At 41.9% G+C, this 60,948-nt stretch overlaps 1 protein-coding gene across 2 annotated transcripts; it reads right to left on the reverse strand.

Annotated features, from left to right (window-relative positions):
• Window positions 1-18,000: 18,000 nt before the first annotated feature.
• RAP2A (RAP2A, member of RAS oncogene family) lies at window positions 18,001-59,589 on the reverse strand. 2 transcript variants are annotated; one of them, XM_055426583.2, is made up of 2 exons: window positions 58,951-59,578; window positions 18,001-21,801 (listed from the first exon to the last, which is right to left on the reverse strand). In XM_055426583.2, exons 1-2 carry the CDS (start codon window positions 59,262-59,264, stop codon window positions 21,564-21,566), a joined length of 552 nt encoding a protein of 183 aa, XP_055282558.1. In that variant the 5' UTR covers window positions 59,265-59,578; the 3' UTR covers window positions 18,001-21,563. The 2 variants fall into 2 exon arrangements, with proteins under 2 accessions (XP_055282558.1, XP_088698771.1); XM_088842645.1 differs by lacking the exon at window positions 18,001-21,801 and adding an exon at window positions 55,741-58,775 and having other exon boundaries at window positions 58,951-59,589.
• Between the last annotated feature and the right edge of the window lie 1,359 nt (window positions 59,590-60,948).

Here is a 60,948-nt window from a genome sequence, read left to right on the forward strand (position 1 = left end):
GCAATATTTTCTTCCCTTAATTCCTACTGTTTCTTATCTCTATCTTTTCCGTCTTTCAATGAACTAGGGAAACTCCTAGAACAGTGTTAAATATTGATGATGTGGTAATTATAAATAATATTGCTTTTTTCCTTTACCATACTGAAATTATTTCTAGTATTTTGCCTTTAAGTTAGTATAGATGCATGTGTGAGGGTGTGTGTGTGTGTTAAAGTGTAATAAAACATAAATAATGCCGTTAGTAGAAACCCTACCTTGACTTTCCCATTTTGTCAATTTTTCCTTTTCAGTATTTTCATGAGCAATTTAGTGGGGACTTGGAAACAGTACATGGACTCCAAAACTTGCCACTACTTTGACTCTGAAATTGAACACATAATTTTTAGGAAGATTTTCAACAAATGATGCAATATATTATTGCCTAATTAACTTTAAAATTTAATTCATTTCCCTAAGCAACTCAGTCTCCTGAGGTAAGATTGTAATCAGCTTTTCCTAATTAGATTTATCCCACACTCCATTATTTTCCATTACCCATATTCTTTCCACCTCCTACTAGAATGTATAGTTTTCCAGAACAGGACTAAAGGAAGTCAAACATGGAGTTAATAAGGAAAAACCCCTTGAAACCACTGATTTCTGTTGAGGACGAGAAGTGCTTGGTTCTAGCTGTTCTCATAGCCTTAGCTGTTGGTAATGTCACACTCAAATCTAGCCAAATGACCACAAAGAACTGGGGCTTCTGAGGATAAAAATATGTGGGCTTTTCCATCAGTGGATGAGTGCATAAAGAAAATGTGACTTTATATGTATGTCTGTATATATACACACATATATGTATATATATAGCTTCCCCGGTAGCTCAGCTGGTAAAGAATCTGCCTGCAATGCAGGAGTCCCTGGTTTGATTCCTGGGTTGGTAAGATCCGCCGGAGAAGGGATAGGCGATATAGACATACACAAATGAGTGCTAACGATAGTCAATTAGAATATAATTAAGAAAAGCTTTCATTCGTTATGCTATTGCACGTTTGTTATTACATGTTTGTCCAAACCTGCAGGATGTACCATACCAAGAGTGAACCCTAATGTGAATTATGAACTTTAGATGATAATGGTGGGGGGTGTTGATAGCAGGGAGGTTGTGCACGTGGAGGGGGCAGGGTGTGTATGGGAACTCTCTATAATTTCATTCCTTTTTTCTGTGGACCCAAAACTGCTCTAAAAGTTAGGTTTATTAAAAACATACCTAACCAGTATAATTTTATATGCCACTTGTATATAGATAATAAGAAAGAAAGTAAACACACACACAAATATTACATACAGGCCCAATAAAACCTCAATGTCATGCCCAGCGTGTCCATGCACCCCATCTTTGCTCCTATTGAATGTCTAGCCTCTTCCCACCCGACGTTCCTTGGTGTCACTGTGTAGGATGCTAAATCCAACAGGGCTAATTTCTCAGGACTGCTCTGCTCTCTAATCTGTCTTCCCGCCCCCCTTTCCTTCTCTCTTATTTTTTAATTCCTGAGCCCCCACACCATTCTCCCTATCATGAACAGGGTCCTTCTGTAAAAATAATCTTGACCCCTAAACTCTGAGACAGCTCATGAGTCCTTTCCTCATTCACCTCATTTAAATACGCTCATGGTATTTTCACTGTGCCTGAAATTTGAAACAAGCAGAAACTCTTCATCCTTCTGTAATGGTCTGAGTGGAATACTTAAAACCTGCCCCTTTGCTGAAAATCCAGAAAATTATTCTATAAACAGCAATCATTTCAGTGAATAAAGGAGTGACAGGGAACAAGACTGACAGCAGAAGAGTCCCTATTATGGAGCCGATGGTATCATCTGCTCCATCGCACAGGGAGCCCTTTCTAGGGCTTCACAGGAACCCTTGGAACCTCTGCAGAGTGTGTTACCTTCATCTCAAGTACCCAGTGAATTGTACAGTTTTGCTTTCCTCTTTGGCTTTCACTTTGGCTTCCAGGGAGCTCAGAATGGAACAGGAAGTGTTCAGCTTTCAGGAGTACATGCCCATCTTTCACACATGGTGAATAATAATGTCACCTCTATTTTTTTCTGATTTTTCTACTTTATATTTCATTTTCCCTTATATCCTCATCAATTTTCATGGCATGATTTTCTGCAAGTCCATAAGATATAGACAGGAGAGAAGACTACTTTCTAAATTGACAGTCCAATTCTCAGCATGAGTGTCCCTCACTTTGCACATTTTGGGGGGCCATTTGAATCATGAAACTGTCTTCTCTCTGCCATGTGATACACTCTTGGATCACATAAGCTCACCGAGTGCAGTATCAATGTGAATGTGAGCTTAAATCAACATAATAAGCAATCGAAATGGTCAGAAGAGCACCTCATGTAATGAATTTCCAAAGTAAGTGAAAATGACTTTAGTATTTCCTGTATTGTTATTATTAACACTGCTATTTTCTGAACTATTTTTTTTCCTTTTTTTTTTTCTTTGGCAGGTACATTGTATTTATTTTGAAAAAGAAATCTAACCAAAATTTGGTTTGGAAGAAACCCTTCCCCTTCATAACACAATATCGGAATCAGTCAGAATTGCGGCTACATTCATTCTAGCTTTATTCTTCTTGTTTTAATGTGACCATGGAAACATGGATAGTAGCTAATAAGCCCCTGATGGTACTCAGGCTGCATTTGATTTTAACTGTCCTCCTGTATCTATCATTAATGTTGGGTTAATTGCAGCACATAATTTACCAGATGGCAACAGTAGGTTGGTGCAATATAATTTTTTTATTCGATCTACAACAGTGTCTTGTGCATAATAGATGCTTTGTCTCCGCTGATGGAATGACAGTGAGAATAAAAGATTGAATGAATGGTGAATAAAGCCAATCAGGCTGGAGCTTGAACACGAGCTCTAGCAAGGCTGCTTAATGGAGAGGAATTCCACTGTGGGCAACTCAGAATCCTCGTTATAAAACACCTGTTCGAAAGAGAACTCAATTTTCCCTTAATGTTGCAGGTGCCAGGACGTAGCTGCAGGCTTTTGGCATTCTTGGGAACAGACATTATTTAAACCGAATCCCTGATGAGGGTCTCTGATGAGATGGTATAAAGTTCTACAGGCACTTAAATTTTATCCCATGTGCCAACTGTTTTTCCTTACTCTCTGAAGATTGTAGGAAAGGAGGTTGAAAAAGAACCATATGCTTTCAAGCTGTGATGCTGGAGAAGAATCTTGAGAGTCCCTTGGACAGCAAGGAGATCAAACCAATCAATCCTAAAGGAAATCAATCCTAAATATTCATTGGAAGGACTGATGCTGAAGCTGAAATTCCAATACTTTGGTCACCTGATGCGAAGAGCTGACTCATTGGAAAAGACCCCGATGCTGGGAAAGACTGAAGGCAGGAGGAGAAGGGGACGACAGAGGATGGGATGGTTGGATGGCATCACCGACTCAATGGACATAAGTTTGAGCAAACTTCAGGAGATAGTGAAGGACAGAAGCCTGGCGTGCTGCAGTCCACGGGGTCGCAAAGAGTCAGACACGACTGAGCAACTGAGCAACCACAACAAGAAAAGGAAACAAAGACTCAGCATCCAAGCTCCGTGTTTTATGCTCCGGGCTGGCTCCATAATTTGAGGGAACCTAGTAGCTAAATGTGAAATTCTTCAAAATTATTAAGAATTTCAAGATCGTGAGAACAGAGAATTAAGCCAAGCATAGGGTCCTTCTTTGGAGAAGGAAATGGCAACCCACTCCAATACTCTTGCCTGGAGAATTCCGTGGACAGAGGAGCCTGGTGGGCTGCCGTCTATGGGGTCGCACAGAGTCGGACACGACTGAAGCGACTTAGCAGCAGGGTCCTTCTTAAGTTCAAGGCCATTTATGACAACACAGGGTGCACACCCATAAAAGAAGCCTCAGATATATGTTCTTAAGTCTCTTACTGTTTCTGAGCAAAGAAAATTGAATAGATCTGATGCAAGCAATTTTTATTCTAATGTAATGCCATTCAATAGAACTTTCCGTGATGACTGAAATGGTCTATATCTATGCTAATATATAGCCACTAACTACCTAAGGCTATTGAGAACTTAAAATGTGCAGCAGCAGCAGCAGCAGCAGTAGCAGCAGCAGTGGAACTTGATGGAGAAGGCAATGGCAAGCCACTCCAGTACTCTTGCCTAGAAAATCCCATGGATGGAGCAGCCTGGTAGGCTGCAGTCCATGGGGTCGCTGAGGGTCGGACATGACTGAGCGACTTCACTTTCACTTTTCACTTTCACACATTGGAGATGGAAATGGCAACCCACTCCAGTGTTCTTGCCTGGAGAATCCCAGGGATGGGGGAGCCTGGTGGGCTTCCGTCTATGGGGTTACACAGAGTCGGACACGACTGAAGTGACTTAGCAGCAGCAGTGGGACTTGAAATTCTAGTAATGCCACTGAAGAATTACATATGGTAGTCGTTCAGTCACGTACAACTCTTTGCAGTCCATGGACTGTAGCCCACCAGGTTCCTCCGTCCATGGGATTCTTTCAGGCAAGAAGACTGGAGTGGGTAGCCATTTCCTTCTCCAGGGGATCTTCCTGACCCAGGGATCGAACCCAGGTCTCCTGCACTGCAGGCAGACGCTTTACCATCTGAACCACCTGGAAAGCCTGAAGAATTATATTCCAATTTAATTTTACCTCACATAAGTTTAAACAGCTACATGCAAACATGGCTGCTGCTGCTGCTGCTGCTAAGTCACTTCAGTCGTGTCCGACTCTGTGTGACCCCATAGACAGAAGCCCACCAGGCTCCCCCGTCCCTGGGATTCTCCAGGCAAGAACACTGGAGTGGGTTGCCATTTCCTTCTCCAATGTGTGAAAGTGAAAAGTGAAAGTGAAGTCGCTCAGTCATGTCTGACCCTCAGCGACCCCACGGACTGCAGCCTACCAGGTTCCTCCATCCATGGGATTTTCTAGGCAAAACATGGCTAGTGGCTGCCATATTGGACATTTAGAAGTTTAATGAATCAACCAATCTACAGACAGCAAAGAAAAGAGTTCCATAAAGAATTTGTAGCAGTTTTTGTAGCAATGAAATTTGTAACAATGAAAAGCAAACAATGCCTTTTATGTAAACTGCTTTAGCTGTTAGCCTGCTTACCTAATGGAAAGTTGCAGAATATCTTCTAAACTTCTAAATAGAACAAAAAGTTTCTTTAAGATACAGAACTGTGAAATTTGGAGGAGATCCCTGCCTCCAAAATTTCCTGCTGATAGAGAGTTTCCATGGCAGCAAAGAATCCATCCAAATGTAATTAAATGTGAATGACGAGGTTATATGTATTATTCAGTTCTAGTGCCTTTTACCTTTAATTGTATTTTTCCAAGCTACCGACGTGCTAATACGTCAGACAATATTTGTTCAGGACGGAGGCTGACAAAATTCTGTAGGAAGAAGAAACAAGGACACAGTCATCTTGAAGGGAGCTCTGCAGATGGAATAAAATAAGAAGAAAAGGTGTGTTCATTTGCTTCTATTTGGAATTCCTTCAAGTCAGGATGAGAAGGCCAGCCATTATTTTAGGGTTTTTTTTTTTTTTTTTCACTTCTTACTATCACATTTCTCCATTTCGGACTCTTGCCAGGATTTACTTCTGAAACGCCTCTTCCTTGAGTCCAAGAAGCATCTGTCCTGGCTCCCCAGTTGGTTCCAGAGTCCCAGCCAGTCCTGTCAATCCTTTCCGGTCCTTCCCAGATGGCCCCAGGCCATGGCCATGGATGGCCTTGGGAGGCCCTGCTGCTGCTGCTAAGTCACTTCAGTCGTGTCCGACTCTGTGTGACCCCATAGACGGAAGCCCACCAGGCTCCCCCGTCCCTGGGATTCTCCAGGCAAGAACACTGGAGTGGGTTGCCATTTCCTTCTCCAATGTGTGAAAGTGGAAAGGGAGGCCCTAGAGGTCACCATCACTGTTGTCCTGCTTTAAAGTAAATGCCGAGAAATTGGTTTTGTTATATGTAACAAGTTTGTAATTAAAAAAGAATACACAATGAAACTAGCGTATGAGTGAATGAGAAGAGTTTCTTGCATCTTTGCTTTGTTTCAGTTGCAAATCACAGTTCTCTGAGTGGAGACTGAAAACACTGGAAATTGCTGAAGTGAGCTAATTTATTGCTAGAAAAAACAACCAGAGCAACACCAGACCAGCATCATGCTCCAAAGAAAGTAATGTGAATGCTTTAAATAGCAACTGTCTGTGTTTGGGATGTGGAGAAAATCTAGCCACACGGGGCCACGGAAGATGCAGTGGTAAAGGAGACAGAAAGGATGGGATGAAGGCAGGCAGGGAGGAGGGAAGCGTGTGAGGAAACTGAACTGGTTTCAGGGGACTGCTGATGCCTGTCCTAAATCTCCCCCTCAGCCTCACAGGATGAACTCCGAAATTCCTTATTTCCTCTGGCGTTGACCACAGGGCAACAGTATCCTGGATTTTCTTTAGTTTGTATTGTTCAACTATAAAGGTGGCAAAAAACAAACAGACAAACAAGTGGGTCTTTGGGCAGCAAGTATTATGAGTATCACTTACATTAACAGAAAAACCTTAACCCAATTCTTTGATTCTCAGGAGCAGGGGAGTCCAATCCCCAGTGGAGGAGGTTCTCGAGTCTCAAGATCAAGGGGAAGCATGGCTTTTTCTTCTGAGATTCACACACAGGTTTGGATGCACTCCTTTAGGAGTGGGACCCCTTTCGCTTCCTTGGAGATGTTCCATATGCAATGCAGTTTTGCCTGTGGGCCCACTTTGCACATATGAAAGACCAGGAGGCACGAAAAATGCATCCTCTCTTCTTTAAAATGTCTGTTTCTTTTCCTTAAATCTAGAACAGTGTCGTGCCCCCTCCCCCAATTTTTGTCTTTTGAGACAAACCTTTGTGCAGCGTTCAAACTTATTTTTGTGGAATGCCTGTGATGTGGACTTGCCGATTGCCACTTGATGCAGGGCTTCACAGGTGGTGCTAGTGGTAAAACAAAACAAAACAAAACAAAAAACCGCCTGCCAATGCAAGAGAAGTAAGAGACACAGGTTCAATCCCCGGGTCAGGAAGATTGCCTGGAGGAGGGCATGGCAATCCACTCCGGTATTCTTGCCTGGAGAATCTCACGGACAGAGGAGCCTGGCGGGCTACAGTTCATAGGGTCACAAAGAGCACCCAAAATCCAAATCAACTTTTACATGGGGATGCAAGAGGATGATTTTCTAATTCTTTCTACATTCATTAACTAGTATCCTATAAAAAGTGGCTACTCCCCTTCCTCCCTTATTTTTAGAGATATTTTAAAATGTCCCTATGGACTCAGATTTTTCGACCCCCTTTTTGTTGGACATTGTATCCTTTGCCTTGAGATATATTTACTAAATTAGTCACCTGTGAAACAACACCCGGGTGAAATGCTCTGGGGGGATGCTTTCTGTGGTCAAGTGATTTGGGGATGAAAATTACCTGCCATCTCTCTTGAAGTTGCCTAGTGTACATCAAAATATCGAAGACTCCAAGGAATTCTACAGGAAAGAACCTGCTTAATTTTGTTTAACCAGGTATTTCCCAAACTTACTTGACCATGGAATTCTTTTTGTTTTTCCAACACAGACATAGTGCTTGGTGAAATATTTTTAGGGAAACACTGGCCAAGAACCAAACTTGTCGATTAAATGTTTTACTAATAATATGAAACAGGGACTTCCTTGGTGGCCCAGTGGTTAAGACTGCATGCTCCCAATGCAGGGGGCCCAGGTTTGATCCCTGGTCAGGGAACTAGATCCCAAATGCCTCAATTAATACATGGGGCAGCCAAAATAAATAAAATAATGAATACTAGTAACAGTAGTTGCATTTCCCTTTGGTCAACAATTTCTGTATGAGTAATTATTCTATAATCATTCCACGTTAAAGTCAACTCAGCATAATACTGAGGGCCTGAAGGTCAAAAACAACCCTGAAGTAAGGAAGGATTCCTTTACAAGAATACAGAAAATAACTAACTGTAAAATAAAAGATTGATACGTTAACTTCATTAAAATTAAGAACTTCTGAGGAGGCTTTGGGGGAGAATGAATACATGTGTATGTAAGGCTGAGTCCCTTCGCTGTTCCCCTTTAACTACCACAACAGTTCAGTTCAGTCACTCAGTTGTGTCTGACTCTTTGTGACCCCATGGACTGCAGCACGCCAGGCCTCCCTGTCCATCATCAATTCCCAGAGCTTGCTCAAACCCATGTCCATAGAGTTGGTGATGCCATCCAACCATCTCATCCTCTGTCGTGCCTTCTCCTCCCGCCTTCAATCTTTCCCAGCATCAGGGTCTTTTCAAATGAGTCAGCTTTTCGTATCAGGTGGCCAAAGTATTGGAGTTTCAGCTTCAGCATCAGTCCTTCCAATGAATATTCAGGACTGATTTCCTTCAGGATAGACTGGTTGGATCTCCTTGCAGTCCAAGGGACTCTCAAGACTCTTCTCCAACACCACAGTTCAAAAGCATCAATTCTTCAGCGCTCAGCTTTCTTTATAGTCCAACTCTCACATCCATACATGACTACTGGAAAAATCATAGCTTTGACTAGACAAACCTTTGTTGGCAAAGTAATGTCTCTGCTTTTTAATATGCTGTCTAGGTTGGTCATAACTTCTCTTACAAGGAGCAAGCATTTTTTAATTTCAAGGCTGCAATCACCATCTGCAGTGATTTTGGAGTCCCCAAAAATAAAGTCTGTCACTGTCTCCCCATCTATTTCCCATGAAGTGATGGGCCCAGATGCCATAATTTTCGTTTTCTGAATGTTGAGTTTTAAGCTAAATTTTTCACTTTCCTCTTTCACTTTCATCAAGAGGCTCTTTAGTTCTTCTTCACTTTCTGCCATAAGAGTGGTGTCATCTCCGTATCTTAGAGGTTATTGATAATTTCTCCCAGCAATCTTGATTCCAGCTTGTGCTTCATCCAGGCCAGCATTTCTCATGATGTACTCTGCATATAAGTTAAATATGCACAGTGACAATATACAGCCTTGATGTACTCCTTTCCTGATTTGGATCCAGTCTGTTGTTCCATGTCCAGTTCTAACTGTTGCTTCTTGACCTGCATACAGATTTCTCAGGAGGCAGGTCAGGTGATCTGGTATTTCCATCTCTTTCACAATTTTCCACAGTTTATTGTGATCCACACAGTCAAAGGCTTTGGCACTGTCAATAAAGCAAAAGTAAATGTTTCTCTGGAACTCTCCTGCTTTTTCAATGATCCAATAGATGTTGGCAATTTGATCTCTGGTTCCTCTGTCTTTTCTAAATCCAGCTTGAACATTTGGAAGTTCACGGTTCACGTATTGCTGAAGCCTGGCTTGGAGAATTTTGAGCATGACTTTACTAGTGTGTGAGACGAGTGCAATTGTGAGGTAGTTTGAGCATTCTTTGGTATTGCCTTTGTTTGGGATTGGAATGAAGACTGACCTTTTCCAGTCCTGTGGCCACTGCTGAGTTTTCCAAATTTGCTGGCATATTGAGTGCAGCACTTTCACAGCATCATCTTTCAAGATTTGAAATAGCTCAACTGGAATTCCATCACCTCCACTAGCTTTGTTCGTCGTGATACTTCCTAAGGCTCACTGGACTTCACAAACCAGGATGTCTGGCTCTAGGTAAGTGATCACCCCATCATGATTATCTGGGTCGTGAAGATCTTTTTTGTATAGTTCTTCTGTGTATTCGTGCCACCCCTTCTTAATATCTTCTGCTTCTGTTAGGCCCATACCATTTCTGTCCTTTATCAAGCCCATCTTTGCATGAAACGTTCCCTTGGTATCTCTAATTTTCTTGAAGAGATCTCTAGTCTTTCCCATTCTATTGTTTTCCTCCATTTCTTTGCACTGATCACTGAGGAAGGCTTTCTTATCTCTCCTTGCTATTCTTTGGAACTCTGCATTCAAATCGGTATATCTTTGCTTTTCTCCTTTGCCTTTTGCTTCTTTTCTTTTCACAGCTATTTGTAAGGCCTCCTCAGACAAGCATTTTGCCTTTTTGCATTTCTTTTTCTTGGGGATAGTTGATCACTGCCTCCTGTACAGTGTCACGAACCTCCATCCAGAGTTCATCAGGCACTCGGTCTATCAGATCTAATCCCTTGAATCTATTTGTCACTTTCACTGTATAATCATAAGGGATTTGATTTAGGTCATACCTGAATAGTCCAGTGGTTTTCCCTATTTTCTTCAATTTAAGTCTGAATTTGGCAATAAGGAGTTCATGATCTGAGCCACAGTCAGCTCCCAGTCTTGTTTTGGCTGACTGTATAGAGCTTCTCCATCTTTGGCTGCAAAGAATATAATCAATCTGATTTCGGTGTTGACCATCTGGTGATGTCCATGTGTAGAGTCTTCTCTCGTGTTGTTAGAAGAGGGTGTTTGTTATGACCAGTGCGTTCTCTTGGCAAAACTCTATTAGCCTTTGCCCTGCTTCATTCTGTGCTCCAAGGCCAAATTTGCCTGTTACTCCAGGTAAAAGTAGGAAGTCAAGAAGTACCTGTGAAGTGAAGTGAAGTCGCTCAGTCGTATCTGACTCTTTGCGACCCTGTGGACTGTAGCCTACCAGCTCCTCCGTCCATGGGATTTGCCAGGCAAGAGTAGTGGAGTGGGTTGCCATTTCCTTCTCCAGGGGATCTTCCTGACCCAGGGATCGAACCCAGGTCTCCTGCATTGCAGGCAGACGCTTTACCATCTGAGCCACCAAGAAGTACCTGTAGTAACAGGCACATTTGGCCTTGGAGTTAATCGTCTATATCCCAATACAAAATAAAAAGTTTAAAGTTTGGAGAAAAAATTAAGGACTTTTGTTTATCAAAAGATACCAACAAGAGTATGAAAAGGCAAACTTTGCACTGGGATAGTATGTTTACATATATATATATATCCATAAAATACAAAGACCTAATATGCATATATAAGAGAAAAACAACCTGTTTAAACAATGGACAAAAGACATGAACATCCCAAAAAGGTGATGAACATCCCAAAAAGGTACATCCCAAAAGAGGAAAACCAATGGCCAATAAGCATATGATTAGTATTGACATTAGAGAAACGCAAAGTAAAATCCATGATGGCATTCCACCACACACCCACCAGAACGACTAAAATGAAACACACTGACCGCAGTAGGTATGCACGTGGGTGTGTGGAGTAGGTAGACACTGCGAGGCACTGCCTGGATCTCCTTTCAATGGAGTGATTGTTGCCCGGATGCTTGGAGCACGGACAGCCTCCATCCCTAATCCTTCTGTGACTGTCTCAGCTGCATCTCACCCAAGGCCACAGTGACTAAAGGATGGAGGGCACAAAGGACTTGACACAAATTACACGAATCACTCGGCCCGGCTGGGGATAACTGCGGGGCCATTCTGATTCTCCCGGGCCTACGGAGTTGTTGGCCCTGCGCTGCAGCTCAATTTCCCTCTCCTTCTACCCAATCTTGGTTTCTACTGCTCCCGTCTGCAGAACCCGATCCCAAGGGCATGTGTGTGTGTGTGCTAAGTCACTTCAGTCGTGTCCTACTCTTTGCGGCCCTCTGGCTCACGAGGCCTCACTGTCCATGGGATTTGCCAGGCAAGAGTAGTAGAGTGGGTTACCATTTCCTTCTCCAGGGGATCTTACTGACCTGCAGATTGAACTCACGTCTCTTAAGGCTCCTGCATTGGCAGGTGGGTCCTTTATCACTAGTGCTGCCTGGGAAGCCACCTGGGGTCCCAAGGGCACTCTGTAATAAACATCCTGCATGCTACACTCTGTTGCAGCATCTGCTTCCCAGGGAGCCTGTCCTGTGGCCTGTGAAACTTGAGTTCTCACTCACCGCTGGTTTTGGCGTGAGCCGGTACAACCACCCTAGAAAACTGTCAGCTGTGACTTTATATTCACTTGGGAGAAGTGAGCCTGTGTCCATCTGCCGCCAAAAGTCATCTGTGGGAATGTTCATAGCAGCATTTTTTTCCCATAATAGATCCAAAGTGGGAACAGCGCAAATGTCCATCAACTGTAGATTATATAAGTAAGTTCATACATAGGAATGCTGTACAGTGATAAGAAGGAGCTACTGTTACACATAACACCATGACTGAATCGCACACATACGATGCTGACCAAAAGCTTCTAGATACAAAAGAGCATATACTGTGTGATTTAATTTATATGAAGCTCACGAACTGGCAAAACTAACCCATGGTGGTAGATGCCGGAATGATGCCAACCTGTGGGGTGTGGGTATTGACCGAGAAGGAGCATGAAGCAGCCCTTTGGAGGGACAGAAACAGTCTATATTATTATGTGGTTGGTGGTTTCATATGCAAAAGTTCCCTGAATTGTACACTTAGTATTGGGCATTTTACTATATGTGTGTTATTGTTGTTGTTCAGTAGCTAAGTTGTGTCTGATTCTTTGCGACCCCATGGACTGTAGCATGCCAGGCTCCCCTGTCCTTCATTGAATCCTGGAGTTTGCTCAGATTCATGTGCATTGAGTAGGTGATGCTATCTAACCATCTCATCCTCTGCTGCCCTCTTCTCCTTTTGCCTTCAATCTTTCCAGCATCAGGGTCTTTTCCAATGAGTTGGCTCTTCACATCAGGTGGCCAAAGTATCAGAGCTTTGTTTTCAGCATTAGTTCTTTCAATGAATATTTAGGGTTCATTTCCTTTGGGACTGACTGGTTTGATCTCCTTGCTGTCCAAAGAACTCTCAGCAGTCTTCACCAGCACCACAGTCTGAAAGGATCAGTTCTTTGGCACTCAATCTTCTTTATGGTCTAACTCTCACATCCATACCTGACTGCTGGAAAAACTGTGAAAGTCGTACCCGCCTCTTTGCGACCCCGTGGACTGTAGCCTACCAGGCTCCTCTGTCCTTGGGATTCTCTAGGCAAGAGTACTGGAGTGGGTTGCCATTCCCTTCTCCAGGGGATCTTCCCAACCCAGGGATCAAACCTGGGTCTCCCACATTGGAGGCAGATGCTTTAACCTCTGAGCCACCAGGGAAAAACCATAGCTTTGACTGTATGGACCTTTGTCAACAAAGTGATGTCCCTGCTTTTTAATACATGTCTAGGTGGGCTTCTGCCTATGGGGTCACACAGAGTCGGACATGACTGAAGTGACTTAGCAGCAGCAGCAGCAGCAGGTTTGTCATAGCTTTCCTTCCAAGGAACAAGCATTTTGTTTGTGCTATACATATATGCATACACACACACACACACACACACACATACGTGTGTTACAGGTCAGTTAAAAAAAAGCAAACTCAAACTAAATTCTGTATTAACCCATTGTAGATTAACTGGTTTGTGGACTAGATCTGGTTAAGGTGCTATAGTCCCCTGTGATACTGTCATTTTCTAGGGAAAGGTGGTTGGAACGGGCTTAGTAAAAAGGTCATCCTGATTAGTACACTGACTTGCTCCTCTGCAGCAGAAAGAACCAAGCTCTAGGGCTTGGTGGTCTGATGGGGGAGGAGAGGAATGCTCTAGGGTTCATACTTCTGATTTAATCAAGATAGTTCCTCCCGCTCCGATATCTACCACCAGATCTTATCAGCCAAGATCCTCTGGGAGAAAACCTCTCTAAGGAGGAGAACAATCTCTTTTCATGGGCAGTGAGGATAGTCTACAAACCAAACCACTTTATCTGCAGTCAGGTAAATTCATTAGTTGACAGGAAATCAACCATCATTAGACATTTAAACCGCTTTGTTATCAATAATTATGAACCAATTACACAGAGAAGAAAAAAGGAATCAGTTACTATTTTTTTTAAATGAATTTCATAAATACGTTTTCATTAACCTTGACCAAGAGAGATTGAAGCTATAACTTAAAGACTCCAATTTCCCTGGTGGTCCAGTGGTTGACTCCACACTCCCAATGCAGGCTAGAACTTTCTCACTTTCTTACCACACAGACATGACTACAGAGCAGATAAATGAAGCCCCTGGCTGCTTTGGTTCACCCTTTTTTGGTTTCCTATAGTATATCATTTCTATATAGTATATCATTTCTATAGTGTATCATTTCTGTATCATTTCTTGGCGTCAGTAGTTTCCACTCAACAGTGATTTATTTCAGTTGCTGTAAGTATATATGAATCACTCATTTTGTAGAAGGGTCTTAAAAAGAACTTTCCAGTTCTGATGTTTTTAACCATAAATCTAAAACCAAAAAATGTCTAATAGCCAACTGTAGGCACAGACCTGGCATTTACTCTTCTGTGTGCTGATATATACATGCCTCTGCCCCCCTTAGTTTTTCTGGGTCCCTAAATTACCTCAGAGCTCCCCACTGCCCACCCTCCAGGAGCAGGGAGGGCCCTTGCAGATCCTGTTGTCAGCCTGAATGCCTCCTTAGGAAAGAGACATTTGCTGCAACAACAGAGTCCCAGGACCCTGCTGTATGGCCATCTATCCAGACTCCTCAAGTCCCAAGATGAAACAGCTCAGGTTGGTTGCACTGGCTTTGGAAAGAATGGAGCCAGCTGCAGTGTCTGTGGGCTATGCCCAGGACTCTGGGTCTTCCTGGGTTGCTGGAGCACTGGCATGTAAAAATAGGCAATGAAAAATGAAAGTGTTAATTGCTCAGTGTGCAACTCTTGGTGACCTCAAGGACCATAGCCTGCCAGGCTCCTTTGTCCATGGAATTCTCCAGGCAAGAATACTGGAGTGGGTAGCCATTCCTTTCCCCAGGGGTATCTTCCCAACCCAGGGATTTAAACTGGGTCTCCTGCATTGCAGGCAGATTCTTTACCATCCGAGCCACCATGGAAGCCCTGAAGTAGGCAAGGTACAAGTTAATTCATTCTTGCCAGTAGGCTAATTCTTATATGATGAGGTAAAGGGAAAAGCAAGGAGAAGATTAGTAATAGAAGCTGAATGTTTGTTCCCTCAACATTTGTGTGTTGAAACTTAATCCCCAGCATAATGAGGAGGCTTTTGGGAGGTGAGGGAGGTGACTAGGTCATGAGGGTGGACTGCTCATGAATGGGGTTAGTGCCCTGAGGAAGGAGACCTCAGAGGGCTGCCTTCCCCTTTCTGTCCTCTATGTGAGGGCACATTGAAAAGTCAGCCATCTGCAACCTGGAAGAGGACCCTCTCTGGACACTGAATCTGCCTGAGCCTTGATCCTGGACTCTGCGATCCCTGAAACTGTGAGAAATAGATTCTTGTTGTATAAGCCACCCAGTTGATGGTATTTTGGGCTTCCCAGGTGGCTCAGTGGTAAGACTCCACCCGCCAATCCAGGAGACACAGATGTGGTTTGACCCCTAGGTCAGGAAGTTCACCTGGAGAAGGAAATAGCAACCTACTCTAGTATTCTTGCCTGGGAAATCCCATGGACACAGGAGCCCAGTGGGCTATAGTTCATGAGGTCGCAAATATTTGGACACAACTGATCATGTATACATGATGGTATTTTGTCAGAGCAGCTTGAAGATACCAGGACAATTAAATTGTCTTTGATATCAGGGATTATGTGTATGTGCCTGTCTGTAAGGTTGTGCCATGCCAGGTGTAGGAGTAATCCTCAGTGAATAGCAGATGAATGAGCCTGGAATGAGTGAATACCATTTAAAAAAAGAAGTAACAGTAGGAAAAAGGTGATTTAAAGTTACAAGAGTCTGGATCTCAACCCTGGCACTTTTGTTAGTTCAGTGACCATGTGTGATTCATTTTTATTGCTTTAGAGCCAGTTTTCTTATAAGCAACATAGAATTATTTATCCTTCTTATACATGTGTGTCTATCTGTATATGCAGAGAAAGATGTCTAGAATGGTTTACATCAAATATTAACATGGTTGTTTTGGGAATTTGGAAATTGAGTGGCTTTTCCCTTTCTGTACATTTCACTGATATTTGATCTTTTTAAAGGTAAAAGTGTAAAGCATACCCCAAACAGTCAATATAAAATTGTAATCATAGGATAAAACAATGAAATCTTTCATATTTTTGAGTTTTTGAAATGGGAGATTCCTAAATAAAAATTCCCATAAACTGAATAACATTATTGTTCCTTCAGCTGTTTTCTCCTCTAATTTGTGTGTATAACTAGGCCTTCATATTGAATATTTCCAGCAGATAGTCTTCTACTTTTTTCTCCATTAATCGTGCAGGAATCTTTAGAAAGGTAACATTAAGACTATTGTTCAAAGAAAATATTGTAAGAAATAACATATCACATTACCTGGAAGAGCAGCAGAGAAGGCTGAGCATCAAAGAATTGATGCCTTTGAACTGTGGTGTTGGAGAAGACTGAGTCCCTTGGACAGCAAGGTGGTCAAACCAGTCAATCCTAAAGGAAATCAACCTGGAATATTCACTGGAGTCAGGACTCATTTGAACTTTGGCCACCTGATGAGAAGAGCCAACTCACTGGAAAAGACCCTGATGCTGGGAAAGATTGAGGGCAGAAGGAGAAGGGGACGACAGATGATGAGATGGTTGGATGGCATCACCGACTCAATGCACATGAGTTTGAGCAAATTCTGGGAGACAGGGAAAGATAGGGGACTGGTGTGCTGCAGTCAAAGGGGTCACAAAGAGTTGGACGGGACTTAGTGACTGAACAACAACTTCAAAGAAAACAAAAGCAAAATGCAGGGGAAAAAAGTTAATATTGAAAATGTAAAACCAGTTAAAATTTTCCATTTAACAAATGAAGTGTCACTATGTTTTATTCCTAGTTATTTGGAAACATAGATATTCATGTTGAGATTTGACAGAAAATAAAATTCTGTAAAGCAATCATCCTTCAATTAAAAAATAAATTAAAAAAATAAAGAATATGAAAAAAGTGTGCTATACTAGAACAAATGGCTGTTGCTCATGTAAGAGGATGTTTGGTTTTTTCAGGGATTACATTTTCACCCTTTAATGTAACGTATTTTTCACGTAATAAAGTTTATTTATAGAGAAACAAGAGGTTAGAAGTTTTTAAAGAGAGTTTGTGAAAGTTTTGTCTGCTTGACAGATCTCAAGAGGTCAGACGGGTTCCCAATTGGTAGCGCTTTTCTCTTCAGCTTTTTATAGTTTTATTCTTGGATCTCTAACAATCAATAAACAGTACAGTGTGTAAGAATTTCAAAATTTTATTTCCCAGTCACAAAGACATTCTCCCAATTGAAAGCAGAATGTGATAGGTTTGAATACTTTACCAATGCTTCAAATGAGATATGAAGCTAACCAGTAGATATCTGTTTATTATACTACAGACACATTGTTCCTTTAAATATTTGAGACTCTGCCTATAATGCCTCAGTTATATTCATTCAAATTATTCTTCTATTCCAAAACAATGAGGCTTCTAAACTGACGGAATGTTGCCAGGAAATTTCAACACAGTTTGAAGGCAACATGACCAAAAAGCACAGTTTAAACTGGCTTAGGGAATGAATGGGCTCCTTATCAGAGCAGCTGAAGGCTGTATATAATTAACAGCATCTGTCAACATTCACAGCGCCCTATAGAGAACAAGCAGGCCCTATAGCCCTCACTAAACAGCAACCTCCAGCCTCTGGTACCTTAAAAATCCACAAGACCTAAACAAAGAGACCCCCAAGCCATCACTGGAAGGACACTGATACGTTTTTGTGATACCAGCAGGGCCACAGAGCAACTGCTAATTAATGTTAATTATCTAGAACAATTCTGTGAACATGAATACCGTTGAGATTTCAGATTAGCCAGCTATCATCAAAAATATAAAATACCGTTTGTATCTAAAATTACTAATTTAAAAATCTTTCTCATGTTTTTATTTTTAAAAGCTATGAAAATGATCTACTAACCTCCCTTTTTAATATGATGAATTCTCAATTAGCTTGACCATTTCTGTAAACAGATTTCTACAGCAATTATTTAGTTTTTGAAAAAATACATTTCACCCATGAATACGTACAAAACAACAACAACAAAAGATCTGGAGGCAATTTCATTAAATAAATTTATTTGTTAAAATAATTTAACTCCAAATACAACTGTTGAATTTGCATTGAGTTATAACTACAATTCATGTTTTAACTGAAAGGTCAAGGTTTAACAACTGACATTGTTACAAAACAATAAACTGTTGTTCAATTTTAAATGGTCAGTTGTATTAGAGCTCAACAATTAACTGTGAACTATATTTATCTCTGGGAAACCCCAAATCAATAAGAATAAGTCTGTTTCCAAAACCCACTGCAGTCATTCTTCAAACCCTGATCAAGATTTAAGAGATGCACAATGACACGTTAATTAAAAAAAAAAAAGACCCCCATAGTCTTTAACATTTGATTGGCTAAGGAGACAATTAAAGCTTACCCAAGCGCTAACACAGGACTACGGAAAAGAACAAATAACTACAAAACAAACAAAAACCCAACAGCAACAAGCGAAATAAGCACTTTCATATTCATACATATAGACAATATTCCCACTGGACAACTCCGGAAAACAAACAGTAGACATCCTTAGGCAACATTTCTTTATACAGAAAAGCAAATATCAGTAGTTTGACCACAGAAAAGTGATGGCAACTGTAGTGATTAGAGTCAAAAGTTCAGTCCTAATTCTACAAACCAAAGAAGAAAAATCATCAAAGCACCTTTCAATAGTTTAAGGAAGATTTTATGTAATACTTTTGATCAGATGCTGGCTTGTTTTGTATGAGTTGAACAAAAAGAAAGGCATTAGTTACCATCACTATCACAGCTTAAGAGAACCAAAAAAAAAAAAAAAGTTGCAACACAGAACAAAAAAAATGCTGCCTTTGTATAAAAGTAAAACAAGACGAAACAAATAAAAAAAAAAAGAAGAAAACCTTATCGTAGTAGCTAAAGAAAAAGTGGGTCTTTGGATCAAACCATAACATTTTTAAGGCATGTTAGAAAACTTTCACTTATCTAGTTGCTATTCTGATCAGGGCATAAAATAAATAGTGACACAAGGTCACCAACTATTAATTCATGTGCCAACAAATTTCATCTTCCTGTTCTTAAGCTCTGTATTAACATCTCAACAACACATTCATTCAAGCTGAGTTATTTTCATACCAGATGGAACACCAACAGTAAGAGCACACGAGGGTTTCCAAGTTTCTGGATGTATTTGATGCTTTGTCACTAAATGCGCAGGGCTGGGTGGAAACACTGACCAGGCAGCCATATCAGTTACTAACGTCTTTACAGTAAAAAAGAAAACCACCTTATTGTCTGACATAAACATATCTAACTAAAACCCAAATTTTTTAATAATCTTTTCCACCTTATATCCTGCCATACCTTTCACATTATTTAACTTATTTTTCTTGTCTGCATAGCCATCCAAAATGTAAAACTGTAAAATCTTTATAGATGTTTTTATATGTAATCTTACTTGCCATAAATTTCTACTAAATATGGAATTCTAAAAACCAGAATCATTCTGAGAAGTTAGAGACTTCAAAACTCAAACAGTGCACTAACAAATATTTCTCTTTCAGTTGATAAAAATCATACTTCTTGAATCACTGACCTGTCTACATGATTGAGTCAAATCACCTTTTACATGACCAAATTTGATGCAGTAAAATTGGTTAGAACTTTCTGGCCTAAAAAAAGGTGTTTCATAATTGGGAATTATTCAAAATATTATATTGAAGAATGCAAATATTCACAATTCAAAGACTTAACAACCATGCTTGGTTTTACCCACATATCTGTCTTCTCATTTATGAAAAGTACAATCCACCTTTTTTCTCTTCTCCAACCTTAACATCAGTTTACTAAACACTTGGGGGGCAGGCTAGCAATGATTTCAAGAATGTATTAAAAAAAAACTAAAAAAAAAAAAAAGTTTTTGATCCATGGTATTCTGCAGGACAGATTCTCAGTATAGGCAATTATCTCTGACTTGTGCCAAATTCTTCAGAACATTAAACAACACATGCACACGCAAACACACATTCTCCACTCAGTAACACACGTAAGACCCGAGGTTACTTGCACAAGAGTGTGAAACCAACAAGAAATATGGGGCGGTATGCAGATCACAGGCTCAGTGATATTGCAGTTCTGAAGGCCAAATTCATCTCCAGAGGATCAGCTCAAAATACTCTCTTCAGCATTTTATAACTCTGAAGGTGGTTGAAAACCCTTCTGCGCTTGATTGTAAAACTTATGAATACGTTTTTCCTGTGCCATTAGTCATGCAAATGATAAATACTTGGCGGCTATAAAAACCAAGAATGTCAGGACTTGAGCACCTTTTCAAGACAAAATATTCACTCTAGCTTTATTTGCCACTTCAGTAATCAGGGCAAAATTGTTGTAAGAAAATCTTTATAGAATTCTCCAGGAAAATTAAAGGTTTTTTTTTTTGTCTCTTACCTTCCACTCTATAATTTCTGTTCTACTTTTAAGCCCCAATTATTTCACATGGTTATTCAATTTTTTTTTAATGCCTGCAATAAAGCTCTGCTATAGAAAACTTGATTTCGAAAGCAGGTTAGCCGAGAATCACACCACAACCATAGCCCTTAAAGGCAAGAAGGAATTTGCTGCTTTAACGAACGTAAAAATGCAAGATATCTGTACTGTCCTGTGAGGTTTCTACAAACGGGAACGTGTGGATGCAACATGGCTTCATTTTCCTTACACGATGGGACTAGTTCATCTACTGGAACGCTTCTCGTTAGTAAGGCTGGCAATCTCTTTCCATCACAGTTGCTTCCTTCTCGTTCAGTAAAGTAACAAAGACCATCCCTGCTTGGTGAACAGAGGGGTAGGTCTGGGATTTTAATTTGACTCAAACCCTTGTGAGAGCCTCTGCTTTCTGGGCAAAGCAGGTGACGACATTCTAACACCAGGCTGTGTTTTTACCCAACCTGTGCTGACTCTGGCTCTATCAGAGACTGGTGTGTGAGTTAGTTCTGTGTCACAAATTAGGATAACATCTACAATTAAGCATCGACTTTGAAAAACAGAAGTATGTCAGCTGAGCAAAGACTCTCTCCCTGGAATGCTGTCGGCAGGTCAGCTGCTATTACCTTCCTTGACGGGATTCGTTGGTTAGAAGCACTATCTCAGTTCCTGAAGTTCAGTACTCTGGTAGGAAAATATTTCTCCTTGACTCATCTATTTTTTTTTAAAGAAGACAAAATATTTGAATGGTTAAGCGGTCACAGGAATTCTTCGGTTTCTCTCCCGTGATTACTTTTAACGTTGACCATAGTTGCTTCTGTCAACTCAAGTGACAATGCCATCATAGCTTTCGAAGGTCGCCCTGTGGACCGACTGGGCCATGACGCCTGAAGATGCAGGTGCCTGGAGGAGACTGGGGACGATGGTGAAGACTGCAGTTACTGGACCCAAAGGTGACTCAGAGATATCAGCTGACAATCGCCGCTCGGCTCTGAAGGACAATCTGTTGTTTCACTGGAGGTTCACGCCGCATACCCTGCAGGCTCCATGGGCAGGAGAGGCTGGTGTCGCCTCCGATGGTGGCGGGGCGGGCAGCCACGTGTCAATGCTATTGTATGTTACACGCGGAACAGCACGGGTCGTCCTTGTCGGGCTGCGCGGCATAGTTCATCTGCCTCACAATTTCGGCGAAGAGTTCGTCCACCATGGTTTTACTCTTGGCCGAGGTCTCCATGAAGGGGCAGCCCCACTCCTCGGCGAGGGCCCGGCCTTCGCTGGAGGACACCTCTCGCTCACTTTCCAGGTCGACTTTGTTCCCCACCAAGATGACCGGCACTTTCTCATACCTAGGAGAGAACACACACGGACACACAGGGGTTGGAGACGTTAGCACGGAGTTAGACGGGTGAAGTGGATTTTCTCTTTTTTCACGATATGATACCACAGAGTCCCCTGGACAGCAAGGAGATCCAACTGGTCCATCCTAGAGGAAATCAGTCCTGAATATTCACTGGAAAGCCTGATGCTGAAGCTCCAATCCTTTGGCCACCTGATGCAAAGAACTGACTCACTGGAAAAGACCCTGATGCTGGGAAAGATTGAAGGCGGGAGGAGAAGGAGACAACAGAGGATGAGATGGTTAGATGGCATCACCGACTCAATGGACATGAATTTTAGCAGCTCTGGGAATTGGTGATGGACAGGGAGACCTGGTGAGCTGTAGTCCATGGGGTCGCAAAGAGTCGGACATGACTGAGCCACCAAACTGAACTGATACTACAGATATTCTCCTTAGCTACATGAAAAATTATTTCCTCCAGTTGGTTTGACATTGGCCAGAAGGCATTTAGAAGCAGCTCTCATAGTAGATTACAAATGGGTTGTTCAAAATGATGTTTTAATCAATTACTTATCTTTTAAAATCAATTTACCTTTCTAGATATACTTGGAAAATTATTCTCAGACTCTCAGAATAATCCCCTTAGATGGATTAATGTAAACTTTGTTCATTATAACGGATGCTTATGCCAAATTTCAGATGATGAGGTAATACCTCTAGTGACTAAACACATAATTTGTAATTTTATAAATTTTACTATGTTCTAAAAGTATACAAGGGCTTCCCAGGTGGCTCAGTGGTAAAGAATCTGCTTGCCAATGCAGGAGATACAGGTTCAATCCCTGGGTCAGGAAGAACCCCTGGAGGATATAACAACCCATTCGAGTATTCGTGCCTGAAAAATCCCATGGACAGAGGAGCCTGGTGGGCTACAGTTTGTGGAGCACAAAAGAGCCAGACATGACTGAGCAACTAAAACAACAATGAAAGTATATAAAACTGATCACGTTCTAATCATTCTTAAATAAGAAAAAAGCTAGCAGAACTCACTAGGGTGGAACCCACCAAATACAACTACGCTCTATCCCTTTATACAAACTGTCATAGATTAGCCTGTTGAAAGATAATTACTGTTCTTTTCGGCCTGACAAGGACTTAAACATTCCAATCATTAGCTCTGTTTGACGTTTTCTCTTCTTTTCCTTCCTAACTAGAATCAGCGTGCTACAGACTAAATGTGTGTTCCCTGAAATTCGGATGTTGAAACCTAATCCCCCATGGGATGGTATTTAGGAGGTCGGGCCTTTGGGAAAGGACTGGGTCATGGATGGGATTTGTGTCCTTATACAAGAGACCCCAGAGATCCCCATTGCCCTTATAGCCTTGTACAGACAGAGTGAAAAGATGACCCTAGGGAAGTGGGCCCTCACCAGACACTGAATCTTCCAGAGCCTTGACCTTGGACTCCCCAGCCTCAAGAAATATAAGGAATAAATTTCTGTCGTTTAAGCCATGCGTTCTGTGGTATTCTTGTTACAGGAGCCAGATGGACTACGATGAGGTGTCTATAAGTCAAGATGTTTGGAAAATGCTAACAGACAACAGAAATATGAAAAGAACAAAGACAAGAGGCCGTAAATCATTCTGGACAGAAAGATGATTCTCTCTGCAATGGTTTTCCATGGTGTAAAAAACAGACGGTGCTACTGTGCAAATTTATTTACTACTTGTGTTTATGTTTGTTCTAAGCAATGTTGCTAATACATTTTTACTTTATACATCCTTTTAAAGGCTTTTTGTGATTTCAGTATAAATCAATATGTGTGTCTGTACTTTCTCCTCTAAGCAGAATGTATGTCTAATTTATCAAGGAAGCAAACTGCAAAACCGCACACAAGTGATAACAAATGTGACTAGACACAGCTAATCTGTTAGAAAACTACACATAGTCAGGATTTACTAAGGTAGGGTTTGTGCAGCGTTTTTATCATTCAGGAAACAGAGCAACAGGCGGGCAGTTAATGCTAGCAACAATACTTTCACAGCTTCATCTTCCTGGCAAGATGGCTCTCTCTGCTCACTCTAGTTTATAAAGCGAACTGTATTCCCAACAGTCTCATTTCTTCCCTTTGACACAAGATCGCACTGACAACGGTCTCAACAAGAGGGCACGCTCTAGGCAGTGTGCTCCTTAGCAGACTGAAACATACAACTTCAAAATAAGTGTAGCCACGAAATTAAAAGGCTCTTACTCCTTGGAAGAAAAGCTATGACAAACCTAGAAAGTGTATTAAAAAGGACGGATAACACTTTGCTGACAAAGGTCCATACAGTCAAAGCTATGGTTTTTCCAGTGGTCATGTATGGATGTGACAGTTGGACCATAAAGAAAGTTGAGCGCTGAAGAATTAATGCTTTCAAACTGTGGTGCTGGAGAAGAGTCTTGGGAGTCCCTTGGACAGCAAGGAGATCAAACCAGTCCATCCTAAAGGAAATCAACTCTGAATATTCATTAGAAGAACTGATGCTGAAGCTGAAGCTCTAATACTTTCGCCACCTGATGCGAAGAGCTGACTCGTTTGAAAAGACCCTGATGCTGGGAAAGATTGAGGGCGGGAGGAGAAGGGGATGACAGAGGATGAGATGGCTGGATGGCGTCACCAACTCGATGGACGAGTTTGAGCAAACTCTGGGAGTTGGTGATGGACAGGAGACCTGGCGTGCTGCAGTCCATGAGGGCACAAATAGTTGGACATGACTTTGTGACTGAACAATAGCATTATCAAAGATAAATCTAAGATTTGGATATTATCATTTCGCAGGAAATGGATCTGGACAACTCTAATTTTTATCAAAGGATTTTACATGCATTTACTGTGTATCAGCGGTGACTATGCTCTCTGATCATACTGAGAGCTCTGAACATAGGACCCAAGAGTTTTGCACATCTTCTCGGACCTTCACACACAACAGTTACGTGTTCCTCTTGTGGCTCAGCTAGGAAAGTATCTGCCTGCAGTGCAGGTGATGCCAGGTTTGATCCCCGGGTCAGGAAGATCCCTGGAGAAGGGAATGGTACTCACTTTAGTATTCTTGCCTGGAGAATCCCATAGACAGAGGAACCTGGGGGGATACAGTGCATGGGCTCGCAAAGAGTTGAACACGACTGATACTTTCACTTTCAGTCAATGAATTATATATTTATCCATCCTTCTAACAAGTGTTTATTTGATAGAGGCCTATTTTTTGTGCTAGATGCTATTCGAGGCACTTAAGATACATCAGCGAACAAAGCAAACAGCTCTGCCATACAATCTAGCAGAGAAGATAGTGGTCGATAATAAACCCAAGTAAGTAAATTATTGGTTTACTAAATGGTGTTAAGTGCAATGGGGAAAAAAAAATTGCAGAACAGGGAGGGGGCTGGGAGCACAGGTGCAATTTTAAACCAGATGAGCAGGAAAGGCCTTGTTGGGATGGTGGCAGGTGAGTAAGGCCTGAAGGGGCTGAGGGAGTTTGCCAAGCGGGTGTCTGGGGAATAGCATTCCAGACAGGACAGGCAGTGTGAACGCCGGTGGGAAGAAGAGCAAAGGGCCCACGGGGTCCATCTGTATCACCCCCCGACTCCAGCAGTCAGAAATCCTGCAGTGTAGGAAACCTGTTCACTTGGAACAAATGAACTTTGGAACCTGGGTGGCAAAAGTGGCCTTGGAAGACAAATGTGACCTCTATGATGAGATCGACTAGATTATTTAGGAAGACTCGGTGCTTGGTTAGCAGGTGATAATCAGTATTTTCATCTCATGCTCATTATTTACCATAGTTTGGTGAGCTGTCTTGGTATCTGCCCCCCTTTCTATTAATAAACATATCACTTGGAAATGAAATTGAAGATGCAAAATCCCCCAAACAATTTATGTGTTACTGTTGATGTGATCATGAGCAGGGTACCACTGTATCCAAACCTCAGGCATCAGCTGCTTTCCCATCAACTTCAGTGTATCTTCCTTGGTATTTCCTTTGAAAGTGCGGCCAGGGCCATACAGTGGCTTCTGCAGCTCAAATCGCTTTCCTTTTGTTTATAGTCTGAGAACTAACACTGGTTTTATTAACATGAATGTCCCTGTTGTTTACAGTATTCATAAGCATGCTTACATAATGGATTAATAAACAGAACTAGTTCTTTTGAGCAGCTCTGTTTAATGCATTGAATGAAACATCAGAAATACTGGCGTGAGTGTCACTTAGCTGTAGAACACTGCTGGGCTTCTTCACACGAGGTGGCTTTGTAAACCTGAATAGTTCAAGAACACCTGATGTTTGTCAATGGTCTTTATGTAACTGTCCTGACAGGGGTATATGTGTATGTGTATTTCATTCTGGTTGTGTCTAAACTCGGCTGATCACCAAGATTCCCAGGCCCAAATCCAGGGTTACTGAACCTGAATTTCTGGGATTGGGCCTAAGTGCCTATTTAAAACTATGTCGTAAGTTCTGAAGAATGATTGTGAGGTTCGGCAAGGTTTAGGAATCTAAACCTGTTCTGTTACTTTGTGACCCCAAACAGCACCGGATGTGTGTAGTTCATGGTTTTATACTGCGGCAAGTTCAGGATCAGTTCCTTTTCCCTTCGTTGCTTCACCAGTGATAACTTGTGGACAGATGCCACCACACGCAGTTCCTCTGACCTCCTTTTGGGGGCGCTCTATTGTGGCATGTTAAAAGAGGCTAGGCCCTCACATGAATTTCAACACGCTGCTATTTCCTTCGTCACTTTTCCGTAAGCAGGCTGAAATACAATTCTCTTTGAACTCAGAAATGAGAATTGGAGAGAGGTTTACTTACAAGGTTCCCTTGTTCAACCTTCTACCCATTGTTAAAAATCTCACCTACCAAGACAGTCTCAAGGTAAAAAAATGTCAGAACACCTGATGCTTTAATCATTTCCATGACAACCTCACCAATGGGTTATATCTGCACATCTTTAGTGACGCAGAACTCTCATCTCAGGCAACTCATTTTGTCCCGTCAGCTCTGTTAAGTGTGAGTGTTAAAAAGTTGGTGCTAAAAGTTTATCCCTATCTAATGAGCTGTGACCTACAACACCGTGTCCTTCCTGTGACCGCTGAGAACACAGAAATCTTTTCTCACAGGTTTCCTTCTCCATCTCCCTGCTCAAATTAAGTAACACAAGATGATTTTTTAAAGTCCATGGCAATATTTAAATGGGTAAAGACGAAAATGAAGAAACATTCTTCACCTCACCTCCATGAGAACGACTGCTGTAACTATTTTGGTGTGTATCGTTTCAGGCTATATAAACGTAGACTTTTCGGAAAGGTGATCATACCCGTTATATTTAGTCGCTTCTATTTTCACTTATTATCTTGGAATTTATATACCAATAAGTGGTATACATCATATTAATGGTTAAGGAGTACTCCATTTTATAGAGTCTGTGTGATAAACGTACCATAATTATGCCTTCCCCATTTGTGCGTGAAGCGTTCCCCTCCACTCAGGTTTTCACCAACCAACAGCAAACTGATGAACCACACTAGACATAAGCTTCTTTCTCCAAAGCGTGCAGAGTGTGTGTTGAATGCATGTGTGTATGGCATACCCTTTGAACCAGGAAAAAAAAAACCACCGCATTTCTAGATTAGTTCAGACTACTGTGCTCACACACATGCAATCTTGACTGACATCCAGAAATTTATACTACAGCCAGTAGAGCTCAGGTCAAGGGTGCCTGTTTCCCCACCCTTGGGATGGGTATTTTTAATCTTTCAGGGAAGTATTATGGCAGTTCTGGACAAAGAGAATGGTTTTATGGCTGGGAGTTGAAGGCCCCAACCACAGCCTGCTAGCATAAAAACATCAATACTTCTTATAAAGGTGGAAAACGTAAGCTAAGTAAGGCTTCCTTCTTCCTCTAAACTGACTTGTTTTGAGGTGACTAAATGTTTCATCTTAAAAGGGAATTTCTGGTAATTTAGCTTGAATAATAAAAGGAAACCAAAATTCCTTGCTGTGACTGTCTCTTGATTTCAGACTGCATGCATTAAAGAAGAACAGAGAGAAATCTGTAAATGTAATCTAAAAATTAAGTAAGAAATCTGTAAATGTAATCTAAAAATTAAGTAAGGGCTGTAATGACACCAGAAAGATATACAAGGCATTCAGCACTACTCCATAACGATACAAAGGAAAATAATCTGCTTTTACAGAAATTAAGAGCTGACACTGTATCTGGAGAACAGCGTGATGGTGAGGGACCAATTGGTCATGACAATGTAACTCAGGCACTTTGAATGTTGTGTTAAAAAGCCATTTGGGAGAGAAAATACTTGGCAAAAGGCATCTGATAAAGGGCTGTTAGCCAGCATATACAAGGGAGTCTTAAAACTCAACAAGCAACAAACAACTGAATTAAAAAATGGGCCAAGGACCTTTAAGATACACGTCAATAAAGAAGGTACACAGATGGGCAAATAAGCATGTGAAGAGATGCTGCACATCATATTTTGTCAGAAATTAAAATAGAGACACCACTACACACCTATTGGAATGGCCACAATCTAGAACACTGACAACACCAAATGCTAGAGGACACGGAGCAGCAGGAACTTTCATTCATTCCTGGTGGTAATGCAAAATGGTACAGCCACCTGGAAGACAGTTCAGTGATTTCTTAGAAAACAACATATACCCTTTACCATACAAACCAGCAATCCCTGGTATTTAGCTCCCCAAACCAAACATTTACAAATATATAAAACCTGCACATAGATGTATATAGCAGCTTTATTCGTAACTGCCCAAACTTGGAAGTAACCAACATATCCTTCAGCAGGTGAATGGATAAATAAACTGGTATATCCAGACAACGAAGTGTCATTAGTGTTAACAAGAAATAACCTAATGAGTCATGAAAACAATGGGAAATTTAAATGCACATTATTAAGTGAAAGAAAGCAATCTGCAATGGCGACATAGAGCATGGTTTCAATTGCATGACATTTTGGAAAAGGCCGAATTCTAGAGACAAGTTAAAAGATCAGTGGTTGCCAGGGGTTGATGGGGTGGGGAGGAAGGGCGGAATGGATGGAATACAGAGGATTTTTAAGACAGTGAAAATACTCTTCATGATACCATCATGATGGATACATGCTAGTAAACATTTGCCCAAATTCACACAATGTACAGGGCTTCTCTGATGGCTCAGCAGGTAACCAATCCGCCTGCAATGCAGGAGACACAGGAGATGCAGGTTCAATCCCTGGGTCAGGAAGATCCCCTGGAAGGACGAAAATGGCAACCCACTCTAGTATTCTTGCCTAGAGAATCCCATGGACAGAGGAGCCTGGCAGGCTACAGTCCATCGAGTTGCAAACAGCTGGACACGAGCAAGCAACTGACACATGCACGCACACAACGTACAACGCCAGGAGGGTGCTAAGGTAAACCGCTGGGTGATTACGACAAGGCAGTGTCGGTTCATCGACTGAACCAGTGTCAGAGCTCAGCTGGAAAGAATCTGCCTGCAGTGCGGGAGACCTGGGTTTGATCCCTGGGTTGGGAAGATCCCCTGGAGAAGGGAAAGGCTGCCCGCTCCAGTGTTCTGGCCTGGAGAATTCCACGGACTGCATAGTGCACGGGGTCGCAAAGAGTCAGACACGACTGAGCACCTTTCACCTTCCCTTCCCTTTCCCCAGTCCGGTGCGGGATGGTGCTAATGGGAGAGGCTATACACGTGTGGGGTCAAGGGCTACACAGGAAATCTCTGCACCGTCTCAATTGTGCTGTGAACCTTAAACTACTCTAAAGAAATAGAGTCTTTAAAAAAGAAAGCTACTGGAGGACTGGGGTAGCCAAGGGGGCTTAAGTTCACTAAAGTCTTTATATCCCACCGATCACAAGTGAAAACTCATGACAGAAAACAAAAAGTAACTACCAAACAACTCTGAATGTAAAGAGAAAAACAGGCAGACTGGGGGCGGGGGGGCAATTTCTGGAGAGAAGACCCATGAGGTTGAGTTTCCTGGTTTTTTCTCTTAGCTCAGAGAGTGGGCAGTCAGTGGTATGCACACAGCCAGAACTCTGGGAGAAATTCATTCTACGCAGAAGGTCAAGTGAAGGTATGCCTGTGAGCTGGAAGGTGTGCGTGGGTGGAAAAGCCTCCCTTTTTTCTTTGCTTGTCCTTTCACAGCTCACCTACAACAGACCCCCTAGCAGAGCCGGGGCGGTGGGCAATGCCAACAGCAAAGACTTCATTAGACATTTCTGGTTAGAGGAACTGAAAACAGGGCTTCTTAAGGTCCAAAGAGGATGAGAGAAAGCGCTAATTTTCCCCTTCTCTCTTCTCTGCCCACTTTGCTGGGAAGATGATCCAAACTGGGAGAACTAGTAGTTGTAGTGCAGCAGTGTAGAAGGATACTAACCAACTTTACCTAATTAATATTTATAGAATACTCTACTTCATAAAAGTAGAATACATATTCTTGTCAAGTGCACCTGGAATATTCACTTAAGACCATATTTTTGGCTATAAAAACTGTAACAAATGTAAAAGAGCTGAAATGATGCAAAATATGTTCTCAGACCATAATGGAGTTAAACTAGAAATCAGTAACGAAAGATACCTAGAAAAATCTCCAGATACTGAGAAACTGAACCATATAATTCTAAATAATCCATGGGCCAAAGAAGACATCATTAAAGAATTAGAAAAAATTTAAGTGAATGAAAATAAAACATAACAAAATCTGTGGGATGCAGTTAAAGCACTGCAGAGAAGGAAATTATAGCACTACATGTTTATATGCCTCAAATCAGTGATCTATGCTACCACCTTAAGAAACTAAGAGAAAAAGCACAAAATAAATCCAAATTAAGCACAAGGAAGAAATACTAAAGGACAAAAATAAAAGATGTGAGAGTTGGGCCATAAAGAAGGCTGAGTGCTAAAGAACTGATGCTCTTTAACTGTGGTGCTGGAGAAGATTCTTGAGAGCCCCTTTGACAGCAAGGAGATCAAACCAGTCAATCCTAAAGGAAATTAGTTCTGAATATTCATTGGAAGGACTGATGCTGAAGCTGAAGCTCCAATACTTTGGCCACCTAACGCAAAGAGCCAACTCTTCGGAAAAGACCCTGATGCTGGGAAAGATTGAGAGCAGGAGGAGAAGTGGGCAACAGAGGACAAGATGGTTGGATGGCATCACCAACTGAATGGACATGAATTTGAGCAAACTCCGGGAGGTCATAAAAGACAGGGAAGCCTGGTGTGCTGTAGTCCATGAGGTTGCAAAGAGCTTGAGACAACTTAAGTGACTGGACAACAACAAAAATAAAAGAACTAGAAAACAGAAAAACAGTATAGAAAAAAATCAGTAACACTAAAAATGTAGTTCTCTGAAAAAGAGCAATAAAATTGGTAGACTTCCATCCACACTGATCAAGAAAAGACACAAGTTAACAAAACCAGAAAGAAGACTTGCTACACACACTGCTGACATGGAAAAGCATGTGCTCCTGAAAGAGAAACCTGGATGAGATGCACCACCACCTTGGGACACACGTGATGTCACTTATGCCCCCTTTTCAGAGGATGACAGCGCTGATGATACAATCTCTAAACCTCTCCGTTTCACTTCTTCAAGCATCTAAACTCGAGTTCCTCATTATCTAATTCAACTTTATCTCCTACAGCTTGATGAAAGGGAATCTTCCATTCTGAATCCTGTTTGCCTGTTCATGATAGTTCTCTAATGAGAATGGTCCCTACCAATCAAATTCTGAGACCCATTCAAAGCTTAGGTCAGATTTTATCTTTCAAAATCCTCCCTTACTTTTATAAATAGCTCATTAGTCTGAGCTCTTATATTTACATTTTATATCATTAAGAATTTGGTCTTCATATATTTTCATTAATTTATTTCTTTGAGTATCTACTAGGCATTGTGTGAGGGACTGTGGATACAAGACATATGAAATCCTTAGAGTCTGTGCTCAAGTTCAAGGAAACACTATAAACAACCAACCAATATCACTAAAGACTGTGATACCTGTTTCAAAGAAAATCAATATTGATTAATATACAGTAACTTGGGTGGGCCAATATTACATGAGGGGATCAAAGGAGGCATCTCTAGGGAGATGAATTCTAAGCCGAAACCTGAAGATTGAGAGTTGAGTCAGCCACAGGAAAAAACAAACCAGGAATCAAACATTTTAACCAGAAGAAAATATAAGGGAAAGGTAGAAAGGTGACAGCTTTATTCACGGAACAAAAAGGAGACTGGCACAGTTATGGCATAAAGAGCAAGGGGAAGAAAAGCACGAGGGATGACTGAAGAAGGGCCCGTGACCGCTCTTCTAAGAACAGGAGAAAGTGACCGAAGGTCTTTTAGCAGGGAAGGGAGGAGGTTTACGTGTCGAGAGAGCAGTGTGGCTAATACACAGAACATGTTCTTTAGGGACACAGAAGTAGCAGGCAGACAGGAGATGACTGCTGTGTACAAGGCATCAGTGATGGCTTGAATTGGAATGATGGCAATGCCAGTGGAAAAAAAGAAAATTTAAAGCACATTTTGGAGGCAGCATCCACAAAGACATGATAATGGACTGGCTGAAGAGGACAGCAGGTAATGGTCGGACGACAGAGAAATCAGTAAATGATTCGTAGGTAAACTACTGCTTTTACAAGTATAGCTTTATCTCCTGATTTCTTACAAAGGCCCATCTACAGTTCTTTGGGGACATGGTCTTTTAAATAAATAGCACTAGGTCAACTCTGGATAGCCATGCTTGGGAGACAGAAAGAGAAACCCTGATTCTCTGTGTCTCACACCTTCCGTACAAATTAGAGAGAGATCACAGAGTAAAAGCCAACACACCTTCCAGAGTTAAATATGGAAGAGGAACCTTCATACCCTTGGAGTGGAGAAAGAGGTATTAACTAGGACCTAGAAAGGGACTAAACATAAAAATGAAAGATTAAGAATTTATGTTCTTTAAAAGAAACTACTAAGCAAGTGAAAAGGTAAGGCAAAGATGGGAAAAAGGTACCTGAAATACATGTATATGAAAAAAGAACTTTGATCCAAAATGTATAAAAAGATTTCTACAAAATATAAGGAAAAGACAAAACAATTTTTAAGTGGACCAAACATGTGAGTTCAGTTCAGTTGCTCAGTCGTGTCCGACTCTTTGCGATCCCATGAATCACAGTACGCCAGGCCTCCCTGTCCATCACCAACTCCCGGAGTTCACTCAAACTCATGTCCATCGAGTCGGTGATGCCATCCAGCCATCTCATTCTCTGTCGTCCCCTTCTCCTCCCGCCCCCAATCCCTCCCAGCATCAGAGTCTTTTCCAGTGAGTCAACTCGTCGCATGAGGTGGCCAGAGTATTGGAGTTTCAGCTTTAGCATCAGTCCTTCCAATGAACATGTGAGTAAGTTGTTTTAAAAAGAGGATATGCCAACAGTCATTAGGCATATAGAACAGTGTTTATCATTACATGCCAGAGAAATAAAAACTAAAATCAAAATGAGGTACCACTAAACTCTTACCAGATAAGCTAAAATTTTAAAAGGCTGATAATATCAAATGTCGGCTAGCAAGTGGAACAACTCTTACTGGGAGAAGAGTAAATTGGCACAACTGTTTTGGAGAATCATTTGTCAGTACAGTTGACCCTTCAACAACTTGGGGATAATCCACACATAGCTTACAGCTGGCCCTCCATATCCATGGTCACAACAAACCATGGACTGTGCGGCACTGCAGGAGTTACTACTGAAAAATGTCTGCATGCAAGTGGGCCTGCACAGTCTGCCCAACGTTGTCCAAGGGTCAGTTGTATCTACTATGCATTCGTGACCCAATAATTCTGCTCCGAGGTATTCACCAAGGGACAGCGTACATATATGCACCAAAAGATATGTACTAGAATGTTCACAGTAGTGTTACTCATGATAGCCTTGATTGCAAAACTGCCCAAATGCCCATCAACAGAATAAACGGTGAAATCATGGGATATCCACACAAAGGACTGCTGCTGCTGCTAAGTTGCTTCAGTCGTGTGCGACCCCATAGATGGAAGCCCACCAGGCTCCCCCGTCCCTGGGATTCTCCAGGCAAGAACACTGGAGTGGGTTGCCATTTCCTTCTCCAATGCGTGAAAGTGAAAAGTGAAAGTGAAGTCGCTCAGTCGTGTCCGACTCTTAGAGACCCCATGGATTGCAGCCTACCAGGCTCCTCCGTCCATGGGATTTTCCAGGCAAGAGTACTGGAGTGGGGTGCCATTGCCTTCTCCACACAAGGGACTACTGTACCTCAATGAAGTATTCGCTACTGCTACAAGTGACATAAATGAATCTCATAACGAGGATGCTGAATGACGAGACCCCAGTTTGATCCCTGGGTCAGGAAGATACCCTGGAGAAGGAAATGGCAACCCACTCCAGTATTCTTGCCTTGAGAATCCCATAGACAGAGGAGCCTGGCGGGCTACAGTCCATGTGGTCGCAAAGAGTCAGACACAACTGAGTGACTAACACTTTCACTTTCAGAAGCCTAAAAATAAACAAAACTAATCTGTGTTGGTCTTCGAGCATGGAAGTAACAGGCACGAAACATGAGGGAAACTGCTCTGTTGTTTGAAAGGTGTGTCCTACATCTGTATGCAGGATTTGGCTACCTGGACTATACATCTAGCTGTCTGATCTTATTTGTGTGTTTTACCACATAAAAGTTATACCTCAATTAAAGAAAGAAACTGAAACAAAAAAATCAATAAATAAGATAATTATCTAAACGATTTCCTCACTGAAACAGGAATAGTAAAATAACCTTCAAGACCAACCGAGTGAGCATGTGTGATGGTAACGGGTAAGCTACACGAAGTACATGATTAAGTTGATCGGTTAGTTTACTGCTCAGCTAAATGCTGCTAATGTATGCTGAAATTCTGTCCACGTCCTATGCTATTTATTTTATATTCAAAGCTGGCTGAAGACTGAAAGCATAAGGAACACTATACTAAAGTAAATGCTTTTAGAAATAAAAATGAGGAAAACTCTGAACATTTTCTTCACTATTGGATCTATAAATTGCATCCATCTGACTGCAATTCTTCTCAGGCATAGCAAGATGTCACAGTAAGCCAGAGAACTCCAAATATCCATGCTAGAAACAAAACATAACTATTGACTACATTCAAGCTGGCTTTTTATCTATTAGATATGAAAATACTACCCCCCCAGATATGTGTCATATGTGGGGAAGCGTTTGCAACTGGAAGTCTTAAACCTTGTTATTTAGAAATTACATGCGCAAATATCTGAATAAACCATTATTATTTTTAAAGCACAATATCCAAGATATGCAAAATAAGGCAGAGGAAAGCAGCTCCTGGTTCACATTTGGTACTTTAATGTGTAACTAAATGTCAACCTGCATTTTAATGCATATTCAGTCATCAACTAATCTGTCAACAAAGTAAGCATCTTCTTACATAATTTAAACAGCAGGTACAATTCAAGCGTGGACACACATTCGAAGAACACAGAACTCTCATCTATCTAAGAAACAAAGGTCTTCAGACATAAAACTTGCATTTTATCTTTAGTGACAGTTGAAATCTAAAACCTCTGCATTAAAAAACAGGTCCAACTATTGTCCTTGAAAAGACTAAATTGAGTCAGTTGCTCAGAAGTACGCAAGTTATTCGAACTGTTATCTATATTTATGTCAAATTATAGGATATTTCTTTTCAGGATCCCCTCATTTCAGCATTCTTGGCAAAAACCTTGATGAATGGAAATTCGTATGTTTTTGGTACATAGTTAGAGTTCAATTACAAGTATTTTTTTAAAAGTTACCTCTGACTGAAAAACATTTATTTTTTTTTTTATTTCTAAAAAAGAATTTTATTAAAAAAGCACAAATGCAAAGAAATGAACAGAGGAAAATTTATGCGTCGAACCTGGATTGGTCACTTAAAGATGCATCAAAACTAGGTAGAGCTAAGACTTTTTAAGAAACTTTGAGATCTTAAAATATTTATTTCCAAATCACTAAATATAAACAGCAAATAAAACTAAAAAATAGAAACACGCTGCGTCTCCAGAAAGTTCAGGTTATCAGACCAGCAGAATGAGCTTTTCTTCTCTCAGCAATAAACAGTTCAGGCCATGAGTGCATCCATTATGCACGGCAGGTTGTAACTGGTTGGTTCAACTGGGCGTAAGTTTGACTGGTGATGTCTATTAAAAAGGATTTTTCATTTGAACTGGGAGAAGTAACAGGTGACAGATGGCAGAGGCAAAACAAAACAAATGCACAGTGAGGAAAGGAGCTGGAAACCCTGATTATTGGCAGAGATTATGGTGCCCAAGAGCAGTCAATAGAGAATGACGAGCTACGGGTGTGTTGGCAGGATTCAACCCAACAGCAAAGTAAAAGAAGTCAGAAATGGTTATAAGAGGTCACTGTGGTAGCAAAGGAGAAAGGATGGTCAGCAAAAGTCTTCAAGAGTCTCTAAAGTAATCAAGTTTGAGATGAGAGGCTGTAACAACAGGTCTGAAACAGTACTGATTACAGGGGACAGGCAGGGTGAGAATTACTAGATGTGAGAAAACTGCTCTGTTCATTTTCATTCCTGCTACAAAACTCCTTTAACTTCCAAAACAACTCACATCTGAGCTATGAAGGTCTCCTAACTGGTCCCACCTCCAACTCCTTGCTGCGCTATTCTATCCGCTATGCCATGGCCACAGCAGTCATCCTAAATCCCTGCACACAGTCCTCTCACCCTCCGCAAATCACTACCTTAGAAAAAGAAATGGTTGCTCTATAACCCCTGGGGCTTCCCCAGTGGCTCAGTGGTAAAGAACGGGCCTGCCAATGTGGAGATGTGAGTTCAATCCCTGCATCGGGAAGATCCCTTGTAGAAGGAAATGGCACCCCACTCCAGTATGCTTGCCTGGGAAATCCCATGGACAGAGGAGCCTGGCGGGCTACAGTCCATGGGGTCGCAAAGAGTTGGATATGACTTAGCAACTAAAGAACAACAACAATTACAACCACTAGATAAAGGCTGTGGAGAAGGCAATGGCACCCCACTCTAGTACTCTTGCCTGGAAAATCCCATGGATGGAGGAGCCTGGTAGGCTGCAGTCCATGGGGTCGCTAAGAGTCGGACACGACTGAAGCGACTTAGCAGCAGCAGATAAAGGCTAAGACCACAGCTTGGTGACTGGCTAAAATCATGCTGGAGTCCACAAGGGGAAGAGAACTGGATGTATATTTAGGGTACCCAGAAAAAGTCCCAGCTGTGCTCCCTAAGACATGTCATGTGACCTCTCTCAGCCTCAGGTCCCCCCCCCCCCCCCGCCTTTTTTTCCCTTTAAATTTGGCTGTGCCACGCAGCATGCGGGATCTTAGTTCCCTGACCAGGGATTGAACCCGCACCCTCTGCACTGGAAGCTCGGGGTCCAACCACTAGATTGCCAGGCAAGTTCCCCTCCTGTTCCTTACTTGTGAAACAAACATTACTGATCCTTAGGTATTACAGTATGGAAGAAGACAGTGATGACTTTACTAATAATAGCTTAGCATCCACAGAGGGCTTAGTAGGTGCCAGACACTGTGCTAAGCAGTTTACATGAATTATCCATTGAAGTATTATGGATACTGTAAAATACTACAAAATGCTAATTATTCTTTGCTAAGTTCTCTCGAACCATCTGTTAGTAAGTCAGTTTTAGAATTTTAATTGTGGTGATATAGCTGTAAAAAAGTACAAAAACTGTTACATAGTATCTTATTTCTATCTCCAGCTTCCATTCCCGGCAGGATGGTCTTCTACATTAAAGGCCATTAGCTCTTATTGGTACAATGTGAGAACAACAGGACAGATACTAATATCAAATTAGTCTGCTACTACTATCAAATTGCTTCTAATATCAAAAGCTGACAGTTTACCATCTTCTCCAAACAGAAGTATCTTTCCTTACTCTATTCATCATCTTGCTTCAAACGCTGCTGAGTCAAGTCACTAGACATGAACCATGGCTCTGACGAGATCGGGCGTGCTCAGGGTGGTATGGCCGTCGGCTGAACCATGGCTCTGAAGCCTTACAGAACAATGTGGGATAATGAAAAAATGGGACAGAACTGAAGAGAATGAGGAGAACCGAGGTCTCATTTCTGCTTTAATCCAGCTGTGCCACCTTTGAAGTTAGATCTGGGACCTCAGGAAAGCAAGGGCCAGGAACGTTTTTATGTAGCTGTTTCTCCAGTACTGGAATTGATTCTTGACACTTACAGTCCTACAAAACAGAATGACTTAATGAAGTGATGATCTGCAAATATGACAGCTTCCACATGGAGCCCCTAGTGAAAATGTCACAGAAACAATGCAAACACATCTATGGCTGCTGCTGTTGTTTCAGTCGCTCAGTTGTATCCGACTCTTTGCGACCCCATGGACTGCAGCCCACCAGGCTCTGTCCATGGAACTCTCCAGGTAAGAGTACTGGAGTGGGTTGCCATTTCCTTCTCCAGGGGATCTTCCTGACCAGGGATCAAACCTGCGACTCCTGCACTGGCAGGCAGATTCTTCACCACTGAGCCACCAGGAAAGCCACATCCATGGTCCCCAGGCTGAGAAAGCATTTTGGATGTACTTTAGAATGCTTCATTTTTCTTTATCCATTATCATGCTTTACATTAGATGGCAAAATGCTTAAAACTGATTTGCATCATAAAGGCTCTCCAGATATTTGGAAGAAAAGCGGTCAAAATCCGTAATGTAATGAACTAAAGGAACATTTATTTATAATTCAACAAATATTTACTAAATACGTTCTCTGTACCAAGTGCTAGATATCAAAATTGAAGCAGACTACCATGGTCCGCCTAGTCAAGGCTATGGTTTTTCCCGTGGTCACGTATGGATGTGAGAGTTGGACTGTGAAGAAAGCTGATCACCGAAGAATTGATGCTTTTGAACTGTGGTGTTGGAGAAGACTCTTCAGAGTCCCTTGGACTGCAAGGAGATCCAACCAGTCCATTCTAAAGGAGATCAATCCTGGGTGTTCACTGGAAGGACTGATGCTAAAGCTGAAGCTCCAATACTGTGGCCACCTCATGCAATGAGTTGACTCACTGGAAAAGAGTCTGATGCTGGGAGGGATTGGGGGCAGGAGGAGACGGGGACGACAGAGAATGAGATGGCTGGATGGCATCACCGACTCGATGGACATGAGTTTGAGTGAACTCTGCGAGTTGGTGATGGACAGGGAAGCCTGGTGTGCTGTGATTCATGGGGTCGCAAAGAGTCAGACACGACTGAGCGACTGAACTGAACTGACCACCAAATCAATACATAGAACAAGCTTTTATTCTTAAGACAGATTAGATGGGATATGTCAACTACTTTTATAAACAATACACACTGTGGGCAGAGTACAGGGGGAGGGGCCAGTAAGACTATTATTATTACAAGCAGTTGCAAAGCATATACATAGAGACTTAGATTTTTCTGCTGAAACTAAATTTTAATGTCACAATCTAATAAAATTAACTATGATCTTCAAAGTGTGGTTAGTCATGTGTGGTAAGAACAGTAAAACGACACCGGGCAGATAAAATGTGAAGGTGAATGGTGAGCGTCTGCATCAGTTTGCCACCTTTTAAAAGCTAAAATACATTCATCCGTTCACTAACCACTCATCCTCAATATTCTTTAAAGATCTTCATGGAGAAATCCAGAGGATCAATAGTACTCTTTTATCACAATAATTTCTAAAATATCAACATGTTCATCTAAAAATGCTTTACTGTTTCAGATAACTATTGCTGTATAAAAAACTACCCCCAAACGAATGGATTAACAGAACCACTTTACTGTATTCCATGGTGGTGTGAGTCAGGAATTTGGGCAGAGTTCAGCTGGGTGATTCTTCTGCTCCATGCGGTACGGACAGGGCTCACTCAGTGGTGCTCAGCTAGGAGTGGGCTGGGCGGACAGTCAATGCTGGCTGCACCCTAGGCCTGGCCTGTCGGTGGGCACAGTTGGATGGGCAGCTCCCTCCCTCTCTCCACACAGTCTTCAGGGCCTTTTCAGGGCAGCCGAACTTCTCACACGGCAGCTCAAGGTGGAAGGTGCATAGTCCTTGCAGAGACTAGTCCCCAAACTTGCTTAGCATCACTTCCGCCATCTTTCTTGGTCAAAGTAGTTATGGGCCAGCCCAGATTCAGGGGGAGGGGAAATAGATCCCACCTCTTTCTGGGAGTTGTGTCCAACAATCCACAGCCATCTGTAGTCTAGCATGTTTTGTAAAGAAGATGTCATTCTTTAAACTGAATTTCTAGTTCATGAGGATCTGCTGCCCCAAGTTAAGAAATATAATACAGAAGGATGGTGGCCAAATCAAAGAAAGAGACTGCTTATGCAGACTGGGTATTTCAAAATTACATGTAAAAGACATGCAATTGTCATGATTCTAAAAACGGAACTTAAGGTAAGAGTCTAGAGGGACTATATAATCCACTGCCAAGAGACGCTTTTGAGATAGAAAGGGACACCATAAACAAATGTGCCAAGGCAACAGGCATAAACCTGAACTGTCCCAGGTAAAGAGACACTGGGTCACCTTCGGAGAAAAGGGAACAGACGAAAGGGGTGGTGCTCATTCAAAGGAAAATATTTATGGGACTGTTAGAAGCCAATCGGTATGGCATACAAAAGCTTTCAGTTCAGTCGCGTGGTTGTGTCCGACTCTTTGCAACCCATGGACCACACCATGCCAGGCCTCCCTGTCCATCACCAACTCCCAGAGTTTACTCGAACTCATGTCCATTGAGTCGGTGATGCCATCCAGCCATCTCATCCTCTGTCGTCCCCTTCCCCTCCAGAAGCCTCAGGATTTGTGATTTCAACAGCACGTGCTGACGGGAGCAACAGAACCACTCGCCTTCCTCAATCGTCCTTCCTCCATAAATGTCCAACTATTTCATCTAGTAAAACCAGAGGATGCGCTCAGGACAGCCTGAGGAATAAACATCAAGGGTGGCCTTTCCGAATGGATGCAGCTCTAGGAGGCATCCTGCCTACCACTTGACAGCGTTTGCGTCCTTCCCATCTGGAAACAGCAGTCTGCCAAACCGGTTAATGGCCGTTTGAGAGCAAGAACAGGTAGAGTTTATGCAAGCATTACAGCTCTTCAATGTAAGCCCACTGAAAAAAGTTCTGTGTCATTAGTATTATGCGTAAACTGATACATCACCAAGATGTTATTTTCTCATCTCTAGCTCCTCTAAAATAAAACTTAAAAAATCACCTTAACTTCCCAGTTAGTGTTCGTGTGGTATGCACTTGTCTTAACAGTGAGCATCTAGGCCCTCATTATGCCAACAGGACTGACGGTCAAAGTTTGTCTGGCTCACAGAGCAGAAGAGAAAACATTCTGAGTACACGTGGGCCATCTGGGTGAGGAGGAGATTAGATCTCAGTATAGTTTTGGAGGAGGAAATGGCAACCCACTCCAGTATTCTTGCCTGGTGCCTGGGAAATCCCATGGACAGAGGATCCTGGCGGGCTAGTTTTTGGGGTCTCAACGAGTCAGACACGGCTTAGAGGCTGAACAAAAATAGTTTTATATATACCATATTTAGAAATTTCAGTTTTACTAAATGCAAAGACCAAAAAAAAGAAAAACCTGATATGACGATAAAGCTTATCCTTTGTTTCTCAATCTATATTAAACTGTCCCTGATAATGAACTTTTATTTTCAAATGAACTTTTATCTTTAGCTTATCTCCCAGCTATCTTCCCTGAGTACTAGCTAACCTACTCTATTTTCTCTCAATTATCCATAAATCAGTTTGCTTTTTCAATGCTTTCTAAGACAACAATTCTGCTCAAACCATTCAACAACCAAATACAAACATAAAGTTTTAAGATTTCATTTCTAGGGAGGATTAAGATGTACTATTTAAAGCAAATACACAATTGTTGACACTAGACTTAGAGAGAAATTTTTGAGTCAGAATGCATCTTTAGAAAAGGTGAGAGAAATAGGTGAGGGGGTTAAGACATACAGATTTGACTTCAGTTACAAAACATGATCCAGAGGTATGAAACATATAGTATACAGCTGTACAGGGGAATAGCATAATAATAATGTAGAATCTCTGTATGGTGACAGATGCTAACAGGACTTATCATGGTGATCATTTTGCAATGTGTAGAAATATCGAATCACTATGTTGTGCACCAGGAACCCACGTAGCATTATAGGCCAATTATGCTGCAAAAACAAAAACAAAAAAACAAACTCACAGGAAAAGAGAACAGATCTGTGGTTACCAGAGGCAGGGGTGTATGGCGGTTGGGGGAGGAACTGGCTGAAGGAGTCAAAATGCACAAATTTCCAGTTCTAAGTGAATAAGTTCTAAGGATATAATGCACAACAGGATTAAATATAATTAACACGGCTCTGTGTTATCAATGAAAGTTAAGAGAGTAAATTCTAAGAGTCTCATCACAAGGAAAAAAAGTCTTTTCTTCCTATTTCTTTAATGTTGCACCTGTATGAGATGATGAATGTTCACTAAACCTCCCGTGATAATCATTTAATGATGTACATGAGTCAAATCATTATGATGTACACTTTAAACTTATACAGTGCTGTGGGTGAGTTACAGCTCAATGCAGGAAGGGGGAAAAAAAGTTGTACCCCCCCAAAAGCTTCCTTAGAAAAAGTGGTCTAGTAAAAGCAATGTCTTTGGTGGAATAATACTTTAAAACTTAGAAATAAAACTGTTCCCCCCAACCAAAAAAAAATGTATTCTGTCTCTCTCTCCATATATAATAAACTCAACACTGTCAAACATACATTCATTTGTAGTACATACTGACACACCAGATGGACGAAGATAGAATCTGGTACTTATTCTGCATAACGCCCAGGGCAACGTTATGCAAATAAAATGCTTTAAACCATAGTATTTGATGTTGACAGTGATGACTTTTATGCAAAGACAAGACTTCTAGAATCAATTTATTAAAAAGCTCTGTCAACATATTTCCCTCCATTGACCCTCCTCTCTCTCTCTCTATATATATATATATATATATACACACATATATACAGATGTAGTTATATGTAACTGGCCATAAACACTATTAAAATGATTTCTACCCAAAGGCAGTTTTGGTTTTCACACAAGGTCTATTATCATTGTCAACTTTTTAAAAAAGAAATGTTATTTAACAAATACTTTTTATATGTCTGATCACTTCCTATGAAGTATTTTTATATTTTACATACCTGTACTAAAAAAAATGGAGAAGGAAATGGCAACCCACTCCAGTATTCTTGCCTGGAGAATTCCATGGACAGAGGAGCCTGGCAGGCTACAATCCATGGGGTTGCAGAGAGTCGGACACAACTGAGTGACAAACACACACACACAAATCACAATTCTTTGTGAGTCCAAAATCATACTGTTACCATTTATAGGCAACAGAATCTTGTGGAAGACAAACACACAAAGCACTCAGGCCTATAAGGTCTGTAACACACACTGGATGAGCACTTCAGACATGGAGGAGAAAGTAGTGGAAAAATGGAAATGCGATACTAGGTTGTGCTATGTGCTAAGTCACTTCAGTCGTGTCCAACTCTTTGCGACCCCATGGACTGTAGCCCACCGTGCTCCTCTGTCCATGGGATTCTCCAAGTAAGAATACTGGAATGAGTTGTTATGCCCTTCTCCAGGGGATCTTCCTGACCCAGGGATTGAACCTGTGTCTCCTGTAATTCCTGCATTGCAGGCAGATTCTTTACTTCTGAGCCACCAGGGAAGCCCATGGAGGAGAAAGCAATGGAAAAATGGAAATGCAATGCTAGATTAGCTATATAATTTATTTACATATAGGAAGGCAGCTGAGTCTAATGCCTAAGAAATCACGTGGCAGTACACTGATTTTATAAAGTTGGAAAATACTTGGGTCTCATTTCTATTTCTTTGATCTTTGGTGAAATGTTATTATTGCTATTTTAGGGTTACTATGCAAAGAATTCTATAGGAAATCAGTCCTGAATATTCAATGGAAGGACCGATGCTGAAGCTGAAGCTCCAATACTTTGGCCACCTGATGCAAAGAACTAACTCAATGGAAAAGATCATGATTCTGGGAAAGATTGAAGGCGGGAGGAGAAGTGGACGACAGAGGGTGAGATGGTTAGATGGCATCACTGACTCCATGGACATGAGTTTGAGCAAGCTCTGGGAGTTGGTGATGGACAGGGAAGCCTGGCATGCTGCAGTCCATGGGGCTGCAAAGAGTCAGACACGACTGAGCGACTGAAAGAAAGTTTACATTCATTACCTCATCCATCATTTTATTATACCTATATTCCAGATGAGGAACTTAAGATGCAGAGAATGCTGACTTGCTTCTCATAACATAACTAGCAAGTACTGAAGGTCAGCTTTAACCAGATTAACCCTTATGGTCTTCATAGGTAAAATCAGATCATTACATACGATAAAATTAAAAACTGAATTAGAATGACTACAATAAATACAGTATATTTGTTATGTCCACTGGAAACCTAAGAACACATGTATTTAGAATTAAGAACAAAATAAAAATTTCCACCCAAAATGCCAGAAAAACACTCTAAGCCTTCATTTGCAGAAAGATGTAAAGACATCTGGTAAGAAGAAAATATTAAGATGTACTGAATTATTAACAGGATGTAGGATTTCCACATTTGAATTATTAATTTTTAAGGGCTGCTCCAAGAAAAGCATGAAAAATAACACTCCTAAGTGTTTTAAGTAAAGGTTTATAATGTTTCTCTGGGGTAATTTTACTAAGTGATTTTAAGATAGCTATAATTATGGTCATCTTCATCTATTTTTACTGTCTTAAAGGCAGAGCTGAATCAATATCATCTTGGAGAGATGCAGCAAGCCTCTAGAACTAGAGATCAGTCTCCCCAGCAACCTGTTGTGGTAACAAACACGCATTCCGGTCGGAATCCTACTGCAATGTCCCATTCCCTGTTCTACACTGCACAGGGCAGGAGCTGCCCTGGGACGAACAAAACGACATGAGAAACAAGTCCTCGTAATTGTAATCTGCCAACAAACGGTAATAAATGCTTCCTCAAAAGATACACTTGCTGTATCTTTTTGATCCTTGACTAAATGGTTTCTTTTTCCGTAACAGAGGCTGCATTTACTAACTCAAGTTGGGAAATTTATTTCACTTTTAGAGCATTTATACAGCATTATTAGAAAATGGAAAAGCAGGAAGAGAAGATTGTTTCAAACTATGAAAGAGATAGTTCCATTTATTTTTCTTAGAGAAAAATGTTCCACAATAGCAGTTTTCAGATTGTGTGTGATGAGATCAATTTAGTGGATCAAGAGAAACACTTATGAACAACGAAGTAAGAAAAGAATAATACAGAAACTATAGTAATAGCAACACAGCAAGTGTAACTCTTGTTTCATGACATTTTGGTTTCACCCATATGTATTTATATCTGTATGTGCACTGTAAAATGTATTTCTGAGCCATGATTTAAGAATACATGATTGAATACAAAGTGGTAGACAGTTTCTTAAAAAATATTCTTTTTGACAGATAATAACAATTTTATTCTATTTTTTAAATTGAATAATAATATGTGCATGCTTTTTTTTTGACTTGTAGTATTTTTATCTCCTCCAGTTCAAATATTTTTAAAAATTTATTTAAATAAAAACAATAAGACACTGATAAGAGAAATAAGACACTGATGAGAGAAAATGAAGGAAAATCTAAGACTATTCTGTACTCAAGGCCTAGAAGATTATTGTTAAAATGTCCATACTACCCAAAGCAGTCTGCAGATTCAATTCAATCTCTATCAAAACTCCAAAGGCATTTTCCACATAAATATAATAAACAATTCTAAAATTGTATGGAATTACAAAAGACCTCAAATAGCCAAAGGAATCTTGAGAAAGAAGAACCTAGCAGGGGCCATCACACTTCCTGATTCCAAACTATATTACAAAGCTACAGAAATCAAAACAGTATGGTACCAACATAAAAACAGACATATGTTAATATATCCATGGAACAGACTAAAGAATGCCCATACATATACGATTAACTACTTCACACAAAGCAGCCAAGAATATACAATGGGGAACGAATAGTTTCTTTAGGAACTTGTGCTGGGAAAATTGGACAGCTGCATGTAGAAGAATAGAAGTGGAGTATTATCTTGCACCACAAACAAAAATCAACTCAAAATGGATTTAAAGATTTAAACACAAAACCTAAAACCACAAAACTCCTAAAAGAAAACATAGGGTGGTAAGCTGTTTGACACTGGTCTTGGTAATAAGTTTTTGGATTTGACATGAAAAGCGAAGGCAACAAAACAAATAAAAAAGAGTGGGACTACATCAAAATAAAAAGCTTCTGCACAACAAATGAAACCACTGACCAAATGAAAAGGCAGTCTATAGAATGGAAGAAAACATTTACAACTCATATACCTTATATGGGGTTAATACCCAAAATATAAAAGGGACTCATACCACTCAATAGGAAAAAAAAATCCAATTACAAAATGGGAAGAGGATCTGAACAGACATTTGTCTGAAGGAGACATACAGATGACCAAGTACGTGTAAAGGTGCTCAACACTGCCAATCAGGAAAGGACATATCAAAGTCACAATGAGATTATCACCTATTAGAGAGACTATCACCCAGGACACAAAAAACGAGTGTTGCTGAGAATGTGGAGACAACAGAACCTGCGCACAGTGGGCAGGGACGTGAACTGGCACAGCCACCAGGGAGAACAGGACGGAAGTTCCTTAAAAATTAAAAACAGAATGGTCATATGATCGAGCGATGCCACATTTGGAGAGTTACATCTGAAGAAAACAAAATCACTATTTCGAAGAGATGCATGCACCCTCAAGTTCACTGCCACATTATTTACAAGAGCCAAGGCATGGAAACAACCTAAGTATCCACTGATGGACAGGCTGATAAAGAAAATGTGGTATACACGTAAAGCAGAATATTACTAAACCATAAGAAATTAAAAAAAAAAGGAAATCCTGCCATTTGAGACAATATGGGATAGAACTTAAGGGTATTCTGTGAAGTAATTAAGTCAGACAGAAAAAGACAGATACTGTATAATTTCACTTACATAGAGAATCTTAAAAGAAACAATAAACCACAAAACTGAACTCAAAGATACACAGACCAGATGGAGGGTGGTAAACAGGTGAAGGTGGTAAAAAAAAAAAAAGTATACGCTACCAGTTATAAAATAACTAGTAAGTAAGCCCTGGGGAGGCAAGGTACAGCATGGTAACAATACTGCACTGGATATTTGAAAGCTGCTGGTGGAGTAAACCATGAAAGTTGTCAGCACACACACACAAATTCTACCTATGTGTGGTGACAGATGTTAACTAAGCTTAAACTGTGGTGATTGTTTTGCAGTATATATGTATATCAAATCATTATGTTTTATGAGAAATAACTTCTAAATATTTTAAGTTAAAGCTTTAACAATGTTTTTGTCCTGGGTAATTTTACTGAGTGAAAAAAACCCCTGCAACTATTACAACGTATATGTCAATTATCTCAATAAGAATAAACTTTAAAAACCCACAAAATCATTCATCAGCATCAGTTCAGTTCAGTTCAGTCGCTCAGTCGTGTCCGACTCTCTGCGACCCCATGAATCACAGCACGCCAGGGCTCCCTGTCCATCACCAACTCCCGGAGCTCACTCAAACTCATGTCCACAGAGTCGGTGATGCCATCCAGCCATCTCATTCTCGGTCGTCCCCTTCTCCTCCCGCCCCCAACCTTTCCCAGCATCAGAGTCTTTTCCAGTGAGTCAACCCGTTGCATGAGGTGGCCAAAGTACTGCAGTTTCAGCTTTACTTCCCCATAAAATACCAACTGATCTATTTTCAAAACAAAAAACAAAACAAAACCAATAATCTATCCAATGTGGCCAGTGACTACATTTCAGCATTTTGATTTAAAGAATGTGTAATTTACAAGGATACTTTATTCACATGCTGCTATCTGTTTTAAATAGCTTATTCAGATAGAGTTCAGCAATGCATGATAAGTTCATTTCCAACATTAAGTAATGAAATACATCAAACTGCAAAGAATTCCAATGCTGTTCTGTTACTAGACCTCCCAAACCATGTATTCAATATAATATGCTGCTGACATTTGATTCAGATAACCAATAACCTTATTCTGACTCACATGCTGGAAAAAAAAAAATCTTATTTCATAGTGGACCTTTAATTTAAACTGAAATTTATTAAAAATCAGGCTAATATAGGTGTCTGTTTTTTATTAGAGTTTTCCTACAAGAATAAAAGGTGAAGTAGTTGAAATATTAGGTCAGACATTTTCAAAGAGGTTTCAGTCTTTTACAAGTATAAACAGTATTTAGTACTGTGTGTGTGTGTGTGTGTGTGAGTTGCTCAATCATATCTGATTCTTCGTTACCCCATGGACTGTAGCCCACCAGGCTCCTCTATCCGTGGAATTCTCTAGGCAAGAACACTGGAGTGGGTTGCCATTTCCTTCTCCAATGCATGAAAGTGAAAAGTGAAAGTGAAGTCGCTCAGTTGTGTCCAACCCTCAGCAACCCCATGGACTGCAGCCTTCCAGGCTCCTCCGTCCATGGGATTTTCCAGGCAAGAGTACTGGAGTGGGGTGCCATGGCCTTCTCTGATTCAGTAGTATACACCATGTCAAAATCTTAGAAGGTTTAATCTTTAAGGTTATCAAAATATGTGTTTTAATATATTTTGATAACCTTAAATCTTATCAATATATTTTACTTATATACTTTACTGAAATGCAGATGCCTAAATCACAGCATCGTCATTACTGATATCATTGTACTAAAACGCTAGATCTGGTAAACCATAAAAGTGTGTTTAAGAAATTTTCCTATCAGGCTGAGAATGATTTTTAATTTAATGAACCACAGCTGTCAAAGGGCTTCCCTGATAGCTCAGTTGGTAAAGAATCGGCCTGCAATGTAGGAGACCCTGGTTCAATTCCTGGGTCGGGAAGATCCGCCGGAGAAGGGATAGGCTACCCACTCCAGTTTTCTTGGGCTTCCCTTGTGGCTTAGCTGGTAAAAAAAAATCCACCTGCAATGCAGAAGACCTGGGTTTGATCCCTGGGTTGGGAAGATCCCCTGGACAAGAGAAAGGCTACCCAATCCAGTATTCTGGCCTGAAGAATTCCATGGACTGTATAGGCGATGGGGTGGCAAAGAGCTGGACGCAACTGAGCGAATGTCACTTTCACAGCTGTCCAAGTTACAAATAAAAAGGCAAATATATACATGGTAGATTTCTGGACACCATTAATATTTCATAATACATTTCCTAGAGAAACACACCCTCTGCATTTTACTTCTGCAATTCTTCAGTCTCCAACAGTTTTATCTTGGGTTAAAGTCTACTCGAGTATATTCAAACTCAAATATTTCTCCCCGCAAATGTGGGGTACACAGAATTCCTTTTATACTATAGGCCAGAAAAACATAAGTACACGAGGAACCAGTAGGTAAGCACAGATGGAGAGAAAGGGGGAAGTCTAAACAGAGCCAGAGGAAACCCTAGAATGGGAACCACACTTCTTTCCCCAGGGGTTCAGATCCTAAAGACGATGACTGAGAGAGAAACCATATAAAGTAAAAATTATCCTTGGAAAAAACATCCTTAAGTGTGGTATACCCAGTGTTATGTAAAGATCACTGCTTAGAATTATGTATAAATATCTAATGTATGTACCTTAATGCGCCATATATAATTTCTGAAAAAATGTCATACAGTTAGACCACTCAAGTGTAGTGTTAACTGGAAAACTTAAAAAGATTCCAACTGTGTTGGCTTTTCCTGTTGGTTTTGCCATCCAGACACATTTTATTAGTTCCTACTCCTTCAGTTCAGTTTAGTTCAGTTGCTCAGTCATGTCCGACTCTTTGCGACCCTATGAATCACAGCACGCCAGGCCTCCCTGTCCATCACCAACTCCCGGAGTTCACTCAAACTCATGTCCATCAAGTCGGTGATGCCATCCAGCCATCTCATTCTCTGTTATCCCCTTCTCCTCCTGCCCCCAATCCCTCCCAGCATCAGAGTTTTTTCCAGTGAGTCAACTCTTCGCATGAGGTGGCCAAAGTATTGGAGTTTCAGCTTTAGCATCAGTCCCTCCAATGAACACCCAGGATTGATCTCCTTTAGAATGGACTGGTTGGATCTCCTTGCAGTCCACGGGACTCTCAACAGTCTTCTCCAACACCACAGTTCAAAAGCATCAATTCTTTGGCGATCAGCTTTCTTCACAGTCCAACTCTCTCATCCATACATGACCACTGGAAAAACCATAGCCTTGACTAGACGGACCTTTTTTGGCAAAGTAATGTCTCTGCTTTTTAATATGCTATCTAAACGTTTATCAATTATTGACTTTTTCCTAAAGGGGAGTTAGAAGGTCAGTGTCCTCTACCTGGCTGAATACTTCTCGTTTCAGTGGCTGGTCAAATTGCCTTTTGAATCATCCATTTGTTCCCTTTGTCAGCGGATTTATCCATTTGGGGAGGGCTTATATCTTTTGTCTGTGTGCAGTGGCATGGCTGGCTGGCTAAATTATTTTTGCCCTCTCTACCTTTAAAAAGAAACTGTAATGACTCCCCTGATTAGAGATTTTATTGATTCAATGATTACAAAACCTTAGCTAGATTAAGATTTGCAAGTCACAGGCTGCTGATTCTTTAAGATTCATAGCAAACTACTTTTTCCCTTATCGCGCTAACTAGACAGAGGTATCCCCAGAAAGCTGAGCTGGAGGGACATCATCTACAAACTGAACTCAAAAAATTCTAATCCTGGGATGGTAAAAAGAACCCGACTCTACTATAATTTACTCTAATTTTACACTGCAGCGAAACCAAGTTCCCCTTTCAGGGAAAAAAAACCTCTGAGCTGTAAAACCATGACTCATAGCTATTAGGCTCTGTACCTTGGAGGAGCTCTCAATTACAATTTTGGTTTTCAGAGGGATCAAACTGGGCAAGGTAGTGTTTGGGGAAGAAGGAGTTGGTGGGAGACTCCAGAAATCATTTATCAGGACAAACAGCACTGGTTGTATTTCCTGATTTTAGCTCTATGTGCCAAATTACTGCGGGTCAAGATCTATGCTTTAGCAATTGGCAATCCATCTCTACCTTAGAGCAGGCTTTTTGGCAATTTGCTGTGAAAAGAAAAAGTGCAAACAACCAGCTGTTCACTTAAAAGTGATCGCTCAAATGATAGAGAAATATAAATAAGAATAGTAAAAAAGAAAGTCACTCACTCACTTGGGTAGTAGAAATTAACCACCCCTTTCCCAATCTTTTTCCCAGTCTTAAAACGTGCCATTTCTTCTAACCTAATGAAGTCTCCTCTAGGTATCTTGCAATTCTCAAGTTCTATCCTTGGCTATGTACATTTCTATTTTCTGTTACTGGCCATCCACTTCTGTCCCTCTATACTCTATCTAGAAGGTTTCGTCTCCTCTCCAAATCTGAATTATGAAGATGATCTCAAGTCTCTGTATTCATACATAAACTGTCTTTTCAGGCTTTATTCCAAATCTTAATTGCTGATTAGGTGCATCTATCTGGATGATCACCGTCTCCAAAGGTGAAAACATCTCCCCCAGCTATTCCTCCCTAATCCTATTCGCTCATGTTCAGAATGTCAAAGTTACTTTTGACCTTTCCCTCGTCTCTCCCACCAAATTTGATTAATTCACATTGTTTGCATCCATTCTTTCCTTTCTGTTCCGACAGACACCATGCTAACTCAGAATCTTTATATGAGATTCTGACAATATCTTACAACTCTTCCTTCTGACTCTGGTCTACTATCACTAAGCCATCTATCATATCATCATCATATTACCATTTCAGCAACAATTCTGATCATGCTCCTTGACTACAAGATCAAGTCCGAAAGTCTTTAACCGAGAATGAGATGGCTGGATGGCATCACCGACTCTGTGGACATGAGTTTGAGTGAGCTCCGGGAGTTGGTGATGGACAGGGAGGCCTGGCGTGCTGTGATTCATGGGGTCGCGGAGAGTCAGACACGACTGAGCGACTGAACTGAACTGAACTGAATTCAGCTTTGCATATTAATATTTAGCCTTACCTCCTCTCACACTTTACATAAATTCCTGGTTTAGCTAATCTGGTCTATTTAATAGTAAACAATGAGGAACTAAAAAGCCTCTTGATGAAGGTGAAAGAGGAGAGTGAAAAAGCAGTCTTAAAACTCAACATTCAAAAAACTAAGATCATGGCATCATCCCATCACTTCATGGCAAATAGATGGAGAAAAACGGAAACAGTGACAGATTTTATTTTCTTGGGCTCCAAATCACTGTGGACTGTTACTGCAGCCATGAAATTAAAACATGAGTGTTCCTTAGAATGAAAGCTATGACAAACCTAGACAGCATATTAAAAAGCAGAGACATTATCAACACAGGTCCATCTAGTGAAAGCTATGGTTTTTCCAGTAGACATGTATGGATGTGAGAGATGGACTATAAAGAAGGCTGAGCACCTAAAAATTGATGCTTTTGAACTGTGGTGTTGGAGAAGACTCTAGACTAGAGTCCCTTGGACAGCAAGGAGATCCAACCAGTCCATCCTAAAGGAAATCAGTCCTGAATATTCATTGGAAGGACTGATGCTGATGCTGAAGCCCCAATACTTTGCCCATATGATGCAAAGAGCTGACTCATTGGAAAAGACCCTGATCCTGGGAAAGATTGAAGGCGGGAAAAGGGCATGACAGAAGATGGGATGGTTGGATGGCACTGCCGATTCAATGGACATGAGTTTGAGCAAACTGTGGGAGACATTGAAGGACAGGGAAGCCTGGCGTGCTGCAGTCCATGGGGTCGCAGAGAGTCAGACACGACTTACACCTGAACAAAACATCCCCTAAGCATTTCCCATGCTATCTTCTCCATCTGGATGATGTCATGTTCCTAATTCTTTAAGGTTCTTATTAAACTATCTCTTCTCTGGTTGCCCTAAGTAGATAGAAGTATTCTCCTAGAATGTTAAGAGTTGAAGGGAGACTGTCTACTCCAGCTACAAAATGGGTTTTAAAGAATCACCCCCTCTATCTGTAAAATTCAAATGCTTGGGGAAACTGAGGCCACTAAAGTAATTCTTTCTTCGAACACTGAATTTCTTCAACATATTTTTCTTGATTGTTTCCTAAGTGCCAGGAGCTGCGCTAGCCACATGGGATTAGAGTTTAGTAAGAAAGACTGATTGTACTTAAATATCACCCAAATATTTAAAATTTGATGAGCACTACCAGAAGACGGGAAGCACAGGGTGCCACTGATGTCTGAAACATGCGTGGTTGAGGGAAGGGGCAAGGCATGAAGTCAGTATAGTGTGGGAAGACAGGAAGGAGGAAATTCAATTTGGGAAGATGAGGAAGGCTTCCCTGAGGAGGAAATCTTTTACGTGTGTGTCAGTCACTCAGTCATGTCCAACTCTTTGCTACCCCACGGACTTAGTCTGCCAGGTTCCTCTGTCTTTGGAATTCTCCAGGCAAGAATATTGGAGTGGGTAGCCATTTCCTCCTCCAGAAGATCTTCCTGACCCAGTGATCGAACCCGGGTCTCCTGCATTGCAGGCAGATTCTTTACTGTCTGAGCCACCAGGAGATGCAGGTTCGATCCCTGGATTGGGAAGATCTCATGAAGAAGGAAATGTCAAACCACTCCAGTATTTTCGCCTGGGAAATCCCATGGACAGCGAGGCCTGTTGGGCTACAGTCCATAGGGTTGCAAAGTTGGATTATGACTCAGTGACTAAAAAACTACGGGATTTAACTCTGCAAAAAGTAGGTGATTTCTACATGTAGAAGGAATGCCCAGAAGATAGGCAATTTTGCAGAACTAAAAGGAGGTCTGGGTGCTTAAATGCAAGGGGCGAGGAAGGTTGCCAGAGGTGAAGCTGGAAAGGCCGGGAGGGACAAGAGTTTGCTGAGCCTGGTCATGGTGAGGATTTCTGGGCTTTATCCTAAGACAGGCCTTGGAGAGCATGTTCCAAGATACTTCAAGTCAGGACCACAGCTTACCCTGGGAGGAATGGGACAAGCAACCATGACAACAGAAAGAATTCGAGTTTTATTTCAACTGAAATATATTCTATATCCCCGCCACTCTTCCCTATGTGTTTGATCTCATCTAAAGTCAATTTCAAAAAAAGAAAGCATGGGAATTTATAAAAACCACCATTTAGTCAGCCCACTAGGCTTGGATAGGAACTTGCGTATTTACTTTCCAAACATCCTGTGCTTGCATTTCCAAAGTTGCTTTACGCCACTTCACGTTTACAACAGACCTCTGTTAGTACCTTTTTTGATAACCAAAAGAAATCAGGTGATTTTTGCTTTTAAAAGTGAAAAATGAAAATGGCGTTCAGCATTTGGTTTGATGTGAGCAGCTGAGAAGTAGCACTACCCTATCAAGGAGAGAGGCACCCCCACGCTCAGCATCTCGGCATCAAGCTGCCATGGCTTTGAACTGTTTCTGTGCACATCTGAGCTTTACCTAGATTTTTTTGTGTGTATCTGTAAGCACAATGTGTCCTACGGTAACCGCTTCTTTGCTTTATGCCATTGTGGCTTAGGAAAGGTTTCATAGGAACACTCTCCTTCCAGATGGGGCATGGAAACTTGTGTATGGATATCCATGAACCTATGACTACTTTTTTTCCCGTGGTCATATATGGATGTGAGAGCTGGACTATAAAGAAAGCCGAGCACTGAAGAATTGATGCTTTTGAACTGTGGTGCTGGAGAAGACTTTTTTGAGTCCCTTGGACTGCAAGGAGATCCAATCAGTCCATCCTAAAGGAAATCAGTCCTGAATATTCATTGGAAGGACTGATGCTGAGGCTGAAACTCCAATACTTTGGCCACCTGATGCCAAAGAACCAACTCATTGGAAAAGACCCTGATGCTCAGAAAGATTGAACACAAGAAGAGACGGGGACGACAGAGGATGAGATGGTTGGATGGCATCACCGATGCAATGGATATGAGTTTGCGTAGGCTCCAGGAGTTGGTGATGGACAGGGAAGCCTGGTGTGCAGCAGTCCATGGGGTTGCAAAGAGTCAGACACAACTGAGCGACTAAACTGAACTGACTGACACTGGAGGGAGTGGGGGCCTGTTTTTTGTTTTCTAGAAGCAACACTCCACACAAGAACAATCCAAGTGACACGCTCCATTTCACTGTTGCCCACGCATAGATGCTACAGTAAAAGTAACATGTTCATTCTGTGGCCTTTTCCCACAAGATCCTTAATAAGCGAAAATATTTTAAAAGAATACTAACAAAATTTTCCCAAGGATTGTTTTCATTTACGATCATTTTTTTAGTATCATCTTGGGCTTCCCTGGTGGCTCAGATGGTAATGAATCTGTCTGCAATGGCAGGAGACCTGGGTTCAATCCCTGGGTCAGGTTGATTCCCCTGGAGAAGGGAATGGCTCCCCACTCCAGTATTCTTGTCTGGGAGATCCCATGGACAGAGGAGCCTGGGGGGCTACAATCTATGGGGACGCAGAGTCAGACATGACTGAGTGACTAAGTTACTAGTCTACACTAGGTAATGAATTTCAAAATGCAGCCACAGATTTATTTCTTCTAAAATAACATTTAAGCAGACAAGGAGACAAAGTTAAATAACATCTGGCATTTTTATGTTCAAGGTATTGCGCTGGACACCTTAAAATGTATTACCTCATTTAATACTAACAAAGACGCTGAGAGGTGCATGTGCGTGTGTGTGTTAGTCGCTCAGTCGTGTCCAACTCTTTGCGACTCATGAGCTGCAGCCTACCAGGCTCCTCTGTCCATGGGAGTCTCCGGGCAGAAATACTGGAATGGGTTGCCATTTCCTTCTCCAGGGGATCTTCCTGACCCAGGGATCAAACCTGGGTCTCCAGCACTGCAGGCAGATTCTTTGAGAGGTGCATGCCATACTCTTAATTCACAACATGGAAGCTGGAGCTTAGAGAAGCGTTTCCCCAAAATATTTACACCTTAGACCTGCACTGTCCCATATGTTAGCCTTGAAGCCACGCATGGCTGCCACGCAACTGAAATACAGCAATAATACTGTATAAATACTGAGATGTGCACTACCTATAAACGGAACCCCAAGGTTTGAAAATGTAGTATGCAAAAGAAAATGATGAAAATACCTCAGTTTTTGAATACCGATTAATGTTGAAATGACAGTATTTTAGAGTGGGTTAAATAAAATATATCATTAAAATTAATTTTACCTGCTTCACATTAAAAAAAATTCAGCTACTAGACATTTCAAAACTACACATGTGGCCCACAATTATATCTGAATTGAATAGTACTGCCGTAGACCAAAGGCTGCATAATTGAATTTGTCAGTAAATGCCAAGTTCAAAGGCAGTCTGGTGTAGAGGAAGAGAAGAGTACATGGACTCATGCAGATTTGGTTTAAATATCCTCTCCACCAGTGACCCATTTTTGGCAAAAAATATCAACCCTCTCTACATTTCACTTATGTCATCAGCATTATGGTGATATTAAATATCCTAAAAAAACTGTTGTATGTAATATGTAAAGCACCTAACTGGCAGAGGGGAAAGAACAACTACAAATACTTCCTATAGCAACTGCTTAAAAATTGATCCTCAAAAAGAATAGAAAATGCACTTATCTGAAAATCACATTTTATTCTTTAAGTGGGAAAAGTTAAAGAATCAATACACTGAATGCCTGCTTTAGCATGATATATACTGTATTATAATATACATAAAATACACAGATCCTTTCTTTCAATAGCTTTTAAAATATGCTATAGGCTGGGAGGCCAGATAATGAGGTTAGGGTGAGGTGAAAAAAATATCAGGACACAGACAGGCCCAAGTGGTTCTTACGGACAATTATCTTGAGCTTATGAAGTCCACATCAGCTGATTTTTTCAACCTTTTACATCAGGAACTGAGATGAGTGAGTAAAATGACATCAGGGCAAGTGGAGTTTTACTATTTTTCTTCCTGGGTCATATTGCAAACAAATAAATTGCTTCAGTACATTAAGTTCAGACTAACTCATTATTGGTGATCTCAAATATACCAAAAGAAACTACAAAATCATGTGAACTACACTATCCAATGACATTTTGCCCTATTCTGTTCCCTAGGCTCCTGTCAAGAAGTCTGCACTGGGCATGTGATTTTATCAATGTATGTATTATCTGTATATATGTAAATACAAAGAGCGGAGCAGTTGGGGCATTTACTTTAATGTGATATATGTATACAACCTAAGATTGACATGTGACAATGTGTTTGATTGCCCTGTTCTATAGGGATTTTTTGTTGTTGTTGTTAACAGTCCGGGGGAAGTGTTAAAGATTTGAGTCACTTAAATGTAGCCTCTTAATATCATATACTTTAACACCAAAAGTATTCCTATGTTAACTAAAGCAATTAACTTTAAGAAACTGATACTGAAGAAGTAAAAAAAAAAAAAAAAAAACTATCAAATTCACATATCTTAGATCATCAGAGACCATAAAAATATTCACTTTATTCTAGTTTGAAATTTAATGGAAGAAGTAATATACAAATTTTTAATTTACCTATTAAAGCGCATATTCAATGAGTTAAGGTTGGGGGGGCTTCAGGAGAGGGCTTCCCCTTTGATCTCATATGTGGCATCAAAAATCTGCTTCTTGTAATGAATTTTTGAACAACCCCTGAGGGCACATGACTTGGTATTTGCTCTTTCAAAATGAGTTGATTCAACTTGGCTAAAAATGAGATTACATCTACAGTACACTTTCAGCCAACGTCGATTAATTTAGGGTTATAGGTCGAACTGGGTAAGAAAAACAAAATTGCAGTAGATCAAAATTATTAGCAATTATTAATAATAAGAATCAGACAAAACAGTAACGTGCACTTAAACAGTAATTAGAAGAATCTGCTAAAACTCGAACTGAGACATTTCATTTCTGATTCTTGAAATTACAGGAAAAAATATAATCAATTTAAGAGAAGACAAATATCATAAGCCATTTAAGCTACCAGCCATATTTTCAAAATGCACACTTTAGAGAAAAAGAGTTCCTATTAGGAAAGTGCTTATTTGCATTAACTTTACATTAGCTAATATTTGAGTCACACCTTTGAAGAAACTTGCTTTATTTCCAGGAATGCCTTTCCCTCCCTCTCCCCCCTTTTCTTTTTTTTTTTTTTGTTTTTGAGAGGAATAAGGCAGCTAGACTAAAAAAAGAAAGAAAAAGTTGTCAAATTCTTTAACGTGAATGGTATGCTTATGCCTCTATATACGAATATACTTTCTCGATCCCACTGAGCCAAGTCTTCAAATAATATCATAATCTGTCTTTCAAGTTTCATCTTAATTGCAGAGTTCATTTTTGTTAAAACACCTTGGCACCATTCAGTCTTCTATGAAATGAGAAAGGTCTTTTTCCTTCGGACTTGACATGTTTACCACGTATGTGTGAGCAATTTTTGCTGTCAACTAACTGCAAAGGTCTTTTTGTTGTTGTTGAATCTGAAAATGTCTCCACTATAGTTGCACAGCTGCCCTCTTCCCAGCAGAAACCAACCCGCCCCTCTCCCCTCTGCGAGTTTTAAACTTTCTTTGCTTTGGGGGTTCTGCACAAGCGCTACTAGTAACATCCAAGGGACAAAAGAGCTGTGCTTGTGGGATGTCAAATTTGAGTTGTGAAACAAAGCACTCAAATTTGAGATTCAAGAGGATGAGGATGATGCTGGTTAAAAAAAAAATTATGATAAAGTGTTATGATCCTAGAGCCGTCTCCCTAGACAGCTCCTCCAGCCCACGGCCACCCCAGAGCACGCGGGAGGGAGTTCTGATCCCCGAACAGGGGGGCTGCCGGACCCCCCACCGGCGAAGCCCCCTGCCCGCGCCCCCGGCCCTCTCACCGCTTTACTCGGATGATCTGGTCCCGCATGGGCTTGATGTCCTGGAAGCTCTGCTGGTTGACGAGGCTGTAGACGAGGATGAAGCCCTGGCCGTTCTTGATGTACAGGTCCCGCATGGATGCGAACTGCTCGGTGCCCGCCGTGTCCAGGATCTCCAGCACCGACGGCGACGAGTCCACCTCGATCTCCTTGCGGTAGAAGTCCTCGATGGTGGGGTCGTATTTCTCGATGAAGGTGCCGGTCACGAACTGCACGGTCAGGGCGGATTTGCCGACCCCGCCCGAGCCCAGCACCACCACTTTGTACTCGCGCATCGTCCCTCCGCGGCCGCCGCCGCCGCCGCCGCCCGCGACATAGACCTACGCCCGCCTCGCTGCGCGCCCGGACCCTGCGCCGGCGGCCGGCCCCGCCGCCTCCCGCGGCCGCCCCCACCTCACGGCCGCCGCGGCCCCCCGGGCGCCGGCGGAGGCAAGCGCAGCCCTGGGCATAGGGGCCGCGCCGGGTGGCAAGGCGGCCCGGCGGGCGCCGGCAGGCACTGAAGGCGAGCGGGAAGCGCGAGCGAAGGAGCCGCCCGGACCGCGGGCCCGCAGTGCCGCCCGCCCGGCTGCCCCGCCCCTCGCGCCTCCACGCCCAGCTCCCCGCCCGCCGCCGCCGCCGCCGCCGCTGCTGCTCTTCCCGGCGGCAGAGCGCGCGCCCGAGCCCGAGCCGCAGCGCCGCCGGGGGCGGGGCCCAGAGCCCCGGAGGGCGTGGCCAGGCGGCGCAGCCCCGCCCCTGCGCACCCGTCGCCTAGGCGACCGGCCGCGCGCGCGCTCCCGGGAGGCTCTGCGCCGCGCGGAAGCCTCGGCCGGCAGCTTAGATAAACAGCCACCTGGGCCACGCGACAACACCCCACCCCGTCGAATTCAGCGGGTAGGGGGCGTACTGAGCATGCGCAGTTCTCCACCCAGCGACGGGAGCTGTTTCTACCTGAACAAGCCACGTTCAAGACTTTGGCGGAGACAGGCTGTTGGAGGGGCCAGAGCAGTCTCCGAGATTTAACCTGAGGAGGGGAGTGAGAAGAGAGACACCGGCAGGGCCCAAACGGCGACCCTGGCACGAAGGCCGGGGCTGGACACCACCCGGTCCGTCAGCATTCCTGAGGGATTTGTTTTTACAGATAACGAGAAGGCTCTTTGTTTTAGGGAGGAGCAGGCACACCACGAAAGGAAGCTTTAGTTTACGCCTTAGGACACTCAGGGAGACGCGAGAGGCCCCAGGGCGCCTACTGCCCGAGGCAGTGAGGCCGCGGTAGCGGGGGCCCACGCCCGGTGACGTCGCCGGGGTCCCGCCCAGCGCCCCCAGCCCCGCCCTTTTCTTGGCCCGAGAGAAAGTCGAGCTCTTCCCACGCCCTGTCACCACGGGCGCTTGGAAAACCGGGAGAGCGAAAGCCCTCAGCCACAGCCCCAAAGCCCGGGGACACCTCATAGCAACAGCCAGCCGGGACAACCTGGTAGGAAGCTAGGGGTCCATCTCAGCCAACCAGCCCACCTCTGTGGTCCCCGTAGGTGCCACTCTCGGCCAATGGAGAGCCGCCTAATACCACGTGATGCCATCCATTAGCCAATGGGGGCGGAAAATCCAGCTGCTGGCTCCGCCCCCCATCGCCAACTGCTTGGCCAGGATGGGCCTTTGCGCCTGAGCGTGCTCTGCCAGCCAATGGTAGGTGAGCTCACGCATGACGGAGATTTGATCTGAGCTAATCAGAAATCGCGATTCTCTTGCCAACCCAGACTGGTAGTATGGAGACAGGGGCGAGCTGGTGGGAATTGGGCGGGGTCATTGATTGAGGTGGCGGTGGCAGCACCCTACTCTGGCGAAGGAACGAGATGAATTGCAGACGAGAGTGATGAATTTCGCTTTAATGTCGTCTCCGTGGCATTCTGCCTAAATGATGCACACAGAAATAATGCTGAGGGATGCGGGCTAGATCGTGGGATGAATCGAGAGAACAGGATCTTG

The sequence above is a fragment of the Moschus berezovskii genome, chromosome 13 (genome assembly GCF_049115385.1).
Source record: "Moschus berezovskii isolate FMDL1 chromosome 13, NW_MosBer_1.0, whole genome shotgun sequence".
Taxonomy (NCBI): Eukaryota; Metazoa; Chordata; class Mammalia; order Artiodactyla; family Moschidae; genus Moschus; species Moschus berezovskii.

Excerpts from the sequence above, each read along its gene's own strand:
- RAP2A (XM_055426583.2), bottom strand. The coding sequence starts at position 59,264 with ATGCGCGAGTACAAAGTGGTGGTGCTGGGCTCGGGCGGGGTCGGCAAA. Across the intron at positions 21,802-58,950 it reads CAGATCATCCGAGTAAAGCG|GTATGAGAAAGTGCCGGTCA; the intron begins GTGAGAGGGCCG and ends GTTCTCTCCTAG.